Source organism: Pantherophis guttatus, chromosome 4, assembly GCF_059756535.1.
Source record: "Pantherophis guttatus breed Tessera chromosome 4, ASM5975653v1, whole genome shotgun sequence".
Lineage (NCBI taxonomy): Eukaryota > Metazoa > Chordata > Lepidosauria > Squamata > Colubridae > Pantherophis > Pantherophis guttatus.
Genome location: NC_142066.1, coordinates 17,748,265 through 17,820,119, shown reverse-complemented (window position 1 = coordinate 17,820,119; position 71,855 = coordinate 17,748,265). Strand labels below are relative to the sequence as shown.

Sequence of the window (71,855 nt, the reverse complement as noted above, 5' to 3'; positions counted from 1 at the left end):
AAATTGCCTTTTCTTTATGAAAAACAGTATTTAGTAGTTACATCATATTTAGAAAAATCATTTTAGTTTGCACATTTATTATCATGTGTGGTCTGACTTCTGTTTCTGTTTAATAGCAAGATAGAAAAATGCCTTCAAATGGAAAAAGAACTCAGACATACCAACATTAAGCATTCAATAAGGAATATAATTTATGCAGGTGCTTACAAACTGTTTATTCTGGGTTTTTTTGTTTCACCTATGGAATCCAAATTGCTGCAAGAAAACTTCCTTTGTTACCCACTGAAAATTTCTACAGCATCCATTTTTTAATATTTGATTTGATCTTTCATTTGTCCAATTTATTTTATTTGGTGAGTTGGCAAAAATGTTTCATCTATTTCTGAGACAATTTGCCAAAAAAATCCATCCAAATCTGTTTTATAAATGTCAGTATCCTTCCGTTCAGAAATATATCTTACCATACACCCAAGGAGTCACCCATTGGAGTTGTTATTCAGACGGCTGGAAAACCTTTAGGAATTTTAGATATACGAAGTGCTCTGTATCTGAAAATAATTAATGAATTGGAGTTTTGATCTAAGAGAGCATATAGAAGCAGAGGTGGGCTGCTGCTGGTTTGGACCGGTTAGCCCAAACTGGTTGTTCTGATTCTGCATGGTTCGGAGAACTGGCAAATCGGACCATTGGCTGGCCCCACTCCTACCCATTTTTCGGGCTGTTTTCGGTCATTTTCAGGCCATTTTTGGGGCCATTTTCAGGCCATTTTTCCAGCCAAGATAGGCCCAAAAAACAGCCTGAAAATGGCCTGGTTTGGGGGCATTTTTCAGGCCGTTTTCAGGCTGGTTTTTTGGCCAAAAGCAGCCCAAGAAATGATCTGAAAATGTCCCAAAAAACATACTGAAAAATGCCCCCAAAACAGGCTGTTTTTCAGGCCATTTTTTGGCTGTTTTCAGGCTGGTTTTTAGGCCACTTTCAGGCCATTTTTCCAGCCAAAAGCAGCCCAAAAAACCAAGCAGAAATGGCCCAAAAAAAGGCCTGAAATAGGCCCCAAACAAGGCCTGAAAATGGCCTGAAAATGCGCCAAAAATGGCTGGAAAATGGCCCCAAAAAGCTGGCTGTGAGAGGAAGAGAAGCTGGGTGAGCTGGACCCAGACATGTCCCGGGCCCCGTCATCCCAGAAGCAGCAACTCGCACTCTTCCCCCTCTGCTAGCCCATGCTTCTTCGCATGGGATCGCCCAGCAATGGAGATGGAGATGGAGAAGGGGCCAGCATTTCTGTGTGCTCCCATTTCTGTGTGACACTCTCCCCTCAATGCTAGCAGCCCTGCTGGATAGAACGGTGAAATTATGTCTGTCCAAAAGCCGGAGATTAACTGGAACAAACCTGATTAAATCTCCTTGGCCATGTAATAGCATCCTCATCAATGGTGAACATTACATCTTGGGAATCAATGGGGACTATCCTTCCAACTCTGACTTTTAAAAAAGAGAGGTTAGGAAATGTGATCCAATTGATAATATCAAATCCAGTCTCTAATTCTCCCATTTGGTTGAAAGAAATTCTTTGCCCAGCAGTATTATTGAATGAGATGATTCGCATAAAGCGGTTGAGCTAAATTTGGGAGAAAAAGTGAAGTGAAGAGAGATGTATCAGTTTTTCCCTAATGTTTTCAGCATTACTTGATTACCAAGAGGCAATTCAGAATCACAAATATATGTGTGTGTGTGTGTGTGTCTGTGTGTGTGTGTGTGTGTCTGTGTGTGTCTTTAGCCAGGTTTTACCTACGTAAACTAAGATATTATGCAGCCCTACGTAGGTAGAACCTGGCTAAAGAGACATACACATAAAACCTATGAAAAAGAAATTCTCAAATAAGGAAAGTTTTGTAGACTCATAGAAGAATCTATAGGAAACTATTTGTTGACTTTCCTTTTATTTCTCATGTTGGAAGAAATGTCCATTTGGGTTCAGTTCCAAGTGGGGAGAAAGACACTGGGAACATGGAGGCTGTTTGGAAAGATGGTTTAATGGTGGACAGGACCACATAGGTTTTTTGGGTCCTGGGCAAGTGAGCATATGGAAGAGAGAGAGGGGGGGGATGGAGATATTTATACCCTCTCTTGGACCCTGCCTTGGAGCTTCCTGTTCCTGTGTAAGAGCAGGTATCCCATTGATTACTGTAGGGGTCATGTGCAAATCCTAGGAGTTTGTCTGAGATTGAAGTGTGGGCCTAGGTGATTTCGCAATGCAGTGAGCCCTGCTGTTAGATGGGTAGAGGGGTAATCCTATCATGTCCTGAGGGGCATGTCTTAATCCCATCACCCTGGAGTTGAAGGGGATGGCAGGGAGCTGCAGGGGGGAGGCAGGGAGCTGCAGGGAGCTGTTTTGTCTTTAAAACATGTTTCTCCTTTTCTCATCCAGGGAAATATAATATTCTGCCTTTTTAATATTTCCTAGAATATTTCATTTCTTCTAAGAGGGGTGGGTATTAATTTTCTTCACTCACATATCCAAATAACCTTTTTGCATATTATTTTTGACTTCCATTACAAGCCACAGCAAATTTTGAATGTTAGCCTTCCTCCCTCTATTCTTGTAAATATGGGCTACTTCCTGATAATCTGCTTTTATGGTATATTCATCTTTCCTTATTTTAAATGTGTCCCTTTTGTTTCCCAGTTTCTCAGAAAGCTCTGTACACTACTATGTTTCCTCACCAACTGTCCTTCGTTTGGCTTTCTCTTTTGTCTTGCTTCTGTTTGGGCTTTAATAATTTCATTTTTAAAAAACTTCCAAGCCTTCTGAATTCCATCCATGGAATCCTTTCTACTTCTTCCCTTAGCATGTTGAAGGTAATTTCTTGAAGCCTAGAACACTTATCTGGCCACCTTCAGTTCTTTCCTCCTACAATATGGTTAATTCTAGGATGATATGGTCCTGTTGACCCCAGGTTTTTATAACTTCCATTTCCTAACCATTTCTTGATTTTTAGCAAGTATTAAGCCCATTATAGCTCAATACATGATCATATAATTCCATCCTCCATCTTTTGAATAAGGAAATAAGATCAAAAACTTTATTTCATGTTTAGCCTCCATGCATATTCACATCAAACACAAATTGCAGAAATGACATGAATCTCCAAGGGCTACCTTTCTTGCACCTGAAAGACATACTGGAATCCAGAAAACAGACTTAAAATTGACTGAGTGGATTATACATGACTCCCTGAAATCCAAGCCTTGCATTCTTTTACAATAGCAGAAAACAGATTGAGTGGATAAGTGATAAATTGGTTTTCCCTAAGAAGATTGAAAGAAATTGGGAAATAGATTTATATATTATATATTATATTTAAACTGTAAAACAATTTTATCTGGATTTTTTTAGGAGGATTGGTCAAGTTTAGAGAATGGATTTATTATATTTAACCAGACAACACTTGATAAGAGATGGTATTAAGAAACAAATGTAGATATTTGCTCCATGACAAATTAGTATTAACTAGTGGGATGATTTGGGATAGATATGAAGCAGTGATAAATTTTCTACAAGTTGTTACCAGAAGGTTTTGAAATGTTACCCTTGCCTTCTTTTGTTGCTCTACCCGTTAATTTTGTCATTAATATACTAGATAGGTGACAAGTTAATAATTTGCAAAGAGAATTAGAAGTTTAAAATCACAAGGGATGGGAAACTAATATTGTTGCAATATATGTATTAGCATTCAACTAGGGGGATTATATGTCTATATGTGTTTGTGTTTCTTTTTTTTTCAAAGCACCTGTTTCGTTTAATGTCTTATCTGGGTTTTGCTTTTTTTTTTTTTTTTTTTTTGCTTTATTTGTTTTTGGCAGTTTTGTGTTTTAACTTTTTTAAATAAAATAAAGACTACACTTACCAAAACAACAACAACAACAACAACAACAACCCAAGTTATCTGGAAAACAATATTTATGAAAATTACCTCATAGTTATTCATTTAGAACAGGGCTGTCAAACTCCTGGCCCACGGGCTGGATGAGTCATGTGCTGGCCACACCCACACCCAGTTTAGCAAAGGGGGAAAAAGTCCTGATACGTCACGTGACACCACTGTGACGACGTTTGTTTGACACCCAATTTAGAATAATGAATGTATTTTCAATTGAATCTAATTTGCAGATACATTGAGCAATCAGAAGTTGGTTTTTAACTACCTTCCAAAGCTGTTGATTAAGAAGTTCCAATTTGCCTTCTCCTGCTTTGTATTTCATGATCGATGAATGGAAGTCATGCAAAGCATGTGCCGCCACATGGACTGCATTGTAGACACTATAGCTGTGACTAGTCATGTCCATTTCAAACACAGATGTAGGAAGAGTCTCCAGTTTTTCCTCTCCAGTACAAGTGACCTCATCTTCCTCCTCCATTAGAGAGGCGGGGAAGGAACATTCAAATGCATTTTTCCAGAAGATCTTGATAAAAGTGTCTTCTTTTTCTAAAATAGGTTTTCTCATTTGAACAAATCTCTGGAATCCAAGCACCTTCTCAGAGTGAATTGCAAAGGATAAAGCACCATGGAGGAAGCCTAGATCACTATTTCTTAAAAAGGGAAGTGATGTGAAATCCATCTCAGCTGTCATAATCCAGACTTTATCTTTATTCTGTAGCAATACATCATCTGACTGCAAGTTGCTGGAAAGTCTCAAAACTATAATTTCCTCGATTTCACCATAAACTACTACTACATTAACAATGCTACTCATAGCCACCTTGTACATTTCAAGTCCCATTTTGACCAACTCAGCAATGCTATTTGAGTAACTAACTATTGGGAATCTTTCAATGAAAGCAAAACAGATACCTCTCTGGGCGAACATGGGAATTATATTTTGTACAAATTTCTCACCGTTGTCATTACTCACAGACAAGACCCCAATCCATGTCCATCTGAAATGCATCAATAACTGAAAAATGCCTGTGTACTGATGGTACATATTTGGGAATAACTGTTGATATAAAACCACCTGGTTTTTTGTATTGCTTTCTGGAGCTGAACCATATATTAGCTAAGTAAAAATAAAAAAAATAAAAACAGGTCACTAAATAACACCCAAAAAATGTTATTTTCAGGAAAAAAAGTTGGTTTGTAGTTATATTATTTCTCCATTTTAGCCCTCCTAATAAACATTAGGATCAAATCTATATTTCATAATTCCCCCTATACTTCATTTTCATATACAGCAGTGGTCCCCAACCTTTTTATCGCCACGGCCCGCTGAGCGCGCGCAGGGGTGGGGACACGGCCCAGAAGCTTTTGCGCACGGCCCATTGCGCACGGCCCAGGAGCTTTTGCGCACGGCCCAGGAGCCTTTGCGCTGCAGCGTTCATGTCCCCCGGCCGCTGCGCGGCCCGGTGCCAGGTACTCCACGGCCCGGCACCGGTCCGCGGACCGGGGGTTGGGGACCACTGATATACAGGATATGCTAACAGAAAGTTCAGTATATTCCCAACATACGATGAAGATACAGACTAAGAAAAATTGCCCCAACATCTCTCCTTCAATTGTACATGAAAATTAGTACAACATCATTCTCAAAGCTGAACTGCATTAGAAGGATTTTTTAAATTATTCTTCTGCCTTTATTATTTTTATAAATAACTCAAAACAGCAAGCATACATAGAGCCAGCATGGTCCACTGTAGTGGTTAAGACACCAAGCTAGAAACCAGGAGACTGTGAGTCCTGCCTTACGCTATTTAGAAAATAGCTGGGTGACCTTTGGTCAGTCACTCTTTTTCAGTCCAACTCATCTCACAGGGTAATTGTTGTGGGGAAAATAGGAGGAGGACTAGTGGTGGATTTCTACTGGTTCACCCTGGTTCAGCAAACCAATAGCAAAGGTGTTGGGATGCTCCACCCACCCGCCCGGACGTCATCAAAGATGCTCTGCGCATGTGCAGAAGGTTCTGTGTGTTAAGTTGGGCGAGTGAGGAGACAGCTCTGTACCGGCAGACTGTACTGGCGTCGGCTCCAACAGTGATTTGGCCATGTCGAATACTTCGGGGCTACAGTGACTTAGGAAGAGGGCACGCTTCCGATTGTTGGACAGCCCTTGAATATTGTTAGCTTCGAGGAAGCATTCGAACCGCATCATGTACAATCCCCACTTCTCTTTTGCGGGATCAAATGGTGATGGCAGTGCAAAGGTGGACATTGTGGTTGTCATGCTCATGCTCGGGCAGACTTTCCACCTGGCTGGATTCGTTGGTTGTCAGCTCTTTTTGTGCTACCTATCTACCTCAATCCCACCTTCATCGCCAATGTTAAGTTGGGCGAGTGAGGAGCCAGGAACCAGGTCTATGTGAACAACAGTTCTTTATTCCACAGTGACAATCCAGCAAAGAACACAGTTTTTTGTTGTTGTTTTTTAATTTGATTTATATGCCGCCCTTCTCTGGAAACTCAGGGCGGCTTACAATGCGCTAAGCAATAGCCTTAGGAGTTGACAGCTCTCCTTATATAGTCTCTTGGCCAGGGTGCTGGCCAATAAACATCGAGCTTTTTCCCGCTTAATTTTCCCTCCAAAAGTAGATACATAATACTGTGCATGCACAAAAGCACCATGCATGAGCAAAGCGGGTGCACATGCACATTCACAGTTCCGAACCAGTAGTGAAGGTAAGTGAAACCCACTACTGAGGAGGACGGTATGTCAGATATGTTCACCACCTTGAGTTATTTGTAAAAATAATGAAAGCATGATACAAACAAATAAACAAATAAAATATTGCAACAAGGCAACAATTTATGTTATGCTACATTAGATACAACTGATGCAAATTTCCATTAAGATCTGATTTCTCTGGGTGAAAAAAACCAGAATAATTTAAGCCCAAATGCAGGGCACGAATACTCACATGCAAAGAAGAAAATATGAGATAGATTTTTACCTACCTTGGCCTATGCTCCATAGAATCATACCTGTAGCATCAAACATCATACCTGTGGCATCTTGTACAGGGACAGGATAGTAGCCATGTGTAAACACACTTCTGAAGCAGGTCCTCCAATGACTGCCATTGGTCTGTTCCACATATCACAGTTGTAGTTGGGAATAAATTGGCCCTTTGTAGAGAAGAGCTCCAATGAAGCACGATAGGTCCAACTTGGACTGAAGTAGTTATTGTAGACATGCAAACCAAGTGTAAGATTCAGTAAAATATCATCATTTCTATTGATCTCTTTGATGGCAAATTCTAAGGCCAAGATATGCTGGTAGAGTGAAGTCATGACCCTGGAATGGGAATGATATATTCTATTATTGTGTATTTAGTTAAAACAAAATCTAATAATGTGCTTCCTTTCAGGTCTATATGCTAATCTATCATTATAATCTTTTTATTTTAAGTAACCTGTCAGAAAGACAGATTTTATATTCTTTGAACAGCTTTCAGTGTCAAGAATATTTTTTCCTTAACATTCTTCCAATGCATATTCCTTCGTGTAATATTTTTTTCTCTTGTGAGAAAACCTTAAATCATTAGAGTTAATAAAGAAATTGATGTTCTTTTCTAAAAGGATATTACTGCAACTTTAATTTAACTTCAATTCCCTTAAAATTTCTGTCTGTATCTGCATCAGTTAAAATTAGTATGTATAGAAATGGGTAGCAAAGATTTTGATAAGATTTGGATGAGTACAGATAATAAACTATTAGCTAAATTGTACAACTATTTAGTAGAATATAACCTGATGGAAGAAGTGGTTAAAGACCTAATGCTAGCATGGGCCAAAAATATTGGGAAAAATATAAATCTGGAAGAATGGGATCAAATATGGAACAACAATATAAAACTTACCAAGGCAACCACTTACAAGGAGAACCAGTATAAGATGATTTATTGGTGGCACCTAGCACCAGCTAGGATTGCCAAGATTTATCCCAACTCAAACCCAAAGTGCTGGAAATGTGGACACCAGCAAGGTACTTTTTACCACTGCTGGTGGACCTGCTCTCAAGCAAAAAAATATTGGAAGGTGATTTGCAATTGGCTTTCAGAAATAATAGGTGAAACCTTTGAATTAGACCCTAAAATACTTCTCCTGGGAATTCTTAAGGCGGAAATGGCAAAAAAGAAGAAATACTTGGCAGTGCACATAATAACAGCAGCAAGAATCGCTTTCGCTCAACAATGGAAAGAGAAAAAAATTCCAACTAAGGAACAAGTAATTGGCAAAATAATGGAATGTGCCAAAATGAATAAATTAACATTAGAAATTAATGACAGAGAAGATTCTGATTATTATAGCGTATGGGACAAGTGGTACGGGGTGGTTAGAGAAGAGGAAATTGAAATAAAAAGGAAAGAGACCAGAGCAAGTACAAGAAATAGTAAAATGAAATAGAAAGAGAAGATGTACTGTGGATGGTAGGAAATATAATAAGGCAAGGAAAGGTTACATGGGTAAGCAAAAGACATGACTTATGTATTTACTAATTTATCGTTAAAGACTATTATATATATATATACACTAAGAATGATATGAGAACACAATTCTTTATACCATGTAACTGGTTTGCAAAGATTATCTATATATGTACAATATGTAAATTGTATTTATTTCTTTTTCCATATTATGTAACCGGATGGACAAAAATTGTATTATTATAATTTCTTAATAATAAAACATTAAAAAAAATAAAAATAAAAAAAATAAAAATAAAATTAGTATGTATTAAGTAGGTTTCATTTACTCTGACTTATCATCATAGTAAAAACATACCGGTACTTTGAATGTATTGACTAATAAAGGATCAATTATCATTTTTGAAATAAAAATTCAAAGGTCTGCTTAATTGCCTCTATGAGTTAACCAGATATATATTTTTTTTAAATATGGTATTGCTAGATGTTGCTCTTATATATATCTTTTCTCTCTATCTTTCTCTATCATCTATCTATATCTATCTATCTATCTATCTATCTATCTATCTATCTATCATCTATCTATTTCTATCTATCCATCTATCTATCTATCATCATCATCTATGAAACTTGAGAAATATATGCATTTCAGATGGAAACACAAATCACTGAGGTAATTCTAAGACTTTCTTAAGAGTGTGCTTAACATAATGAGCAGTTTGCTGAAATACCGAGTTTGTAAAACCCAACTGCCATAAGCAATAGCTGATACTGAAGAAGTCATTCATTCCCAGGGAAAACTGCTGTTACACAGGCAAGAGATTGGCCTTATGCACTTTTAGATAAGTAATGAACATTTAGATCAATAATGAATATGACCCTTTTTTAGCTATGCATAGAGGAGACTATGGATATTCCTAGTTCAATCATTCCTTTAAAATTATTCTAGGCTATATAATCACATCACTCAGAAAAGTTTGTCACCTTCCCTATTTTCTATTTTAATTTAGTTTTCCTACTGCAAATCCGTTTCTGTAGAATTCTTGATTATTGTCACATAATTAGGAGAAAAGTGGGCAGTGGACATTTCAAATATTTCTTCTCAGAACAACAAAATGATGTCTTAGCATAGCTGAGAGGTTGAGGATGAGGAAGATAGAACAAGAGGAGAAGTGGATGATGTGAGACAATGTGGGTGATGTCATCAACCAGATATTGGAGCTGAGATTAATGTGAATCTAAAAACAAGCTTGACATTTCAAAATAATCTGTTTTCTGTCTGTGACTTTAAAAATCTTACACAATGTCCTCAAAGAGTTCTTTGGAGGGACATTTTTGGAAGTTTATCATCGTATAGAAGATGTAGATCTGAGACAGAAAATCCACAATAATGAGGTCTCCTGACTGATATTGCTTGTGAAGGAAAGGTAGAGGGTCACTGATGCTACATTTAGCTTTGGGAATATTGTACACCACTTGAGGTAAAAGCATTAAAACCAAGGTTCTAAATATCACCATCTTGAATGGAAATGTTCTTACTGTGAGCTAATATTATCTTTCATTAAATATATTTCTGCTTGTTCTTATGGCTATGACAAGCTCCCAGAACAAAGAGGTGAAGTTCAAATAACTATGTGTGAATGGATAATTAGACTGGAATAGATATCAGTTCAGAATCCAAATCCCAGGAGACCTTCTACTGTTTTTCCTCATCTGAGTAGACATGCCCACTGGTTTTCCTCAGTGACTTTGCAAAAGAGAAACAATTATGAGTAGCAAGAAAACAATCCTAATGTCAAATGAGAACTTCAGAATACTTTCCCATAGTTTGTTGGACAACTGACCCCAAAATTTCTGTTGCTAAGTGAAACATTTGTTACGTGAATTTTGCCCCATTTTACAACTTTTCTTGTCACAGTTGTTAAGTGAATCACTGTAGTAATTTAGTAACATGGTTGTTAAGTGACTCTGGTTCACCCATTGACATTGCTTGTCAGAAGATCACAAAAGGTGATCACATGACCCTGGGACATTGCAACCGCCATAAATATGAGTCAGTTGCTAAGCATCTGAATTTTGATCATGTGACCAAGAGGATGCTGTAATGGTTGTAAGAGTGAAAAATGATCATAAGTTTTTCAGTGCAGTTGTAACATTGAATGATCACTAAATGAATCAAGTTGAGGACATCAAAATATATAACTCCTATGTTAAAATTGTATTAACATTTCAAACAAAACAATAATGGAAAAATAGTTCAGAACACAGCAAAATCTATTGAATTTAGCTATGGTTATTTGAACACAAATGAAACATTATATCAGAATTACAATAATTATTTTATCTACAAGCAGACCAGGGGTGAAATGCTCCCGGATTGGACCAGATCGCCCAATCTGGTAGCGATTTTTCCTTGTGGTTCAGTGATCTGGTAGCGATTGCAGCCTGGGTGTCATTACTTCCTGGTTTTAACCAGGAAGTAATGTTTTTTTTTACCTTCTGTGCATGTGCAGAATTTTTTCTGCATGCAGAGAAGGTGTGTGCATGCACACATGCGAGTGAAGCGAGTGCATGCATGTGCACGGTGCGTGCGCTTCTGAAGCAGTAAGGAAGGTAAGTAGATTTCACCCCTGAAGCAGACAATTAAATATTGAAGAAATTGAAAGGGCTTACATAGTTCTAATAACTTTAAATGTTACAATTATCTCATACATAATATTCTTTAAAAAAAACCAATTATAATTTCAAGATGACTTTGCTAAAAGTAAAGGTCCAAGAAGAGAGAGCAAGTAATGGACTATAATTGCAAATTCCCATTAGCAAAGAAACAAACAGGAAAATAAGGTAAGGTTAAACCCAAAGGTGCTTTTTCAAGAGGCAACTGGATGTTCTGGTTTTTCTTTGAAAACTTTTCGCTTCTCATCCAAGAGCTGAAGAAGCTTCTTGGATGAGAAGCAAAACAGCTTTGAAGAAAAATCAGAAAGTCCAGTTGCCTCTTGAAAAAGCACCGCTTGATGTCACGGCAATATCAGACACAGGGAACGGGTCTCCGTGTTCCCTGTGCTGACCTGCCCTTGTTGGTGGGCTCCGAGAAGAGCCAAAACTTCCTTGTAGGGGTGGTGAAGCAAAGAGGGGCACCATGTGAGGTCAAGGAGAGTCACAGCTTTCCTGTCTGACCCAGGGTTCTTTTTCTCTCTCAGCCACGGCAAGGAGAAGAGACAGTCTAACCCTAACTTTTGCGACAATCATAACTTGGATGATTGAGAATCTCCATAGACAAAGTAAGGTTAAAAAAATATAACCTGGCTTCATTGAAAGCATCAGAAATCATCTGTCTACTTGGAAGGGCTTATGTTGTTTTACAAGAGATGACATCTTTTGAAAGATGAGAGAAGGTACATTTGCAAAGAGTTAGAAGCAGTTAGAGAGTCACATTGTCTATTCCTAAACCTGATGCAGCAGTTGGCTTGTATTGGTAACAGGTCAATTAGAAATTGCTAATCTGCTCTCAGACCAGTTCAAGGTGTAGATGTTGGTGTGTTGCCTCCTTATGGATCAGCTAATCAGTTGAAAACAGGTGACTCTCCCAAGCTATGAAATCTGACCAAGGCAGGTTGCTTTATGGTCCCAAAGCACTTGCACAATCTAAAAAAGGCAGCATACTGAAGGGCTGTCTGCTTACTTTGGCCATGTCATGCAAGAGAATTCAATTTTAGAGAAAGCAAATTTGTTTGGAAGAGTTAGCAGTAAAAGAAAACCAGGCTACCAAAGAACATAGTGACTGCGCACCATCAAAGCTGAATCAGCCAGAGCATAGAAAAACTTGAACAAATAATCCAAGATCAGAAGTTGTGAACAGACCTGGCCTGTAGAAACAACTGAATGACACAAGACACAACCAAGACACAACTGAATGGATAATCTTATCAGCATCACTGAAGGGGTTTAACTCAGTGTCTGTAAGTCCCAGCAACTTCCTTGGTGTGATGCTGTAAGACCAACTTCTTAAAGAACCCCATCAGGTTATTCTTAATGGGAAATCACACTGAATAGTCCCCAATGGGAGGAGGCAGATGTGAACAGCCTGGTGTGAGGGGTTCTGACAGAACTCAAGAGCAGGCCTGGAATGCTTTACGAGTTGACACCTGGCTTCAAGTGGGTTTCTCCTAGGGATGAGAAAAGCAACTGAGAGGTGTGGGGTTTTTTTTGTTTTCTTCTTTTAAGGAAGGGAAGTGGCTCCTGAAATCAGTGTTTGGTCACTGTTTGAAATCAGGAATTGATCATTGTATTTGAACTTTGTGAAATCAATAAGTCAAACTATTAAAAAAATAAATCATGTAAACCCAGTTTCAAGGAACAATACCATGGGATCAATTATGGAGGTAGTACAAATGATATCACTTTGACAGGATTTTTTTTTAAAAAAATCATCCATCCATCCATCCATCCATCCATCCATCCATCCATCCATCCATTTGTAGCATTTATTTTCTATGGACTTCACAGGGACTCCCCTTCATTCACTCCTCCTATATTGTTATAAATACAATATTGCAAATAACTTGTATTTTCATATCTGCATTTATTTATCTTTTTCATCCTTGCTGCTTTGAGGCTTGCTGTCAAATCCCATTATTCCTTGGTGTCAGGTAGAGATTTTGTTTTCAGACATGGCAAACAAATTGTTACTTCTTGTTCAAGGTCCCTCAGGGCCTGGGAGTTGGTGGTTATCTCGAAAGTAATAACCAGTATACAGTAAGCATGAAGACATGGAAAAACCTATAATCAGAAGACAGGAAGAAACCTCAAATAGGTCAAAATCTGTTAATTCCTGCCCCTTGAACATCCCTACATGCAATTTCAGTTAGCTACTGCTTGATCACACATGGTTTTTATCTCAAAGTCTGAGCTTTCCAATTTCTCCATAAGCACAGAAATAAAATATAAAGACAAGTACAGAAACAGGCAGCAACTATTTCTTTTGGACATAAATTAAAAATCTAGAAGGACAAGACGAGCTGGAGAAAGGTGACACACATTGAAGAATGAATTGTTTTCTTCTATGTATTATGTCCATAACATTCCTATCAATGCTTGGTCCACAAGGAATGTGTCACCTTTCTCTGAGTAAATGCAGCACTGCAGATCCTCTGCCTCTTCTCCACAAGCAATACCAGTCAGGGAACATCCACTTTGCTAGCATCATTTCTCAGATCTTCCTGTTTTATACGATGATGGACTTTAAGGCACCTCCTTCTAGCAACCTCTTTGAGGAAAGTATGTAAGTATTGAGTTATGGTCAGAGAGATATATGTCAAATAGACCTGAAGATGAATGAGTGAAATGAGTGACTGAAAGTGCATAATTTGAATGTTGTTATGCATGTAATATACTTACAGTACATATATGCTGATGTCTTGCATCAAATTCATGTAAGTATTCAGCTATGGTGAGAGAGAGAGAGAGAGAGAGAGAGAGAGAGAGAGAGAGAGAGAGAGAGAGAGAGAGAGAGAGAGAGAGATGTCAAATAGACTTGAAGGTGAGTAAGTGAAAGGTCATTGTATGAATTGTATTATGCATATGATATAGTTACGTGTGTGCTGATAGTTTGCATCAAATTCACCATGTAGTCTTGAGTCATCTGTAGAGTATGAAATAATTGCTGGCTATATGTTTTATATCTGTATATTTACCGTATCCCTGCATATGCATAATCATTTTATGTACTTTGCATATTTGGTGCCTTTATTTGCTTGATTGATGTTGGATCATCAAATTCCAAGCAAAGAATGTTAGAGAATGGATGTTTATTTCTGTCCAGTTAAGTTTTTGTCATTGTCCCCATCCCCTAAATTTGGTTTGGTTTATGGTTTATGGAACCCATGTTCTTTTCTTTGGAGATAATGTACAATATACTTTCTTTAATTATATTTTTCAATATTCATATTTATTCAAATGGTACTGCTTCTTTCACAATGACAAAGCTCCATGGGGGGAGTTGAGAGCCAAGGTTCCTTCCCTAGTAACTTCATTTGATGAGCATCCTAACCTAATCTAACATGTAGCACTGTCCTAGTCTTGCCACGTATTTCCAGAGAAAAGATGGAACTGAAGAAAAAGGTGGAAAAAGAACTCCATTATAGATCCCATCAGCAACTCTCATAAAAAATGTCCAAGAGATTGATGTTCACTGTTGCTTCCTGGGTCAATAGTGAAGGCATCACTGACATGCTAATAATACTCTCCTAGAATAAAAATATTGAGATATCTGGCCAAAGAGGAAGTAACTTGGTAAATCTGATGGCCACTATATATTTCAAATAAAGTGCTTTGATTATTTTATTATCTTAAATAAGTACAATGAATGAAACTTATTGCTTCTTACATATATAGACTGGATCAACTCCTTATATTACAGTATATTTGAAAAGAAAGGCAAAATAGATATCAGACTATGCAAGAAATAAGTTACAGCAAATCATGTTCCTCTCCCTTCAGAGTCATAACACAGATTTACCAACATATCCTGGCTTTAGTATTTGCTGTTAAGGAGATCAATACTAATCCCCATATTTTACCCAATGTTACCCTGGGCTTTCAAATCTATAACAGCCATTTTAATCCAAAATGGATGTACCATGCCACAATGGAACTCCTTTCCTCTAAAGGCAGATTAATTCCTAATTACAACTGTGACATTCAGAAATATCCAGTAGCAATAATTGGAGGACCTGACAGTGATGTATGTCTTCATGTGGCCATCATTCTACACATCTACAAATTTCCTCAGGTAACCATGTATGTGTAGTATGGATGCAATCCAGTTAAATTTCTCATTTTATTTAAATAAGACTTGATCGCTGGCATAAAGTAAACACTGACTGAAATCAAGAGGAACACTTTTCTTTCAAATTTATTTTCAGATCTAAGAAACACTCTTGTTAATAGTTTGATGTTCCATGTGAGGATGGCAAACCTCATCCATGTTAAGTGGATGAGAAAGTTCCTGGTACACCAAATGTTATTGACGAAATTCACAAACTAATTTAATAAATAAATTTCTATCCAGAGCTTAGACAATACAATGCACTAAATGTGAAGGTTTATACAGGAAAGGAAGCCCCAAAGAAATCAAAGCAAAATTGTGGCAATATATATATGATAAATTGGGTCTTAGTCTTAAAAGATTATGGATTATGCTTGAAAGTGTTGGAAGAGTCAAATGCCAAATCTAAGCATGTTAATATGTAATGGAACTAAACTTTTGCTTTGTGTACTATAATGAAAAAATACATTAATGCACTTTTTAAAAAATCAAAGCCTATTGTCTCCTTTCTGAATCCTTCTATATTTTCTATAGTTTATGTATGGCTCTGCTCCAGTGACAAATAAGGACAAAGAGGCTGGTTTCTATCACCAAATGTTTCCAAATATGGACCTTCATTATGAGGGAATCCTTCAGCTACTGCAGCATTTTAAATGGACGTGGATTGGGATGCTATCTATGAATAATCACAATGGGGAGAAGTTTGTACAAAATGTGGTTCCCATGTTTGCCCAAAATGGGATCTGTTTTGACTTCATTGAAAAATTCCCATTTGCTTCGTATTTGACTGATATTGACAATATGGTAGAAAGAGGGATGAAAATATACCACACTATCATGAAAAGCATCGTCAATTCGGTGTTAGTTCAAGGCGAAATTGAAAAAATGATAATTTTGAGAATGTTTCCCTCAATGTTAAAATTTGAAGAGAAACCATTACCAGGAAATAGTAAAATCTGGATTATGACAGCCCAAATGGATTTCACATCTCTTCCTTTTCAGAGATGGGAAGACCTAGATTTTCTCCATGGGGCTCTATCCTTTGCAGTTCATTCAAGAGAGGTCCTAGGGTTTCGGGAATTTCTTCAGACGATAAAACCAAACCTCAAACAAGAAGATGATTTTATTAGGGTTTTCTGGGAAGAGGCATTTGGATGTGTGTTCTCAGGCACCTTAGTTGACGAGAAGACCAACTCCAGGATGGACAGTCAATCGATTTGTACTGGTGATGAGAAGATAGAGACCCTCCCTGTATCCGTTTTTGAAACAGACATGACTGGCCACAGCTATAGCATCTACAATGCAGTCTACATTTTGGCACAAGCATTACATGTTGCTTATTCAACAACCTTCAAAAATAGAGCAAGAATAGGCATTGTAGGATTTACTGAACTTCTCAAACTACATCCATGGAAGGTAATGTCTCAAATCATAGGGCTTTCTTCTCTCCATTTTCTTCATATATCACAGACACACAGAGATTCTAAAAAACAGATAGGGTCAGGAAAAGAAGCAAAATGCCTTTCCATGAACACACAGGATTCATACTGAGTACCTTTAGCTATATTCCTGTCTGCTTTGCATTTATGTTAATATCTCTTAGACAAACAAACACAATATTCCAGTATTGCAATGCATTAAAAACCCTGATTTTTTTTAATGCTTCTATTTCTTTTTTGTATGTTTCAGACTGTTTTGTAACTGAATTTAATTATTAAATGACATTTTCCTGTAAATTTAAGTTGTGTGATAACCATCATTGTTACAAAAAATGTACCTAAATATATTTAAATACTTCTTATTATTTCTCTTTTAAGTTTGTTATGAGACTAGTGGGAATTTCCTGAATTGGTTGAATGACAGCATGGAAATAAAATATGGTGAATCAATTAAATTTCTTTCTTCTGCATTTGGCTGTAACATTTAATTAATTGTAGAATCCCGGGTTTTTACATTTGTTTGACTCTTTCAGCTAAAAAGTTTTCCAAACAACATACTTCTAAAGAAAATCAATACTCCTTCTGAATTTCTCCTGAACATCTGAATTTAGAATAGAATGGATATGAATGTATTGTATAAATTGTGTTACTAAGCTAATCAAGAAGAGAAGCAACTTAGAACTAAGGAGAGATTTCCTGACAGTTAGAACAATTAATCAGCGGAACAACTTGCCTCCAGAGGTTGTAAATGCTCCAACACTAGCTGTTTTTAAGAAGAGATTAGATAACCATTTGTCTGAAGTGGTGTAGGGTTTCCTGCCTAAGATGGGGGCTGGACTAGAAAACCTCCAAGGTCCCTTTCAACTCTGTTATTCTATTCTATTCTATTTGTCTTGGCTGCTTTCTTCCACACCAATAAACTCCAATGAATGTCTCACAAACTGTGAGAGAAAAACCCCTTCCTTCCAAGACTCAGATTATAAGATTTAAGGACGCTTGTACTGTATATATTGAGAACTTGTCATAGGATGGTAGACACTGTTTGTCCCTTCCATTAAATATAGCTTGCATGAAAAAATATATTTTCTTTCCCATATTTCAGCGCTTTACAGATCCTGATGAATAGTTTGTTGCCTCCCTTTAGTTTCTGTTTTTTTGTTTTGTAGTTCAATCAAATTGTAAGAAGCATCTCATTCAATAATACTGCAGGAGAAGCACTGTCTTTCAATCAAAATGGAGAACTAGAGGCTGGATTTGATGTCATCAATTGGGTCACATTCCCAAACAAATCCTTCTTGAAAGTCAAAGTTGGTGGAATAGGATCTGTGACTTCCCAAGAGGATATATTAAAAATTGACGAAGAAGCCATCGTTTGGCCAAGCAGGTTTAACCAGGTTTGGATAATCTAGGATGAGGTTACTAACGTTTTAATTGAATAGATGTGATCTGTGGGATAATTCCTGATTCCTATGTCTGAAATATTAAAAGATGTGCCTGGGAAAATTTATAAGGATTGATGTTATAGGAAGGAAGGTTTAATTGCCATACAGTACTCCTGCAAGTTAGAAGAAGAAAAAATGCCTTTAGAAGTGATGTAATAACCATGTGAACAAAGCTTTTACACAGTTAGACAGGGCAGAAAAGGTGCTGCACAGGTACTGTAATTGGGAGAATTATCCCAATTTATTCCATGAGAACCTCTTAATTATGTGTAAACCAAGCAGGTTTAACCAGATTTGGGTAATCCGGAATGAGGTTATCAGTGTTTAACTGAATAAACATGACCTGTTCCAGTGATTTTTTTCTTGCTTTCTCTTGACTGAAATACTAAAAGATATGGCAGGGAATAATATTTGAAATGATGAATTTTAACGGATGGGTTGTTTAATTGACAATACTCCCACCACATTAAAAAAGAAAAGGGAAAAAACCTTCAGAAGTGATGTAATAATATAAATATGTAAACAAACCTTTTGTGTGTACACACACACACACACACACACACACACACAGTGTTGAAAAGTGGAATAATTTATTTTATTTATTTTATTTTATTATTCGAATTTCTATACCGCCCTTCTCCTTTCGGACTCAGGGCGGTGAACAGCCAAAACAAAAACATTTATACATAAATACGATTAAAAATAGATTTAAAATAATTAAATTTGGCCCATAGTTTAAAATTTATCAATTTAAAATCCATATCAAAAATAATTGAATTCTAATCAAAATAATTCCAAAAATTAGTATAACTATCTGAATCTATTCCGTAAAACCCTCTGAATTATATTACCCATATTATTATATAATATATATAATCTTAAATCACAGCAGGAACCAGCATTTAACACAGGGCTGTGAAATTTGCAGCTAATGGGTCGGATGCGTCATGCTCTGGCCATGCCTAAACCCAGTTCAGTGAAGGGGAAAAAAGTCACAATATGTCACGTGATGATGCCGTGATGATGCAAGTTACACACCTGATCTAACAGATCTTGTTGATAGTGATAGAATCTAAATGATGTGATTTGTCTTGGTAATTATTAACCAGAAGACTAGAAAATTCCAAGGCCCTAGAACGTTGGGGGAAAAAACACAAAGAAGACAAGGTAAATAACCTGTGTTCCATGGTCAAGAGAGCTATGTGGATCAGGGGTGGGTTCAAAATTTTTTACTACCGGTTCTGTCGGTGTGGCAGGATGGCCATGGCATGGCTTGGTGGGCGTGGCTTGGCCGTGGCAGGCAAAGGATACTATAAAATCTCCATTCCCACCCCGCTCCAGGGGAAGATTATTGCAAAATCCCAATTCCCTCCCAATCAGCTGGGACTTGGGAGGCAGAGAATAGATGGGGGCAGGGGCAGTCAGAATTTTTACTACCAGTTTTCCGAACTACTCAAAATTCCTGCTACAGGTTCACCAGAACTGGTCAGAACCTTCTGAAACCCAAATCCGATGTGGATGTATTTTTTTTGTCTGTAAAGGACCTTGACTCAAGGACATTTTTACCTTAGCATCAATAAAAGTACACAGCAAAATTCTGTGTGGGAGCTCTATCAATGCCATGGTATTTTCATCCCCTTGTTTCTTTTTATTGACATCACTCACAAGGCTTTCCCCCCAAATCTGATACAAAGTGGGAGCTTTGTAGATAATACAAATACTGCACAAACTTGAAAAATGCAAACCATTCTCTTCTATCTTTGATGAACAGATCCGGCCACTTTCTCTGTGTAATAACTATTGCCCTATGGGTTACGCTAAGACCAAAATAGAAGGGAGGCAATTTTGCTGTTACGATTGTCTTCACTGTCCAGAAGGGAAGATTTCCAGTCTGATAGGTGAGTGACGAAATATAAGCGATGCAGATTTGGACAATGTATTGATATTAAATACAGTATTTACTTCTATGCAGCCAAAACTTTCTCACAGTTTATAGATGTAGTACAGTGGTGAAATGCTCCTGGTTCGGACTGGCTCGGGCGAGTAGGTAGCGATGGCGGCGGGCAGTTCAGAGAACTGGTAGGAAAAATCCCTGCCACCGCCTCCCATGCCCAACTGAGCTGCGTGATCATCAGAGCCTTTTTTTTCTTTTAAATGGCTCTGACCAGCCAAGCTCTCACGATCCCAGCTGAGTTGCCTGCTAATCAGGCAACTCAGCTTGGATCACCAGAGCCATGTAAAAGAAAAAAAACTTTTTTTCTTTTAAATGGCTCTGACCCCCTCAGCTTGCTTACTTTAGCTGCTGGTCACAATGCCTTGCTGTAATCCCTGCAAATCCATTGCATCAGCAAGCAACTGAATCTCCCTGCCTGCAATCAAGCAGGCAGGCAGTTGTGGATTTCAACTCCCAGAATTCCTCAGCCAGCAAAGCAAAGCTGGCTGAGGAATTCTGGGAGTTTAAGTCTACAAGTTTTCAAGTTGCCAAGGTTGGAGACCCCTGTTCTATTGGATAAGTTTTTTTTCCCCTTTGGGAGCTTTAAAAAAATAGTTAATTGAGTTTTTTTTTTTTAGTTGTTCTTTTTTTAGACCTAGCCATTTAAAGTTTAGGGAGTTTTAAATTTAGCTGCTTTTATATAAAAATAAAAATAAAATAAAATAATATTTGTGCAGCTTTCTGAGATTTAGTGTGTTTCTGTAGTGTTTCACTCTAACTACACAAACACACAAAATCTCACAAAGCTGTATGAGGAATTTTGTATGTGTGAAGTGTGAAAGTTGGTTTTTTGGGCTTTTTGTGGCTCTGTGAGGTTCCTGCTTGTTGCAGGCGCCATTTTGGGTCTAGCACAGCTGCTTTTACATTGTGGGTGAGCCAGTTGTGTTGTGTTGTGTTGTGTTGTGTGTGTGTAAAGTGTGAAAGTTGTTTTTTGGGGCTTTTTGTGGCTGTGTGAGGTTCCTCCTTGTTGCAGGCACCATTTTGGGTCTAGCACAGCTGCTTTTACATTGTGGGTGAGCCAGTTGTGTTGTGTTGTGTTTTGTAGGTTAAAAAAGGGCAAAGAAGTGACATTGACTTGGCCATGCCCACCTGACCAACAAGCCACATGCTCCCAGTCACCTTACCACCAAGCCCCGCCCACTAATTAAGCCACGCCCACAGAACCGGTAGCAAAAAAATTTAGATTTCACCCCTGATGTAGTGTAAGTGTATATTATGATGTGAATACACATCTTAACACTATTTTGTTGCCTAGTGGAAAGATCTCTATTTGTTTTCTCTGGGTAGCTCACACAATGGCAGTGGTGGGATGCTGCAACAGTTGATATTCTGCGCAGAGATGAGTTCAAATCTATATTAACAGCTTCAGAAGACCATCAGCATAAAAACTATCTTCAGCAGTTCAAACTGTCATGTCATTCCATGAAAAAGCTGTGTGTTTTCAGGATGTAGAGAGGACATAATTTTGTGCTTCTGCAAACCACAAGTCGCTTTTGGAGATACAATCCTATGCTTTCCACAGCTTTATTTGGCATTTCTATGTTGAATTAAACAATCTGATTGATTGTAAAAAAAAAGAAAAAAAAGGAACAATGGAATTAGAAAGAAATATTTATGGAAATCTTTCTAATGTGGGTAGAGGAAGAAGGGTAGAGGAGATCTGGAGAACTAGCAAAGTGAGTAGCTGCATTTAGAGTGGTAATGAGTGCACTGTTGGAAAACTGAAAGACCAGATTAGGGGCATGTTCAATGGAGAATATCTATTTATGGATCCCTAAGAATAGACACCAGCTTGACTGCACATAATCAATAAGTAATATTTATTATACAAGGACATGGCAATAAATCAGAGGGAAATAATCCTTATTTCTCAGAACTCTTTGATAACTTTTTCTGTGGAGGAAAACCAGGGTCATGAACAAGCCTTCCTTTTTCATGCATCCTTTCCCTTTGTATTTGCAATGCCATTGGAAGGATCTACTTCATAGAATGTAGGTGAAGTCCTGAAAGAGAACAGGTGGCTTTTCAATCCTCTGTAAACTTTCTTACCATACTTCCAATGCACAACTTGTCTATTTCATACATAATGACACAAATAAAGGCGCTCTGACTCTTTTATCCATTTCTTCATTTCTTCATCACCCACATTTTTACTTCATGTCGACTTAGTCATTGAAAACAATTTGGTATAGTGGTTAAGTTATGGAAGCTGGAAGCAAACCTAAGTTCCTGTCTTGTCTTGGCAGATCCTGGTGACCTTTTACTGGTCAAGCCTTCTGAGATTTAATAAAATGGTCATAATAAAAATTTGCAAAAAAATAATAATAATAAATCAAGAAGCTTCATCGATTTTTAAAGTCTGACTTAAAAACAAATACATGTAAATGTTTCAATAATGTTTTCTAATGCTGGTCTTATAGTTAGAATCTGTTTTCCAGTTTTACTCCTAATAAAATTTAACTTAAAAGAAAAGCTCATATGCTTATTATGCCAGCAGTTACAGGGTTCAAGAGCTCAGACTGAGATAACAAAACTGAGCTATCCTCAGAGTAGTGCATTCATATTCTTTCAGTTTAATTTTAAAACAATTATGTTTCTAACCTGATTTTTTTCCTAGATATGGATGACTGTTTTCCATGCCCAGAAGATCAGTATCCAAACAAGGAACAGAATTCATGTCTTCCAAAAACTGTAACATTTCTGACATATGAGGAAACGTTGGGGTCCATTTCGGCCATTTGTTCTCTTTCTTCCTCTTTTATCATAGTGTTGGTGCTGGGTATCTTCATTAAGTACCAGGATACGCCCATCGTCAAGGCCAACAACCGAAACCTCACCTACATCCTTCTCATTTCTCTCCTGTTTTCATTTCTTTGCGCTTTACTATTTATTGGCAAACCTCATAAAGTAACATGTCTCCTTCGACAAAGTGCTTTTGGTGTCATTTTTACTGTAGCTGTATCCTGTGTGTTAGCAAAAACTATTGTGGTGATTTTAGCTTTCATGGCCACCCAACCAAAGTCTACTATGAGGAAATGGGTGGGGAAAAGATTGGCCATTTCCATTGTATTTTTCTGCTCTTTCATTCAAGTAGTTCTTTGTACTGTCTGGCTGTTGACTTTTCCTCCATTCCCTGATTTCAACATGCACTTAATGGCAGAAGAAATTATTCTGGAATGTAATGAAAACTCTTTTCTCATGTTCTATTTTGTCTTGGGCTTCATGTTCCTTTTAGCCCTTGTCAGCTTTACTGTAGCTTTCTTTGCCAGGAAATTACCAGACTCTTTTAACGAAGCCAAATTTATCACCTTCAGCATGTTGATTTTCTGCAGCGTTTGGCTCTCCTTTGTTCCTAGTTATCTGACTACAGGGGGCAAATATATGGTGGCTGTGGAGATTTTCTCCATTATAACATCCAGTGGGGGGCTCCTTGTGTGCATCTTTTTCCCTAAATGCTATATCATCATACTGAGGCCTGAATTGAATAGCAAGCAACATCTAAGACAAAAAAATAATTAAACAACTCTATTTCCTGTTTTTAATATAGCAATATAAAAGCAGTAAGCCCCCAAAGTGAAGATATACAACCCTTTCCCATTTTTACCTGAGGAACAATAATCATCTTAACTGAGCCTACTTACTATTTTGTGGGTAAATGTACTGTCTTAAAGCCTATATTTTCCTTAGCTTTAACTTTCTTCTTTTAAGAATGTTTTAAAATTCTTAACAACACTTTTATCAGCATGTTATATTCGTTTTCTTTGTCTGTGAAACAACTTGTTTCTTGAAAGAGTTGGAATTAGCCCTTGTCTAATGTCTCAAAAGAAGAACGCGGTGGCTCAGTGGCTAAGACACTGAGCTTGCCAATCATTTGAACTAACAAACAATACAGCATACCTTTATTAAACATCATCAGAAACAATCATCAGAAACAGGTGATGGCCAATTTAGGACAAAAACTAGGGGGAAACAAGAGGGAAAACTGAAGAGTAGCAAAGAGATAAAAGGACAGAGGACTTAATATCAACAATTTACATTGTTATATATTTATATGGGACAAGGAGGCTCAGTGGCTAGGATGCTGAACTTGTCAATCAAAAGGTCAGCAGTTCAGCAGTTTGAATCCCTAGTGCTTCATAATGGGTTGATCTCCTGTTACTTGTCCCAGCTTCTGCCAACCTAGCAGTTTGAAACACTTAAAAAATGCAAGTAGAAAAATAGGGACCACATTTGGTGGTAAGATAGGAGCATTCTGTGTGCCTTTGGTGTTTACTCATGCCAGCCACATGACCACGGAGACATCTTCAGACAGCGCTCCCAGCTGAGTTGGTGGCTCTTTGTCTTTGAAATGGAGATGAGCACCACCCCCTAGAGTCGGGAACGACTAGCACATATGTGCGAGGGGAACCTTTACCTTTACCTAATGTCTCAAAGTTATATTTCAGCAAAGGGATTTATCAGATGACCTTCCGTTTTTCAATTAATGAACGTGGAAAGGTGTGCTTTTTCTTGGTCTTGGCTTGTGTAAACCTGGAATAGAAGGTGATGATAGGAAATAAGAATTGAATGCATCTTCCCTCGTATGTTGCTAAAGAAGCAAAAGATTTCAGGACTTGTCTGTTGTTGTCTTTTAGTATTCTAAGACAATGCCAGAATTTTACTGATTATTTAAAAATTAAAATATGAAGAATAAATGGAATACAAAACAGTGTTGGCTCTTCGGCTTTGAAATGGAAATGAGCACTGCCCCCTATAGTTGGGAACAACTAACACATATGTGCGAAGGGAACTTTTACCTTTATTTAATATCTCAAAGTTATATATTGCCAGAATATAACTAATTATTTAAAAATTAAAATATGAAGAATAAATGGAATACAGAACGAAGACTCCTTTGGCCTTCTGCTGATCAAAAAATTCCGGAACATGGTAATGCTGTATTTTCAAATGACTAACAGGAGAAAACAACTCCCTACAAGAATCTCCTAGACCATCTTCATTGCAAAATCTTCCTGAAATTCTCCACCTGTGGAACACAATGCAGACCTCTCTCTTTGACCTGCTTTAATGCCATGCCATCTGCAATGTTGGAAAGGAAATATAATACAGCTGTTGCGGAGCAAAGTTGTCTCGGTGATTTGAAACAACCAAAGATTCCAGCCAAGATTCCAGTCCTTTCTATTGCAACCTTTATAACTTCATTTTCTGACAGAAATTCCACATTTTCTGTTTCACACATACACATACGCACATGCATACAAATATATATGATTTCTTATTGAAAGAATAAACATATTAAGAAGGTGATATTAAAATGGGAGGAATTAAAATTGTCACTATTAAGGAGGCATTGCTGCAAATGAACAACTACTGAAATGAAGATGGGATGCCACCTTTTAAATTTAATTTACTATCCCTAGAAACATTATTAAATGAAATTAGAAGAGATAAAGACATAAAAGGTCTGAGAGTCAAAAAGGAGGAGTACAAACTTCAATTCTTCGCCGATGACATGGTTTTTATAGTAGAACAACCAATAGTAACAGGAACTAAACTATTAGCAAAAATAGAAGAATATGGGAGGGTAGCCAGACTTAAAATAAACAAGCAAAAAAACAAAGGCAGTAACGAAAAACCTTACTAATCAACAAGAGAAGGAATTAGAAGACAAAATGGGTATTCAGACAACAAAAAAGGTAAAATATCTAGGAATATGGCTTACCAACAAAGGATCATCGATTAGGGAAGATAACTACAATAAATTGACAAGACAAATAAAAAAAAGATTTAGAAATTTGGAATAAACTACAACTATCATTCCTTGGAAAGATTGCTTCAATTAAAATGAACATACTACCCAGAATCTTATATCTATTCCAAGTGATTCCAATAAAACCGGGGAAGAATTTCTTTAACTATTTCAATAAATTAATTGCAAACTATATCTGGTGGGGGAAGAAAGCAAGCATTAAAATAAAACACAAGGGAGAGAGGAGGACTAGCACTACCGGACTGGGAGACATACTCTAAAGCATCATCACTGATTTGGATTAAAGACTAGCACTACCAGACTGGGAGACATACTATAAAGCATCATCACTGATTTGGATTAAAGACTGGATAGAACTCAAAAATAAAAGAATACTGACAGTAGAAGGATTTCATCTCCAAAGAGGATGGCACACATTCTTGTGGGAGGGAAAAGACAAGCAACATGGATATTTTCAAAAACACATCATTAGACAAGCATTGTTCCAGACATGGCAGGGGATAAAAAAGACATACTACGATAAAATTCCGGAATGGCTATCGACTATGGAGGCACAGATTTACCCTAATGCCATGGACACTGCCAAAATGAAAACCTACAAAGAACTGCTAAACTACCAAGGGGAATTAAGATCGAGACAAGAACTGAAAGAAATGGGTACAGACATTGATTGGTGGCCATGTCAGGTTTCGAGGTCATCTCAAATAAATTACATTTCAAACAAAATCATACTTGAAAATAAAATCTAGATATAAGACAGATTCGGCACAATTTGGATTCCAAAAAGGTCAATATGAATTAGATAAAATTTTACAAGGGACAGATGATAAATTGATAAAAAAAACCTTACAATTACCTATTAAGATACAAATTAGAAGAAGAAGTGGTTAACAAAAATATGATAATTTGGGCGAGAAATTTCATATATAATATTGAATTGGAAAAATGGGAAAATTATGGACAATAAATTATAAACTAACAATGTCTGTACCCTATAAAGAAAACATATACAAAATGTTCTATAGGTGGCACCTCCCACTGGTCAGACTGGCAAGGATGTTCCCGAATATCTCCCCAAAATGCTGGAAATGCAAGCTCTAAAAAGGAACCTATTACCATATGTGGTGGTCCTGTCAGAAAGCAAAAGAATATTGGCAAATGATTAGAAAACAATTAAAAGGAATCATACACCAAAAAATAGAATTGAGGCCAGAAACTTTTTTATTAGGAATAATTATAGGACAATATGAAAAGGAAATAAAATATTTAATCATCCATATTTTAACAGCAGCACGAATAATCTATGCCCAAAATTGGAAGAATAATGATATACCAACAGAAGACAGAGTGATCAGTAAAATTATGGAATGTGCAGAAATGGACAAACTCACAAAGGAAATACAAGGAAAAGAGGAAAATGATTATTATTTAGTATGGGAGAAATGGTGGTTGGAGGAAAGAAAAGAAAAAAGATAAAGAAATAAACGAGAAGATATAAATTATAGATATGAACATTAAGTACCAATTTAGGTTAATAGTTAATTAAAAATATTGATTAAGAGAAGATATGAAATGATGTATTAGGAATATAGATATAAGAAATAGGTTAAAATAAGAAAAAGTAAAGGTATAAACAAAAATATCGATTACCAATGTGACAAATTTGAAAAGAGAATGTATACCTGATTTTTGTTTACTTGTTTGTATTCGTATGTTTTGTTGTTGTTTGTTTGTACTTTCTAATAATGTTTTTTATAAAAAATAAAAAAAATATAATTGTCACTATTAAGGAGGTATTGCTCCAAAATGAATAACTACTGAAATGAAGATGGGAAACCACCTTTTAAAAGTTTATTTTCATATTTTTAAATATTTTTTTAACATAGTGTTCTTTTGCATTTTAAGAATGTGTCTGATTTCCACTAAGAAGTCTGGTATTCATTTGAAAGATAGGAAATCACACTGGAGAGTCTCCAACGGGGGGGGAGGGGCAGATGTGACCAGCTTGGCTTCAATGGGGTTTGTCCTAGGGATGAGCAAAACAACAGAGAGGTGTGGTGTTTTTTTCTTCTTGTTGTTTTCTTGCTTTGTGGAAGGGAAGTGGCTCCTGAAATCAGTGTTTGATCACCATATGAAATCAGGAGTTGATCATTGTATATGAACTTTGTAAAATCAATTAAGTCAAACTATTAAAAAACAAATCATGTAAACCCAGTTTCAAGGAACAATACCATGGGATCAGTTATGGAGGTAGTACAAATGCTATTACTTTGCCAGGATTTCTCATTTTAAAAAAAATCATTCACTCATCCATCCATCCATCCATCCATCCATCCATCCATCCATCCATCCATCAATGTGTGACATTTATTTTCTATGGACTTCACAGAGACTCCCCCTTCACTGTTATAAATACAACATTGCAAATAACTTAGACTTTCATGCCTACATTTAATTATCTTTTTCATCCTTGCTGCTTTGAGGTTTGCTGTCAAATCCCATTATTGCTTGGTGTCAAGTAGAGGGTTTTTTGTTTTGTTTTTTGAGACATGACAAACAAACTGTTCCTTCTTGTTCAAGGTCCCTCAGGACTTGGGAGTTGATGGTTATCTCAAAAGTAATAACAAGTATAAACAAAAAGACAGGGAAAAATATAATCAGAAGACAGGCAGAAACCTCAAATAGATCAAAATCTGTTAATACCTGCCCCTGAAACATCCCCATCTGCAATTCCAGTTAGCTACTGCTTGACCACATGTGATTTTTATCTCAAAGTCTGAGCTTTCCAATTTCTCCATAAACACAGAAATAAAGTATATAGACAAGCAAAGAAACAGGCAGCAACTTTTCTTTTCAACATAAATTAAATATCTCGAAGGAGAAAACGAGCTGGAGAAAGGTGACATGCATTGAAGAATGAATTGTTTTCTTCTATGTATTATGTCCATAGCATTCCTATCAATGCTTTGTCTACAAGGAATGTGTCACCATTCTCATAGTAAATGCAGCACTACAGATCCTCTGCCTCTTCTCCACAAGCAATACCAGTCAGGGGACATCCACTTTGCTAGCATCATTTCTCAGATCTTCCTGTTTTATACAATGATGGACTTTAAGGCACCTCCTTCTAGCAACCTCTTTGAGGAAAGTATGTAAGTATTGAGTTATGGCCAGAGAGAGATATGTCAAATAGACCTGAAGATGATTGAGTGAAATGAGTGAGTGAAAGTGCATTATTTGAATTGTATTGTGCATATAACACAACAACATGTATGCTGATGTCTTGCATCAAATTCGTGTAAATATTCAGTTATGGTCAGAGAGATATATGTCAAATAGACCTGAAGGTGACTAAGTGAAAGGGCATTTTATGAATTATATTATGCATATGATATAGTTACATGTATGCTGACAGGTTGCATCAAATTCACCATGTAGTCTTGAGTCATCGGTAGAGCATGAAATAATTGCTGGCTATATATGATATATCTGTATATTTACAGTACCCCTACATATGCATAATCATTTTATGTACTTTCCATATTTGGTGCCTTTATCTGCTTGATTGATGTTCGATCATCAAATTCCAAGCAAAGAATGTTAGAGAATGGATGTTTCTTTCTGTCCAGTTAGGTTTTGTCATTGTTCCCCTCCTGATTGCTTCTTTCATACGTGGATTGAACCACCTCCTCACATTATGTTTGAATTATTGCTTCTTACATATATAAATTGGATCAACTCCTTATATTACAGTATATTTGAAAGGAGAGGCAAAATAGATATCATATTCTACAAGAAACGAGTTACAGCATATCATGTACCTCTCCCTTCAGGGTCATAACACAGATTTACCAACATATCCTGGCTTTAATATTTGCTGTTAAGGAGATCAATACTAATCCCTATATTTTACCCAATGTTACCCTGGGCTTTCAAATCTATAACAGCCATTTTACTCCAAAGTGGATGTACCATGCCTCAATGGAACTCCTTTCTTCTAAAGGCAGATTAATTCCTAATTACAACTGTGACATTCAGAAATATCCAGTAGCAATGATTGGAGGACCTGACACTGACGTATGTCTTCATATGGCCATCATTCTACACATCTACAAATTTTCTCAGGTAACCATGTATGTGGAGTATGGATACAATCCAGTTAAATTTCTCATTTCATTTTGGTACAAATTGATTGCTGACATAAATAAACACTTACTGAAATCAAGAGGAACATTTTCTTGTTAATAGTTGGATGATGCATGTGAGGATGGCAAACCTCATCTATTTCTAATCAGGGCTTAAACAATAGACTGCACTTAACATGAAGGTTTATACAGGAAAGGAAGCCCCAAAGAAATCAAAGCAAAATTGAGGCAAAAAAAAGAAAAGAAAAGAAAAGAAAAGATAAATTGGGTACAACTAGTCTTAAAAGATTATGGATTATGCTTGAAAGTGTTAGAAGACTCAAATGCCAAATATAAGCCTGTTAATATGTAATGGAACTAAACTTTTGTTTTGTGAACTATAATGAGAAAAAAATACATTAATGCACTTAAAAAAAAATCAAAGCCTATTGTCTCCTTTCTGAATCCTTCTATATTTTCTATAGTTTATGTATGGCTCTGCTCCAGTGACAAATAAGGAGAAACAGGCTGGTTTCTATCACCAAATGTTTCCAAATATGGACCTTCATTATGAGGGAATCCTTCAGCTACTGCAGCATTTTAAATGGACGTGGATTGGGGTACTATCTGTGAATAATCACAACGGGGAGAAGTTTGTACAAAACGTGATACCAATATTTGCCCAAAATGGGATTTGCTTTGATTTCATTGAAAGATTTCCCAAAATTTCTTATTCTACTGACATTCTTACTATGGTGAAAGAAGGGATGCAAATGTACAGCATAGTCATGAACAGCACAGTCAATGCAGTTTTAATTCAAGGTGAAATTGATATAATGATAATTTTGAGAATGTTTCCCTCTATGTCCAAATTTGAAGAGATACCATTACAACTAAAGAGTAAAATCTGGATTATGACAGCTCAGATGGATTTCACGTCTCTTCCCTTCCAGAGGTGGGAAGACCTAGATTTTCTCCATGGGGCTCTATCCTTTGCAGTTCATTCAAGAGAAGTCCTAGGGTTTCGGGAATTTCTTCAGATGATAAAACCGAACTTCAAACAAGAAGATGATTTTATTAGGGTTTTCTGGGAAGAGGCATTTGGATGTGTGTTCTCAGGCACTTTAGTTGATGAGAAGACCAACTCCAGGATGGACAGTCAATCGATTTGTACTGGTGATGAGAAGATAGAGACCCTCCCTGTATCCGTTTTTGAAACAGACATGACTGGCCACAGCTATAGCATCTACAATGCAGTCTACATTTTGGCACAAGCATTACATGTTGCTTATTCAACAACCTTCAAAAATAGAGCAAGAATAGGCATTGTAGGACTTACTGAACTTCTCAAACTACATCCATGGAAGGTAATGTCTCAAATCATAGGGCTTTTTTTTTTTAATTTGATTTATATGCTGCCCTTCTCCGGAGACTCAGGGCGGCTTACAGTGCGTTAAGCAATAGCCTTCATACTTTTGTATACTTATACAAAGTCAGCTTATTGCACTCACAAACTGGGTCCTCAATTTACCTACCTTAGAAAGGATGGAAGGCTGAGTCAACCTTCAGTCAACCTTTCTTTTCTCAATTTCTTCATATATCACACACACACATATATGTACATTTGTCTGTACATCCTACAATGGCCATATAAAATATCTACTTCAATATCATTTTGCTTTGGTTACAGTTTATTTCCTCCCAATAAAATAAGATTCTAAAAAACAGATGGGGTCAGGAAGATAGCAAAATGCCTTTCATGAACACACAAGGATTCATACTGAATACCTTTAGATATATTCCTTTCTGCTTTGCATTTATGTTAATATCTCTTAAACAAACAAAAACCATATTCCAGTATTGCAATGCATTAAATACCCTGATTTTTTTTTACTGTTTCTATTTCTTTTTTATATCTTTCAAGATGTTTTGTAACTGAATTTAATTATTAGATGACATTTTCTTCAATATTATACCTAAAAGCATTTAAATAGTTATGGTTATCTCCCTTTTAACTTTGTTATGAGACTAGTGGGAATTTCCTGAATTGGTTGAATGACAGCATGGAAATACAATATGGTGAGTCAATTAAATTTCTTTCTTCTGCATTTGGCTGTAACATTTAATTAATTGTAGAATCCCGAGTTTCTACATTTGTTTGACTCTTTCAGTTAAAAAGTTTTCCAAACAACATACTTCCAAAGAAAATCAATACTCCTTCTGAATTTCTCCCGAACGTCTGAATTTAGAATAGAATGGTTATGAATGTATTGTATAAATTGTGTTACTAAGCTAATCAAGGAGAGAAGCAACTTAGAACTAAGGAGAGATTTCCTGACAGTAAGAACAATTAATGAGTCGATCAAGTTGCCTCCAGAAGTTGTAAATGCTACCACACTGGATGTTTTTAAGAAGAGATTAGATAACCATTTGTCTGAAGTGGTGTAGGGTTTCCTGCCTAAGCTGGGGGTTCGACTAGAAAACCCTCAAGTTCTCTTCCAACTCTGTTATTCTATTCTATTCTATTCTATTTGTCTTGGCTGCTTTCTTCCACACCAATGAAATCCAATGAATGTCTCACAAACTGAGGAAAAAACCCCTTCCTTCCAGTGTTTTCCAAAACACAGATTATAAGATTTAAGGATGCTTGTACTGTATATATTGAGAACATGACATAGGATGGTAGACACTGTTTGTCCCTTCCATTAAATATAGCTTGCATGAAAAAATATATTTTCTTTCCCATATTTCATCACTTTACAGATCCTGATGAATGGTTTGTCACCTCCCTTTAGTCTCTGTTTTTTGTTTTGTAGTTCAATCAAATTGTAAGAAGCATCTCATTCAATAATACTGCAGGAGAAGCACTGTCTTTCAATCAAAATGGAGAACTAGAGGCTGGATTTGATGTCATCAATTGGGTCACATTCCCAAACAAATCCTTCTTGAAAGTCAAAGTTGGTGGAATAGGATCTGTGACTTCCCAAGAGGATATATTAAAAATTGATGAAGACACTATCATTTGGCCAAGCAGGTTCAACCAGGTTTGGATAATCCGGAATGAGGTTATCAAAGTTTGACTCAATATACATGACTTGTTCCAGTGATTTTTTTCTTACTTTCTCTTGACTGAAATACTAAAAGATATGGCAGGGAATAATACTTGAAATAATGAATTTTAATGGATGGGTTGTTTAATTGACAATACTCCCACCACATTAAAAAAGAAAAAGAAAAAAACCTTCAGAAGTGATGTAATAATATAAATATGTAAACAAACCTTTTGTGTGTACACACAAACACTGACAGACTCATAGTGTTGAAAAGTGGAATAATTGAATTCTAACCAAAATAATTCCAAAAATTAGTATAACTCTTTGAATCTATTCCGTAAAACCCTCTGAATTATATAACCCATATTATTATATAATATATATAATCTTATATCACAGCAGGAATCAGCATCTAACACAGGGCTGTGAAACAACACAAATTTGATACTCCTGATCTAACAAATCTTGTTGATGGTGATAGAAACTAAATAATGTGATTTGTGTTGGTAGTTATTAACCAGAACACTAGAAAATTCCAAGGCCCTAGAAAGTTGAAAAGAACACAAAGAAGACAAGGTAAATTACCTGTGTTCCATGGTCAAGAGAGCTATATGGATGTATTTTTATGTCTGTAGAAGATGACCTTGACTCAAGGATGTTTTTACCTTAGCATCAATAAAAATACCCAGCAAAACTCAGTTCTGTAAACTCAAGCTCTGTAAATACCATGGTATTTTCCTCCCCTTGTTTCCTTTCATTGACATCACTCACAAGGTTTCCCCGCCAAACCTGATACAAAGTAGGATCTTTGTAGATAATACAAATACTGCACAAACTTGAAAAATGCAAAGCATTCTCTTCTATCCTTTATGAACAGATCCGGCCACTTTCTCTGTGTAATAACTATTGCCCTGTGGGTTATGCTAAGACCAAAATAGAAGGGAGGCCATTTTGCTGTTACGAATGTCTTCACTGTCCAGAAAGGAAGATTTCCAATCTGATAGGTGAGTGACGAAAGATAAGTGATGCAAATTTGGACAATGCATTGATATTAAGTACAGTAGATATTTACTTCTATGCAGTCAAAACTTTCTCACAGTTTATAGATGTAGTGTAAGTGTATACTATGAGCTGAATACACATCTTAACACTATTTTGTCACCCAGTGGAAAGATCTCTATTTCTTTTCTCTGGGTAACTCACACAATGGCAGTGGTGGGATGCTGCAACAGTTGATATTCTGTGCAGAGATGAGTTCAACTCTATATTAACAGCTTCAGAAGACCATCAGCATAAAAACCATCTTCAGCAGTTCAAACTGTCGTGTCATTCCATGAAAAAGCTGTGTGTTTTTATGATGTAGAGAGGATATAATTTTGTGCTTCTGCAAACCACAAGTCGCTTTTGGAGATACAATCCTATGCTCTCCACAGCTTTATTTGGCATTTCTATGTTGAATTAAACAATCTGATTGATTGTAAAAAAAAAGAAAAGGAACAATGGAATTAGAAAGAAATATTTATGGAAAGCTTTCTAATGTGGGTAGAGGAGATCTGGAGAACTAGCAAAGTGAGTAGCTGCATTTAGAATGGTAATGAGTGCACTGTTGGAAAACTGAAAGACCAGATTAGGGAGATGTTCAATGGAGAATATCTATTTATGGGTCCCTAAGAATAGACACCAGCTTGACTGCACATAATCAATAAGTAATGTTTATTATACAAGGACATGGCAATAAATCAGAGGGAAATAATCCTTATTTCTCAGAGCTCTTTGATAACTTTTTCTGTGGAGGAAAACCAGGGTCATGAACAAGCCTTCCTTTTTCATGCATCCTTTCCCTTTGTATTTGCAATGCCATTGGAAGGTTCTACTTCCTACAATGTAGATGGAGCCCTGAAAGAGAACAGCTGGCTTTTCAATCCTCTGTAAACTTTACCATACTTTCAATGCAAAACTTGTCAATTTCATACTTAATGAGACAAATAAAGATGCTCTGACTCTTTGATCCATTTATTCATTTCTTCATTACCCACATTTTTATTTCATGTTGCCTCAGTCATGAAAAACAATTTGGTATGCTAGTTAAGTTATGGAAGTTGGAGTGGCAAATCTAAGTTCCAGACTTGTCTTGGCAGATCCTGGTGATCTTCTGAGATTAAATAAAATGATCATAGTAAACAATTTGCAAAAAAAAGAAAGAAAGAAAGAAAGAAAGAAAGAAAGAAAGAAAGAAAGAAAGAAAGAAAGAAAGAAAGAAATTTCAAGAAGCTTCATTGATTTCCAAAGTCTGAGTTAAAAACAAATATGTGTAAATATTTCAACAATGTTTTCTAATGCTGGTCTTATCATTAAAATCTGTTTTTCAGTTTTACAACTAGTAAAATTTAACCTAAAAGAAAAGCTCATATGTTTATTATGCCAGCAGTTACAGGGTTCAAGAGATCAGACTAAGATAACAAGACTTCAGGTTATCCTCAGAACAGTGCATTCATATTCTTTCATTCTTTAATTTTAGAACAATTATGTTTCTAACCTGATTTTTTTCCTAGATATGGATGACTGTTTTCCATGCCCAGAAGATCAGTATCCAAACAAGGAACAGAATTCATGTCTTCCAAAAACTGTAACATTTCTGACATATGAGGAAACTTTGGGGTCCATTTCGGCCATTTGTTCTCTTTCTTCCTCTTTTATCATAGTGTTGGTGCTGGGTATCTTCATTAAGTACCAGGATACACCCATCGTCAAGGCCAACAACCGAAACCTCACCTACATCCTTCTCATTTCTCTCCTGTTTTCATTTCTTTGTGTTTTACTATTTATTGGCAAACCTCATAAAGTAACCTGTCTCCTTCGACAAAGTGCTTTTGGTGTCATTTTTACTGTGGCTGTATCATGCGTGTTAGCAAAAACAATTGTGGTGATTTTAGCTTTCATGGCCACCCAACCAAAGTCTACAATGAGGAAATGGGCGGGGAAAAGATTGGCCATTTCCATTATATTTTTCTGCTCTTTCATTCAAGTAGTTCTTTGTACTGTTTGGCTTTTGACTTTTCCTCCATTCCCTGATTTCAACATGCACTTAATGGCAGAAAACATTGTTCTGGAATGTAATGAAAATTCTTTTGTCATGTTCTACTGTGTCTTGGGCTTCATGTTCCTCTTAGCCCTTGTCAGCTTTACGGTAGCTTTCTTTGCCAGGAAATTACCAGACTCTTTTAACGAAGCCAAATTTATCACCTTCAGCATGTTGATTTTCTGCAGTGTTTGGCTCTCCTTTGTTCCTAGTTATCTGACTACAGGGGGAAAACATATGGTGGCTGTGGAGATCTTCTCCATTATAGCATCCAGTGGGGGGCTCCTTGTGTGCATCTTTTTCCCTAAATGCTATATCATCATACTGAGGCCTGAGTTGAATAGCAAGCAACATCTAAGACAAAAAAAATAATTAAACAACTCTATTTCCTGTTTTTAATATAGCAATACAAAAGAAGTAAGGCCCCAGAGTGAAGATATACAACCAATTCCCAATTTATATGCCAGCCTGAGTCTTTGGAGAGGGCGGCATATAAATTAAATTAATTAAATTAAATTAATTAAATTTACCTGAGGAACAATAATCATCTTAAGTGAGCCTACTTACTATTTTGGGGGTAAATGTACTGTGTTAAAGCCTATATTTTTCTTAGCTTTAACTTCCTTCTTTTAAGAATGTTTTAAAATTCTTAACAACATTTTTATCAGCCTGTTATATAGTTTTCTTTGTCTGTGAAACAACTTGTCTTTGAAAGAGTTGAAATTAGCCCAGGTCTAATGTCTCAAAAGAGGGATGTGGTGGCTCAGTGGCTATGACACTGAGATTGCCAATCGTTTGAATGAACAAACCTTTATTAAACATCTTCAGAAACAATCATCAGAAACAGGTAATGCCAAAATTAGGACAAAAACTAGGGGGAAACAAGAGGGAAAACTGAAGAGTAGCAAAGAGATAAAAGGACAGAGGACTTAACATCAACGATTTATGTTGTTATATATTCATATGAGACGATATAGCTCAGTGGCTAAGACACTGAGCTTGTCAATCGAAAGGTCGACAGTTCATCGGTTCAAATCCCTTGTGCCGCATAACGGGTTGAGCTCCCGTTACTTATCCCTGCTTCTGCCATTGGAGAAGCTGGGACAAGTAAGCAGCTCGAAAGCACTTAAAAAATGCAAGTCAAAAAATAGGGACCACATTTGGTGGGAACAGTATTCTGTGCGCCTTTGGTGTTTAGTCATGCCAGCCACATGACCACGGAGACATCTTCGGACAGCGCTCCCAGCTGAGTTGGTGGCTCTTCGTCTTTGAAATGGAAATGAGCACCGCCCCCTATAGTCGGGAACGACTAGCACATATGTGCGAGGGGAACCTTTACCTAATGTCTCAAAGTTATATTTCAGCAAAGTGATTTATCAGATGACCTCCCGTTTTTCAATTAATGAAACGTGGAAAGGTGTGTTTTTTCTTGGTCTTGGCTTGTGTAAACCTGGAATAGCAGGTGATGATAGGAAATAAGAATTGAATGCATCTTCCCTCGTATGATGCTAAAGAAGCAAAAGATTTCAGGACTTTTCTGTTGTTGTCTTTTAGTATTCTAAGACATTGCCAGAATATTACTGATTATTTAAAAATTAAAATATGAAGAATAAATGGAATACAGAATGAAGACTCCTTTGGCCTTCTGCTGATCAAAAAATGTCAAAACGTGACAGTGCTGTATTTTCAAATGACAGGAGAAAACAACTCCCTACAAGAATTTCCTTCACCATCTTCATTGCAAACTCTTCCTGAAATTCTCCACCTGTGGAACATCATGCAGACCTCTCTCTTTGACCTGCTTTAATGCCATGTCATCTGCAATGTTGGAAAGGAAATATAATACAGCTGTTGCAGATCAAACCTGTCTTGGTGATTTGAAACAACCAGAGATTCCAGCCCATATGTTGTTGTTGTTTTTTATTAAAGAGTTTTACAAAAAGAGAGAAAAAAAATTTTTACAAGTATTTCCCCATCCCCCTGTCCCTTCCTTACCCCCCCACCCCCCCGAACTTCCAAGAACAAAATACAGGGTATAACAATTAACAATCATATGCTAAACTAAGCTAATTAACTAAGGATTCCTATCCCTCCCTTCACACTTTAACTCCCCTTTTACTTAATTAAATATACATACACTTAATTTTTCTATTCATTCATAAGCTATTTGATATTTTTTAGTCCGACATTTGTTTTGAATATAATCAATCCATCTTCTCCATTTCGATATATTTCTTTCTTGTGAATGATCTTTCAAATATGCTGAAATCTTCGCCATTTCTGCCAGATTCGCTACTTTTAATGTCCATTCTTCAATAGTAGGCAAATCTTCCTTCTTACAATATTGCGTCACCAAAAGTCTAGCTGCAGTTATTAAATTTAAAATCAATTTAGTCTCTATAACCATACAATCTGTAATTATACCCAGCAAAAACTATTGTGGAGTAAACTTTATCTTCTTTTTAAGAATATTTTGGATAATCCACCATATTTTAATCCAAAATGCTTTAACTTTTTTACAAGTCCACCATATATGATAATAAGTGGCATTATCACAATCACATCTCCAACACTTAGATTGCAAATTCGGATACATACCAGCCAACTTTTTAGGATCTAAATGCCATCTATAGAACATTTTATAAAAATTTTCTCTTAAATTTTGTGCTTGCGTAAATTTTACATTGCTAACCTATATTTTTTCCCAAGTTTCCATCATTATTGGTTCCTGAATGTTTTGTGCCCATTTTATCATACAATCCTTAACTAATTCCGTTTCTGAATCTATTTCTATCAATATATTATATAATCCTTTTATATGCATTTGACCTTGGTCTTTAATTTGTTTTACCAAATTTTCCTTGTTTTGCATGATAACAGTTCTCTGATCTTCTTTCCATCTAGCTTGCAACTGACCATACTAAAACCAAGTTTGAATTATTCTTTCTTCTTTTAATGCATTTAAAGATTTTAACTGCAATACACCCCCTTCCATTTTAAGAAGCTCTTTATAGGTAATCACCTCTTGCTTTTGTTCTACACTTATATTCTCTATCACATGTCTGGGTATTGCCCATATAGATATCTTATCATTTAACTTATATTGATACTTTTTCCAAACTCGTAACAAGGCATTCCTTAATATATGGCTTTTAAAGGTCTTATCCACCTTTTTATCATATAATAAATAAGCATGCCAGCCATATAACAAATCATATCCTTCAATGTTCAATATTCTTTCTTCTGTTGAATTGATCCAATCACTAATTATTGTTAGGACAGCTGCTTCATAGTATAATCTTAGATTAGGCATTTTAAGACCTCCTCTTTCACGTATATCTTGCATTATTTTTAACTTTATTCTCGGTCTTTTCCCTGCTCAAACAAAATTATTAATGCCCTTCTGCCATTCCCTCAAATTTTTGTCTTTCTTGAGTATTGGTATCATTTGAAACAAAAATAGAAACCTAGGTAAAACATTCATTTTTATTGCTGCTATTCTTCCCAACAGAGGTAATTGTAGTTTTCCCCAATTCTCCATCTCTTTCTGTATTTTTTGCCATAACAATTCATAATTATTTTTATATAATTTTACATTTGAGGCTGTAATATATACCCCTAGATATTAAACCTTTTTTACTATTTCAAATCCTGTTAGTCTTTCTAGTTCTTCTTTTTGCTTTACCATCATGTTTTTAGTTATTATCTTTGTTTTTTTGTTTATTTATTTTAAATCCAGACATTTGTCCATATTGGCTAATTATATCCATTAAACCTGTAGCTGATTGTACTGGTTGAGTTAAAGTAACAACCAAGTTATCTGCAAATGATCTTAATCTATAATCATTATGTCTAATTTTAATTCCCTTTATTTTATTTGACCCTCGTATTTTATTCAATAAAGGTTCCAAAGTTAAAATAAACAATAATGGTGATAAAGGGCATCCCTGGCTTGTTCCTTTTTCAATTTTAAAAATTTCTGTTAAACCACCATTAATTATTATTTCTGCTGTTTGTCTCTGATATATTGCTCTAATAGATTGTGTAAAGTATTCTCCAAATTGCATCTTTTCTATTATTTTCAATAAAAATTGCCAATATATAAATTTGAAGTAAAATAAAAAAAATAAAATAAAAATTCAAATGCCTTCTCTGCATACAAAAAGATAAGCACTGCAGGGACTTGATTGTTCCTTTCCAAATATTCCAATAAATTTACAATTTGTCTTACATTACATTTCATTTGTCTCCCACTTATAAATCCAGATTGGTCATTATGAATTATTTGTTGCATAATTACCATTAACCTATTTGCTAATATTTTAGCAAAAATCTTATAGTCAGTATTTAAAAGCGATATTGGCCTATAATTCTTAGGTTGACTATGGTCTTGATCCTCCTTTGGAATCAATGAAATAAAAGCTGTTCTCCAGGAAGGGGATACATCTCCTCCGGCTTGAATCTTACAAAATAGTTCCTTAAGCGGTTCTACCATTTCTAACTGCAAATTTTTATAATAAACAGCTGTCAGTCCATCTGTGCCTGGAGCTTTACCCCCCTTTAACTGTTTAATTGCTAAAATAATTTCTTCCGAAGTTATTGGTTGGTTCAGTCCTACCCTTTGCTCTGGTGTAATTACAGGGATATTCTCCTCCTGTAAATATCTGTCTATGTCTTTGCCTTGAATTGTATCACTAGCATATAACTTTGTATAGAATTCTAAAAAAGCTTTTTTAATCATATTTTGTTGATATACCTCTTTACCTTTGTATTCTATTTTTTCTATAGTACATAGCTTTTGTTTTTTCCTTAACAAGTAGGCTAACCATCTACCTGATTTATTTGCATTACAAAAAGTGTTATGTTAAGCATATTGTAAGTTAGTTGCCACTTGGTCTGCCATCAACATATTAAACTGCCCTTGCAACAAATTTATTGTTTCCTTTATTTTCTTATCTGTTGGATTTAATATAAGTGCCTGCTCTTTCTTTTTTATTTCCTCTTCTAAGTCCCTCCATTTCTTTTCTTGTCTACGTCTATATTTATTATTCAAATGTATTAAGGTTCCTCTCACATATGCTTTACTTGCATCCCAAACCATTTCCATAGGCGTACCCTTGTGCATATTCATAGCAAAAAATTCTTTCATTTGTTTTTTACATTCTTTCACATTTTCCTCATATCTAAACAAATTTTCATTTAGCCTCCAGACCTTCTAGCTCCATTTTCCTGCTCTAATTCCATCCACACTGGACTTTGATCAGATAAAATTCTTGAACATATCTTCATCTTCTTTAGCCTAGAGAAGAAATCATTAGTGATTAATATAAAATCAATCCTAGAAAAGGATTGATGTCTATCAGAAAAAAAAAAGTAAAATCCTTTTCTTCAACATTTCGTTCCCGCCAGATATCTCTCAGCTCCATATCATCCATTATATCAAAAAAAAGATTTGGGCAATCTTGCAAGATTTTGGGTATTTTGAAGTAATCCTTTTTTGGGTATCCAATACTCCATTCCAATCACCCATTAATATACACGATTTATAATCCCATTGTATTATTTTGGTATGCAAAAGCTTATAAATTTTTTCTTGCTGTTGGTTAGGAGCATATACTCCAATTAAAAGTGTTTTCTTCCCTTCTATTAGGAATTCAATTGCAGTATATCTTCCTTGAGCATCTGCCTCAATTAATTTGGCTGTTAAATCTGTCCTTAGGTATATAACTATACCATTTTTCTTCTCTGAAGCAGATGCAACAAAATGTGTCCCCAATCTAGAATTTATCAAATATTTTTGATCTGTCACTCTAATATGTGTTTCTTGTAGGCAAATTCCATCATTTTTAAACTGTTTCAAATAATGAAATATTTTCTTTTTCTTTTGTGGTGAATTTAAACCATTGACATTCCAAGTCAAAAATTTAGTTACCATTCTTGGCACCTTGAAGCTTTAAGAGCGCCAGCTGAAGATCCTCCTGCACCTTTCTCTTCGGCCTTGCTCCTCCCACTGCTTCGGTTTTTGTAGCTTCTTGAGCTTTCATTTGGGTTTGCTGTATCTTTAAATCTTGTTCTTTTCGCTTTGCTGCAGCGCGAGTCTGCCTTTGATCTTTTGGTTCTTCTCTTTTTTCTGCTACTTCCAAAGCTTGATCAGTACCAAAAAATTGCAATAAATCTTCTTCAATAAGCGATGTCTCTCCTGCAGCTTGTGGCTGTTTACTTTCCTTCTGTCCCTGTATTGCCAGCTCTTCTTTTTTCCTCCTCATTTCCTGAGATGGTGGGCATCCAGCCTTTAATACATTAGTATAAAAATCTCTTGCCTTCCAAATTGTGTTAAGACAATACCTTTCTCCCATATCCAGTCCAGCTGGAACATCCCATCTAAACTGAATCTGTCAATTTCTAAGTTCATCCACCAAAAAAGCAAACTCCTTTCTGCTTCTCAACATTTTGGGGGGAATTTCTTTCAGCACTAAAACCTCTTGTCCTGCAATTTGAAGTTTATTTTTATAGAAAGCTTGTAAAATTTCATTTCGGGTCCTCCTCATTGTAAAGTAAATCACCATATCTCTTGGCAGTTGATTCTGTCTGACAAACAAGGAATTAACACGATATATTTTGTCAATTTGCAATGAGAGATCTGCTTGTTGCTCCCCAGTTATCTTTGCAAAAGCCTCTGCAAAGATCTCTCTCAGGTTCTCTCCATTGTGTTCTCTCAGACCTCTTACTCTCAGGGCAAATTCCATCACTCTATATTGTAGCATCACCACTTCATCGTCTGCCCTATCCACCTTGGTCTGAACTTCATCCATTTTATTTTCCAAATTCAGATTAGACTGATTAATTTCTTCTACTCTTTCATCCAACAATTCAATGTGTTTTGCCAGACCCTGAAATGCCATTACTATATCTTCTCTTATTTCCTTATTCCGAATTTGTATGACTTCTTTAATTTCAGTCCAAACTGCAGTTTTTCCACTTTAAATCTTTCTTTCTTTGGTGTAGAATCCAGTAATCTTAAACAGCCTTAGAAGCGCTAATGATGTTAACTATCACTTTCACTATAACTTTCACTTTCACGCCCTGTTACAGTTCATGCACCATTTTTGCCCATATGTTGTTTTGATGTGCTCTCTATTATAACCTTTATTACTACATTTTCTGACAGAAATTCCATACAAATATATATGATTTCTTATTGAAAGAATAAACACATTAAGAACATGATGTTAAAATGGGAGGAATTAAAATTGTCACTATTGGGGAGATATTGCTGCAAAATGAATAACTACTGAATTGAAGATGGGAAGCCACCTTTTCTATGTTTATTTTCATATTTTTTTCATATATATTTTTTCAACATAGTGTTCTTTTGCATTTTAAGAATGTGCCTGATTTCCACTAAGAAGGCTGGAATTTATTTGAAAGATAGGAAATCACAATGGATAGTCTACAATGAGTGATGATGGAGGTAGATGTGAACAGCTTGGTTTCAGTGGGGTTTGTCCTAGGGATGAGCAAAACAACAGAGAGGTGTGGTGTTTTTTCTTCTTGTTGTGTTCTTGTTTTGTGGAAAGGAAGTGGCTTCTCAAATCAGTGTTTGATCACTGTATGAAAGCAGGAGGTGATCATTGTATATGAACTTTGCAAAATCAATAAGTCAAACTATTAAAAAACAAATTATGTAAACCCAGTTTCAAGGAACAATACCATGGGGTCAGTTATGGAGATAGCACAAATGATATCACTTTGCCGGGATGTTTTTAATCCATCCATCCATCCATCCATCAATCCATCCATGCAATATATATAGAAGATTAAATGTTAAAGTAGGACTTATCGTATAGTCTTAAAGTGGAAGGTGGTTTTGAATTGTTGTAATAATATATAGATATAAGTTTGGGAGAGGAGAAAAAAGGCAGATTATTGCCAAATTGGGAGTTATAATACTATTATGTTAAATTAGAAGTTATTCTACAATGTTATAGTATAATGTTTTTTTCTTTTTTTTTTCTTTTCTGAAATGTATGGATAAAGGGGGATGTTATAATATTAATAATATTTTTAGTAAGTAAAGGTCAGTATTTAGAGGAGGGAGTAAGTAATCTGTTATGAATTAGGTTTTTTGTTACGAAGAAGTCACAGGGGGGGATGGGTGGGGAGGGGGGGTTAGGGAGGGGGAGGGGAGGGAAAAAAAGGGGGAAAATTTGTATTTGAAAACTTTTTCAATAAAAAAAAATAATAATTGTACAATACTAACACTGTGTAAGTCGTATATATGTTATTTGTCTTTCACCTTGTTTTTTTATGGTGGATGAATCGCCAGGATGGTCACACTGTATTCAATATAAGTATATGTAAATAATAAAATAAAAAATAAAAAAAAATCCAGGGAGAAAAAAAAAGAGGAACATTTTTCTTTCAACTTTATTTTGAAATCAAAGAAACATATATTAACAGTCACTCCTTCTTCAATTGCATGGTTATGAGGATGGAGAACCATATTCAAATTAAATGGACTAGAAAATTCCGGGTGCACCAAATATTACTTGCTGAATTCACAGAACATTCTTAATATATAAATCAGTTCCTATTCTGAATTTAAAATAATAGATTGCATAAAATGTCCTAATTCATAAAGGAAAGGAAGCCACAAAGTAATTAAGGGATGATTAAGACAAACAAAGATTGATAGATTTTGCACAACTTCTCTTAAATTTTTATTCATGAAAGTGTTGGAGGAACACAACTGCCAAATCTAAAACAAAAGAGCCTTGGCAGTACAGTGGTCTAAAGCACCCTGTTATTAAGACCAGCTGCCTGCAATTACTGCAGGTTCGAATCTCGCCAGGCTCAAGGCTGACTCAGCCTTCCATCCTTTCTAAGGTAGGTAAATTGAGGACCCAGTTGTGTGGGGGCAATAAGCTGACTTTGTATAAATATACAAAAGGATGAAGGCTGTTGCTTAGCACATTGTAAGCCGCCCTGAGTCTCCGGAGAAGGGCGGCATATAAATCAAATTAAAAAAATAAACTAAAATTAAGATGCAATGGAGGTAAAGTTTTGTTTTGTGTATTATAGTGAGAGAAAAAATTCTTTTGACACACTTGTAAAAAATTAAAAGCATATAGTTTCCTTTCTTAATTCTTCTGCTTTTTCTATAGTTGATGTATGGCTCTGCTCCAGTGACAAATAAGGACAAACAGGCAGGTTTCTATCACCAAATGTTTCCAAATACGGACCTTCAGTATAAGGGAATTCTTCAGCTACTGCAGCATTTTAAATGGACGTGGATTGGGGTACTATTGGTGAATAATGAGAATGGGGAGAAATTTGTACAAAATGTGATACCCATATTTGCCCAAAGTGGGATCTGTTTTGACTTCATTGAAAGATTCCCATTTGCTTCTTATTCTACTGACATTGCCAGTACAGTGAAAGAAGGGATGCAAATACACAGCATTGTCATGAACAGCACCGTCAATGCAGTTTTAATTCAAGGTGAAATTGAAATAATGATAATTTTGAGAATGTTTCACTCTATGTCCAAATTTGAAGAGATACCATTACAACTAAAGAGTAAAATCTGGATTATGACAGCTCAGATGGATTTCACGTCTCTTCCCTTCCAGAGATGGGAAGATCTAGATTTTCTCCATGGGGCTCTATCCTTTGCGGTTCATTCAAAAGAAGTCCTAGGGTTTCGGGAATTTCTTCGGATGATAAAACCAAACTTCAAACAAGAAGATGATTTTATTAGGGTTTTCTGGGAAGAGGCATTTGGATGTGTGTTCTCAGGCACCTTAATTGATGAGAAGACCAATTCCAGGATGGACAGTCAACCGATTTGCACTGGTGATGAGAAGATAGAGACCCTCCCTGTATCCGTTTTTGAAACAGACATGACTGGCCACAGCTATAGCATCTACAATGCAGTCTATATTTTGGCACAAGCATTACATGTTGCTTATTCAACAACCTTCAAAAATAGAGCAAGAATAAGCAAAGTAGGACTTATTGAACTTCTCAAACTTCATCCATGGAAGGTAATGTCTCAAGTCATAGGGCTTTCTTCTCTCTATTTTCTTCATATATCACAGACACACAAATATGTACATTTGTCTCTACATCCTACAATGGCCATATTAAATATCTACTTCAATATCATTTTGCTTTGGTTACAGTTTATTTTCTCCCCAATAAAATAAGATTCCAAAAAAACAGATGGGGTCAGGAAAAAAGCAAAATGCCTTTCCATGAACATCCAAGGATTCATACTGAATACCTTTAGATATATTCCTTTCTGCTTTGCATTTATGTTAATATCTCTTAGACAAACAAAAACCATATTTGAGTATTGCTACGCATTAAATACCCTGATTTTTTTTCTTACTGTTTCTATTTCTTTTTTATATGTTTCAGGAAGTTTTCTAACTGAATTTAATTATTAGATGATATTTTCTTCAATATTATACCTAAAAGCATTTAAATATTATTATTATCTCCTTTTTAACTTAGTTATGAGACTAGTGGGAATTTCCTGAATTGGTTGAATGACAGCATGCAAATACAATATAATCAATCAATTAAATTTCTTTCTTCTGCGTTTGGCTGTAACATTTAATTAATTGCAGAATCCCTGGTTTACACATTTGTTTTACTCTTTCAGCTAAAAGGTTTTCCAACAACATACTTCTAAAGAAAATCAATACTCCTTCTGAATTTATCCTGAACATCTGAATTTAGAATAGAATGGATATGAACGTATTGTATAAATTGCTTTACTAGGCTAATCAAGGAGAGAAGCAGCTTAGAACTAAGGAGAAATTTCCTGACAGTTAGAACAATTAATCAGCAGAACAACTTGCCTCCAGAAATTGTAAATGCTCTAACACTGGATGTTTTTAAGAAGAGATTAGATAACCATTTGTCTGAAGTGGTGTAGGGTTTCCTGCCTAAACTGGGGGTCGGAGTAGAAAACCTCCAAGCTCCTTTCCAACTCTGTTATTCTATTCTATTCTATTCTATTCTATTCTATTCTATTCTATTCTATTCTATTCTATTCTATTCTATTCTATTTGTCTTGGCTGCTTTCTTCCACTCCAATCAAAGTCTCACAAAAAACCCTTCCCTCTAGTGTTTTCCAAGACTCAGATTATAAGATTTAAGGATGCTTGTAGTGTATATATTGAGAACTTGTCATAGGATGGTAGACACTGTTTGTCCCTTCCATTAAAATATAGCTTACATATAAAAATATATTTTCTTTCCCATATTTCAGCACTTTACAGATCCTGATGAATGGTTTGTCGCCTCCCTTTAGTCTCTGTTTTTTGTTTTGTAGTTCAATCAATTTGTAAGAAGCATCTCATTCAATAATACTGCAGGAGAAGCACTGTCTTTCAATCAAAATGGAGAACTAGAGGCTGGATTTGATGTCATCAATTGGGTCACATTCCCAAACAAATCCTTCTTGAAAGTCAAAGTTGGTGGAATAGGATCTGTGACTTCCCAAGAGGATATATTAAAAATTGATGAAGAAGCCATCATTTGGCCAAGAAGGTTCAACCAGGTTTGGATAATCCAGAATGAGGGGTGAACTGTGGGATAGTTCCAGTATTTCTCTTCTCTGAAATACTAAAAGATATGGCAGGGAATATTTGAAATTATTAATTTTAGGGGGTGGGACAAATTGACAAAACTCTCAACAACGTAAAAAAAAACCTTCAGAATTTATGTAATAATGCAAACGTGTAAACAAATGTTTTACACACACACACACACACACACACAGAGAGAGAGAGAGAGAGAGAGAGAGAGAGAGAGAGAGAGAGAGAGAGATACAGTGTTGAAAAGTGGAACAATTGATTTGTAACCAAAATATTTCCCAAATTTAGTATAACTATCTGAATCTATTCCATAAAATCTTCTGAATTATATAACCCATATCATTATATAATATACACAAACACACACATATATAATCTTAAATCACAACAGTAATCAGCATCTAACAGACTTCGTTAATGGTAATAAAATCTAAATGATGTGATTTATCTTGGTAGCTATTAACCAGAATACTAGAAAATTGCAAGGCCCTAGAAAGTTCAGGGGAAAAAAACACAAAGAAGACAAGGTAAATTGCCTTTGTTCCATGGTCAAGAGAGCTATACGGATGTATTTTTATGTCTGTAGAAGATGACCTTGACTCAAGGATGTTTTTACCTAGCATCAATAAAAATACACAGTAAAGTTTATGTGTGGGAACTCTGTAAATGCCATGGTATTTTCCTCCCTTTGTTTCTTTGCATTGACATCACTCACAAGGCTTCTCCCCAAACCTGATACAAAGTGGGAGCTTTGTAGATAATACAAATACTGCACAATGGAGTGGAAAATGCAAAGCATTCTCTTCTATCCTTTATTAACAGATCCGACCACTTTCTCTATGTAATAACTATTGCTCTTTGGGTTATGCTAAGACCAAAATAGAAGGGAAGCCATTTTGTTGTTACGATTGTCTTCACTGTCCAGAAGGGAAATTTTCCAATCTGATAGGTGAGTGACAAAAGATAAACGATGCACATTTGAACAATGTATTGTTATAAAGTACAAGGGATATTTACTTCTATACAGCCAAAACTTTCTCACAGTTTATAGATGTAGTGTTAAGTGTATATTATGATATGAATACACTCAGTGGTGGGCTCCAAATTTTTTAACAACTGGTTCTCTGCCCTAATAAGTGGCTGGTGGGCATGGCTGGTGGGGGGTCATGGGAGTAATTGGGCATGGCCAATTCACTTGTGTGGGTGATACCTGTGTGGGACAATCAGGGATGGGGAGGGTCTCCAGGGGTCTCCAGGGGGGAAGGAAGGAAACATCCAACCTGTGTGTGTGTGTCTGTGTGTCTGTGCACATGCATGTGTGTGTGTGTGAGAGAGAGAGAGACTGCGTCAAGTTAGACTGGGAAAGCTGGCTGCGAGAGAAGATGGGTAAGCTGGATCCAGACATTTCCCGGATCCCCTCATCTCCTCAAACTCAGAGGTGGGTTTCACATAATTTGACCAACATTTCAGTGCACAACAAAAATGTCATCGTGTATGTGCCTTCCACACATGCGCCCGGCCTTCTGTGCATTTGTTTGCTCGCCTCCTGCTTACATGCATGCACGCAGCTTAGAAAACATGGCTAAATAGGATGGCATAGTGCTGGGGCAGGTGGGCAAGCCCACCTGCAAGTGGCCACTACCGGTTCGCCTGAACCAGTCTGAATCAGCTGAATACCACCAATACTCTCTGCTAGCCCCATTCTTCACATGGGATTGCCCAGCAGCAGAGACAGAGAGAGAGAAGAGGGGAGCGGCAGCCACTAGCATTGAGGGGAGAGTGCCACACAGAAACTGAAGCACACAGAAATGCCGCCCCCTTCTCCCTCTCTGTCTCTGTTGCTGGGTGATCCCGTGCAAAGAAGGGGGCTAGTACAGGGGGGAAGAGTCTGAGGTTGCTGCTTCTGGGACGAGGGGACCTGGGATCTGTCTGGGTTTGGCTCACCTGGCTTCTCTTCATCTCACAACCAGCTTTTTGGGCCATTTCATGGACCATTTTCAGGCAGTTTCTTGGGCCATTCCATTTTCAGGCCATTTTTTGTGCCAATTTTGGGCAGGAAAATGCCCCAAAAAATGCCCTGAAAACAGTCCGAAAAATGGGCATGGCGGGGCCAGTCAATGGTCCGATTTGCCAGTTCTCTGAACCACGCAGAATCGGAACAACCGATTCTGGAGAACCGGTTTGAACCGGCAGAGGAGAACTGCAGAACTAGTAGTAAAGTGAATAGCTACATTTAGAGTGGTGATGAGTGCACTGATGGAAGACAAAAAGGCCAGATTAGGTACATGTTCCATGGAGAATGTCTATTTATGGACCCCTAAGGGTTGATACCAGGTTGACTGCACATAATCAATAATTAATGTCACTTCATTGTACAAGGACAATGCAATAAATCAGAGGGAATCCTTATTTCTCAGATATAGTTGATAACTTTTTCTGTGGGGGGGAAACATTGTTATAAACAAGCCTTTGTTTTTCATGCATCTTTCCACTTTGTATTTGCAATGCCATTGGAAGGATCTACTTCCTACAATGTAGGTGGAGCCTCAAAGAAAAAAAGGTGGCCCTTCAGTCTGCTGTAAACTTTCTTACCATACTTACACTGCACAACTTGTCTATTTCATACTTAATGACACTCTGACTCTTACATCCATTTATTTTCTTCATAGTGTCATCACCCACATTTTTTACTTCATGTCGTCTCAGTCATAAAAATAAAATTTGGTATAGTAGTTAAGTTATGGAAGATGGAGTGGAAAACCTAAGTTCCAGACTTGTCTTGGCAGATCCAGGTGACCTTTCAGTGGTCAATCCTTCTGAGATTTAATAAAATAGTTATAGTAAACAATTCACAAAAAAAAAAATCAAGAAGCTTCATCGATTTCTAAAGTCTGACTTAAAAACAAATACGTGTAAATACTTCAATAATGTTTTCTAATCCTGGTTTTATAGTTAGAATCAGTTTTCCAGTTTTTACTCCTAATAAAATTTAACTTAAAAGAAAAGCTCATATGCTTATTGTGCCAGCAGTTACAGGGCTGAAGACCTCAGACTGAGATAACAAAACTTCATGGTATCCTCAGAGCAGTGCATTCATATCCTTTCAGTTTAATTTTAGAACAATTATGTTTCTAACCTGATTTTTTTCCTAGATATGGACGACTGTTTTCCATGTCCAGAAGATCAGTATCCAAACAAGGAACAGAATTCATGTCTTCCAAAAACTGTAACATCCCTGACATATGAGGAAACTTTGGGGTCCATCTTGGCCATTTTTTCTCTTTCTTCCTCTTTTATCACAGTGTTGGTTCTGGGTATCTTCATTAAGTACCAGGATACGCCCATCGTCAAGGCCAACAACCGAAACCTCACCTACATCCTTCTCATTTCTCTACTGTTTTCGTTCCTTTGTGCTTTACTATTTATTGGCAAATCTCATAAAGTGACCTGTCTCCTTAGACAAAGTGCTTTTGGTGTCATTTTTACTGTAGCTGTATCATGCGTGTTAGCAAAAACAATTGTGGTCATTTTAGCTTTCATGGCCACCCAACCAAAGTCTACAATGAGGAAATGGGTGGGGAAAAGATTGGCCATTTCCATTGTATTTTTCTGCTCTTTCATTCAAGTAGTTCTTTGTACTGTCTGGCTGTTGACTTTTCCTCCATTCCCTGATTTCAATATGCACTTAATGGCGGAAGAAATTGTTCTGGAATGTAATGAAAACTCCTTTGTCATGTTCTACTGTGTCTTGGGCTTCATGTTCCTCTTAGCCCTTGTCAGCTTTACGGTAGCTTTCTTTGCCAGGAAATTACCAGACTCTTTTAATGAAGCCAAATTTATCACCTTCAGCATGTTGATTTTCTGCAGTGTTTGGCTCTCCTTTGTTCCTAGTTATCTGACTACAGGGGGCAAAAATATGGTGGCTGTGGAGATCTTCTCCATTATAACATCCAGTGGGGGACTCCTTGTGTGCATATTTTTCCCTAAATGCTATATCATCACACTGAAGCCTGAACTGAATAGCAAGCAACATCTAAGACAAAAAAAATAATTAAACAACTCTATTTCCTGTTTTTAATTTAGCATACAAAAGCAATAAGGCCCCAGAGTGAAGATATACAAACCTTTCCCATTTTTACTGAGGAACAATAATCATCTTAAAGGAGCCTACTTACTATTTTGGGGGTAAATGTATTGTCTTAAAACCTATATTTTCCTTAGCGTTAACTTCCTTTTTTAAAGAATGCTTTAAAATTCTTAACAACACTTTAATCAGCCTGTTATATAGTTTTCTTTGTCTGTGAAACAACTTGAAAGGGTTGGTATTAGCATAATGTCTCAAAGTTCGGCAAAGGGATTTATCAGATGTCCTTCTGTTTTTCAATTAATGAACGTGGTCTTGGTCTTGGCTTGTGTAAACCTGGAATAGCAGGTGATGATAGGAAATATGTATTGAAGGCATCTTCCCACGCATGATGCTAAAGAAGCAAATGATTTCAGGACATTGCTGTTGTTGTCTTTTAGTATTCTGAGACAAATAGCAAGGGCAAGTGCTAGAATATTATTGATTATTTAAAGATTAAACTACAGTAGAACCTCTGGTCGCAACCATAATTCATTCCATAACTTTGGTCGCAAACAGATTTGGTCATAATTTTGGAAAATTTTGGAAATTTGGCACTTACCCAAAAAAATGGCACGGAAGGGGAAATCGGCTGTGGAAAAAAAATTGTGAATTTTTTGGTCGGAACCAGATTTGTGGTCAAAAGCGTTCGTGACCAGAAGTTCTACTGTATGTATAATGAATGGCATATAGAATGAAGACTCCTTTGGCCTTATGTTGATCAAAAAATGCCAAAACATGACACTGCTGTATTTTCAAATGACTAACAGGAGAAAACAACTCCTTACAAGAATCTCGTACCCCATCGTCATTGCAAAATCTTCCTGAAATTCTTCACCTGTGGAACACCATGCAGACCACTCTCTTTGACCTGCTTTAATGTCATGCCATCTGCAATGTTGGAAAGAAAATATAATACAGCTGTTGCAGAGCAGAGTTGTCTGGCGATTTGAAACAACCAAAGATTCCAGCCCATATGTTCTTTTGATGTCCTCTCTATTGCAATCTTTATAACTCCATTTTCTGACAAAAATTCCACATTTTCCTTTCATACACATACATACACACACACACATATGTTGTTGTTGTTAGTTGTGAAGTTGTGTCCAGCCCATTGCAACCATATGGACAACATTCCTCCAGTCCTTCTTGCCCTCTATCATCCCTCCAGAGTCCATTTAAGCTCACGCCTACTACTTCATCCAGCCACCTCTGTTGTCCCCCTCTTTTGCCCTCAATCTTTCCCAGCATTAGGCTCTTCTCCAGTGAGTCCTTCCTTCTCATTAGGTGGCCAAAGTATTTGAGTTTCATCTTCAGGATCTGGTCTTCTAAAGAATAGTCAGGGTTGATCTCGTCTAGGACTGACCGGTTTGGTGCTCAGCCTTTCTTATGGTCCAACTTTCACAGCCATTCATTTCACATAGGAAAACCATAGCCTTGACTATAAGTACTTTTGTTGGCAGGGTAATGTCTCTGCTTTTTAGAATGCTGTCTAGATTTGCCATAGCTTTCCTCCCCAGGAGGAAGAGTCTTTTATTTTCTTGGCTGCAGTCCCGATCTGCAGTCCCGATCTGCAGTGATCTTGGAGCCCAGGAATATAAAATCTGTCACTTTCTCCATTTCTTCCCCATCTATTCCCCAGGAATTGAGAGGGCCGGATGCCATGATCTTAGTTTTCTTAATGTTGAGTTTGAAGCCAACTTTTGCACTCTCCTAATTAACCCGCATCAAGAGGCTCTTTAGTTCCTCAAGAGGCTCTTTAGTTCCTAAAGGAACACACATATATCCATGTATACAAATATATATGATTTCTTATTAAGAAACATATTAAGAAGGTGATATTAAAATGGGAGGAATTAAAATTGTTACAATTGGGGAGATATTGCTGAAAAATAAATAACTGCTGAAAGGAAGATTGGAAGCCACCTTTTAAAAGTTTATTTTCTTTCTTTTTTTTTTCATATATTTTAACATAGTGTTCTTTTGCATTTTAAGAACATACCTGATTTCCACTAAGAAGGCTGGAATTCATTTGAAAGATAGGAAATCACACTAGATAGTCTTTAATGGGGTGGGGGCAGATGTGAACAGCCTGGCTTCAATGGGGTTTGGATTAGCAATACAACTGAGAGGTGTGGTGTTTTTTCTTCTTGTTGTTTTCTTGCTTTGTGGAAGGGAAGTGGCTCCTGAAATCAGTGTTTGATCACCGTATGAAATCAGAAGTTGATCATTGTATATAGACTTTGCAAAATCAATAAGTCAAACTATTAAAAAACAAATCATGTAAACCCAGTTTCTAGGAACAATACCACGGGATCAATTATGGAGGTAGTACAAATGATACCACTTTGCCAGGATATTTTAATTAATTAATCAATCAATTAATCCATCCATCCATCCATCCATCCATTCACGTGTAGCATTTATTTTCTATGGACTTCATAGGGATTCCCCCTTCATTGTTATAAATACAACATTGCAAATAACTTTGACTTTCATGCCTGCATTTAATTATCTTTTTCATCCTTGCTGCTTTGAGGCTTGCTGTAAAATCCCATTATCACTTGGTGTCAGGTAAAGATTTTGTTTTCAGACATGACAAACAAACTATTCCTTCTTGTTCAAGGTCCCTCAGGGCCTGGGAGTTGGTGGTTATCTCAAACGTAATAACCAGTATAAGCATGAAGACATGAAAAAACTTATAATCAGAAGACAGGGAAAAACCTTAAATAGATCAAAATCTGTTAATTCTTGCCCCTGGAATATCCCCTTCTTCAATTCCAGTTAGCCAGTGCTTGACCACATGTGATTTTTATCTCAAAGTCTGAGCTTTCCCATTTCTCCATACACACAGAAACAAAATACAAAGACATACAGGAATTCTTTCTTTTGGACATAATAGAGAATCTAGAAGGACAAGACGAGGTGGAACAAGGTGACATGCACTGAAGAATGAATTGTTTTCTTCTATGTATTATGTCCATAATATTCCTATCAATGCTTTGTCTACAAGGAATGTATCACCTTTCTGATAGTAAATGCAGCACGGCAGATACTCTGCCTATTCTCCACAAGCAATACCAGTCAGGGGACATCCACTTTGCTAGCATCATTTCTCAGATCTTCCTGTTTTATAGGATGATGGACTTTAAGGCACCTCCTTCTAGCAATCTCTTTGAGGAAAGTATGTAAGTATTGACTTATGGCCAGAGAGATATATGTCAAATAGACCTGACGATGAATGAGTGAAATGAGTGAGTGAAAGTGTATTATTTGAATTGTGTTATGCATATAACATGTTATGTTATATGCTATGCATATAATATACTTACATTTCTGCTGATGTCTTACATCAAATTCATGTAAGTATTCAGTTGTGCCCAGAAAGATACATGTCAAATAAACCTGAAGGTGAATAGGTGAAAGGGCATTGTATGAATTGTATTATGCATATGATATAGTTACATGTGTGCTGATAGTTTGCATCAAATTTACCATGAATCTTGAGTCATCTGTAGAGCATGAAATAATTGCTGGCTATATATGATATATCTGTATATTTACAGTGTCCCTGCATATGCATAATCATTTTATGTACTTTGCATATTTGGTGCCTTTATCTGCTTGATTGACGTTGGGTCATCAAATGCCAAGCAAAGAATGGATGAGAATAGATATTTGGTTCTGTCCAGTTAAATCTTTGTCGTTGTCACCTCCCCTAAATTTCACCAACATTAGGTTTGGAATGTGGAACCCAGGGCCTTCTCTTTGGAGATAATTCACAATATACTTTATTTAATTATATTTTTGAATATTCATATTTATGCAAATGGTACTGCTTCTTTCACAACGACAAAGGTCCATGGAGGAAGTTGAGAGCCAAGATACTTTCCCTAGTTACTTCTTTTGATGAACATCCTAACCTAATCTGACAAGTAGCACTATCCTAGTCTTGTAAGTATCATGTAAGTATTTCCAGAGAAAAGGTGGAATTGAAGAAAAGGTGGAAAAAGAACTCCATTATAGATCCCATCAGCAACACTCATTAAAAAAATGCACAAGAGATTGATGTTCACTGTAGCTTCCCAGATCAATAGTGAAGGCATCACTGACATCTAATAATACTCTCCTAGAATAAAAATCTTGAGATACCAGGCCAAAGAGGAAGAAACTGGTTAATCTGATGGCTACTTATATATTTCAAAAAAAGTGCTTTGATTATTTTATTAGCTTAAATAAGTGCAATGAATGAAACTTATTGCTTCTTACATATATAGACTGGATCAACTCCTTATATTACAGTATATTTGAAAGGAGAGGCAAAATAGATATCATATTCTGCAAGAAATGAGTTACAGCAGATCGTGTTCCTCTCTCTTCAAGGTCATAACACAGATTTACCAACATATCCTGGCTTTAGTATTTGCTGTTAAGGAAATCAATACTAATCCCCATATTTTACCCAATGTTACCTTGGGCTTTCAAATCTACAACAGCCATTTTACTTCAAAATGGATGTACCATGCCTCAATGGAACTCCTTTCCTCTAAAGGCAGATTAATCCCTAATTACAACTGTGACATTCAGAAATATCCAGTAGCAATAATCGGAGGACCTGACATTGAGGTATGTCTTCACGTGGTCACCATTCTGCATATCTACAAGTTTCCTCAGGTAACTTTATATGTGGTGGTGAATGGATGCAATCCAGTTACATTTCTCATTTCATTTAGATAAGACTTGATTTCTGGCATAAAGTAAACACTGACTGAAATCAAGAGGAACACAACAAAATTATATTAAAATACCAGTCTGGCTCTCCACCTAAGAAGCATTGATACACCCAAATCTTATAAATATGGGAAAAATTGTTACATATAAAGGTAAAGGTTCCCCTCGCACATATGTGCTAGTCGTTCTTGACTCTAGTAGGCAGTGCTCATCTCCATTTCAAAGCCAAAGAGCCAGCACTGTCCGAAGACATCTACGTGATCATGTGGCAGACATTACTAAATGCCAAAGGGGCACGGAACACTGTTACCTTCCAATCAAAGATGGTCCCTATTTTTCTACTTGCATTTTTTACATGCTTTCTAACTGTTAGGTTGGCAGAAGCTGGGACAAGTAATGGGAGCTTACCCCATTACATGGCACTAGAGATTCGAACCGCTGAACTACCGACCTTTTGATCGACGAGCTCAGCATCTTAGCCACTGAGCCACCGTGTCCCTATATATATACAGTACATATGTTACATATAAGGATATACTAAACAAGAAGGGTGAATTGAAAACAAGACTAGAATTAAAAGAACAAGGAGTGGAACTGGAGTGGTGGTCATACATGCAAATACAATCACGCTACATGAAGGATGTGAAAATATGGGTTATTTGTAGAGAATTAATGATATTAGATAAACTATTATTGATGACAAACTGATAAAGACAACATATAAATATTTACTAGAGTATAAAATGTAGGAAGAACAAGTTAAAGAGACAATGGTGGTATGGGCTACAATTTTTGGATATAACATTTGGATAATTGGCAAAAACTTTGAGAAAGGAACTGGAAACTGACATTGGCCACATCATATAAAGAGAATCATTATAAAATGATCTACAGGTGGCATCTCCCCCTGGCAAGATTGGCTAAAATGTTTAGAACACATTCCTGAAATGTTGGAAATGTAAACAATCACCAGGTATTGGACATATAATCACAGGTGGTGGACATATAAAAAAGCAGGTAAATTTTGGTTACAAATTTAGAAAGATTTGTAGAAAGAATGGGAAGAATTAAAATTGTCACTATTAAGGAGGTACTGTTGAAAAATGAATAACTACTGAAATGAAGAAAAATGCAAAAGAGTGTTCTTTTGCATTTTTAGAATGTGCCTGATTTCTAATAAGAAGGCTGGAATTCATTTGAAAGATAAGACATCACACTGGATAGTCTCCAATGAGGGTGGGGGCAGATGTGACCAGCTTGGCTTCAATGGGGTTTGTCCTAGGGATGAGCAAAACAACTGAGAGGTGTGGTGTTTTTTCTTCTTGTTGTTTTCTTGTTTTGTGGAGGGGAAGTGGCTCCTGAAATCAGTGTATTGTTACTGTATGAAATCAGGAGTTGATCATTGTATATGAACTTTGCAAAATCAATAAGTCAAAAATGTAAACCCAGTTTCAAGGAAAAATAACATGGGATCAATTATGGAGGTAGTACAAATGATATCACTTTGCCAAGATTTTTCATTCATTCATTCATTCATTCATTCATTCATTCATTCATTCATCCATCCATCCATCCATCCATCCATCCATCCATCCATCCATCTATGTGTAGCATTTATTTTCTATGGACTTCATAGGTACTCCCCCTTCACTGCAATACAATATTGCAAATAACTGGGACTTTCATGCCTGCATTTAATTATCTTGTTCATCCTTGCTGCTTTGAGGCTTGCTCTCAAATCCCATTATTGCTTGGTGTCAAGTAGAGGGTTTTTTTTTCTTTTTTTTGGGGAGACATGACAAACAAACTGTTCCTTCTTGTTCAAGGTCCCTCAGGGCCTGGGAGTTGGTGGTTATCTCAATAGTAATAACAAGTATAAACATGAAGACGTGACAAAACCTATAATCAGAAGACAGGGAGAAACCTCAAATAGATCAAAATCTGTTAATAACTGCCCCTGGAACATCCCCATCTGCAATTCCAGTTAGCTACTGCTTGACCGCATGTGATTTTTATCTCAATGTCTCAGCTTTCCAATTTCTCCATAAGCACAGAAATTAAATATAAAAACAAGTACAGAAACAGGCAGCAACTATTTCTTTTGGACATAAGTTAAAAATCTAGAAGGACAAGACGAGCTGGAGAAAGGTGACACACATTGAAGAATGAATTGTTTTCTTCTATGTATTATGTCCATAACATTCCTATCAATGCTTTGTCCACAAGGAATGTGTCACCTTTCTCATAGTAAATGCAGCACTGCAGATCCTCTGCCTCTTCTCCACAAGCAATACCAGTCAGGGGACATCCACTTTGCTAGCATCATTTCTCAGATCTTCCTGTTTTATACGATGATGGACTTTAAGGCACCTCCTTCTAGAAACCTCTTTGAGGAAAGTATGTAAGTATTGAGTTATGGCCAGAGAGATATATGTCAAATAGACCTGAAGATGAATGAGTGAAATAAGTGAGTGAAAATTCATTATTTGAATTGTATTATTCGTATAACACAACAACTGTTATGCTGATGTCTTGCATCAAATTCATGTAAGTATTCAGTTATGATCAGAGAGATATATGTCAAATAGACCTGAAGGTGACTACGTGAAAGGGCATTGTATGAATTGTATTATGTAAATGATATAGTTACATGTCTGCTGATAGTTTGCATCCAATTCACCATGTAGTTTTGAGTCATACATAGAGCATGAAATAATTGCTGGCTATATGTGTTATATCAGTGTATTTACAGTATCTCTGCATATGCATAAACATTTTATGTACTTTGCATATTTGGTGCCTTTATCTGCTTGATTGATGTTGGATCATCAAATGCCAAGCAAAGAATGTTAGAGAATTGATGTTTCTTTCTGTCCAGTTATGTCTTTGTCATTGTTCCCCACCCTTATATTTCACCAAAATTAGGTTTGGTCTATGGAACCCAGGGCCTTCTCTTTGGAGATAATGTACAATATACTTTCTTTAATTATATTTTTGAATATTCATATTTATACAAATGGTGCTGCTTCTTTCACAATGACAAAGCTCCATGGGGGGAGTTGAGACCCAAGGTTCCTTCCTTAGTAACTTCTTTGGATGAGCATCCTAGCCTAATCTAACAAGTAGCACTGTCCTAGTCTTGCCATGTAAGTATTTCCAGAGAAAAGATGGAATTGAAGAAAAGGTGGAAAAAGAACTCCATTATAGATCCCATCAGCAACTCTCATAAAAAAAGATACCCAAGAGATTGATGTTCACTGTTGCTTCCTGGGTCAATAGTGAAGGCATCACTGATATGCCAATAATACTGTGCTAGAATAAAAAAATTGAGATACTTGGCCAAAGAGCTAAATCTGATGGCCACTATATATTTCCAATAAAGTGCTTTGATTATTTTATTAGCTTAAATAAGTGCAATGAATGAAACTTTTTTTATTAAAAAACAAACTTTATTAAACATAAAAAGATAAAATACCATATCGAGTATATACAGAATACATTTATATTAATCCGAACATCATTACTTACTCACAACAAAAGTAGAAAAAGAAAATCAAACAAAACGAAAAAGAGAAAAAAAATGTAGAAAGTGACTTTGTCACTTTATCACATCCTTTATCTTGTTGAGGGTGCCTATTTGTTAATTTTATTCTCTTACAGAATTTTACTTTAACTCTCCTTTTTTTTAATTTATCCAGTCGTACCATCAATTGCCAACTGATCAACTAATAATCCAAAAATTTTACAATTGTGCGGAAATGGATAAATTAACATTTGAGTTAAAAGATAAGGTAGACTCAAAATACTACACGGCATGGAATAGATGGTACGGCAATGAATGAAACTTATTGCTTGTTACATATATTGACTGGATCAACTCCTTATATTATAATATATTTGAAAGGAGAGGCTAAATAGATATCATATTCTGCAAGAAATGAGTTATAGCAAATAATGTACCTCTCTCTTCAGGGTCATAACCCAGATTTACCAACATATCCTGGCTTTAGTATTTGCTGTTAAGGAGATCAATACTAATCCCCATATTTTACCCAATGTTACCCTGGGCTTTCAAATCTATAACAGCCATTTTAATCCAAAATGGATGTACCATGCTACAATGGAACTCCTTTCCTCTAAAGGCAGATTAATCCCTAATTACAACTGTGACATTCAGAAATATCCAGTAGCAATGATTGGAGGACCTGACACTGACGTATGTCTTCATGTGGCCATCATTCTACACATCTACAAATTTCCTCAGGTAACCATATATGTGGAGTATGGATACAATCCAGTTAAATTTTTCCATTTATTTAAATAAGACTTGATCGCTGGCATACAGTAAACATTGACTGAAATCAAGAGGAACATTTTTCTTTCAAACTTCTTTTCAAATCTAAGAAACACTCTTGTTAATAGTTGGATGTTCCATGTTAACTGGACGAGAAAGTTTCTGGTGCACCAAATGTTATTGACTGAATTCACAAAGTAATTTAATATCCAGAGCTTAAACAATAGATTGAACTAAACGTGAAGGTTTATACAGGAAAGGAAGTCCCAAAGAAATCAAAGCAAAATTGAGGCTATATATATATATATATATATATATATATATATATATATATATATATATATATATATATATATATATATGTGTGTGTGTGTGTGTGTGTGTGTGTGTGTGTGTGTGTGTGTGTGTGTGTGATAAATGCCAAATCTAAACCTGTTAATATGTAATGGAACTAAACTTTTGCTTTGTGTACTATAATGAAAAATATACATTAATGCACTTTTTAAAAAATCAAAGCCTATTGTCTCCTTTCTGAATCCTTCTGCATTTTCTATAGTTTATGTATGGGTCTGCTCCAGTGACAAATAAGGACAAACAGGCAGGTTTCTATCACCAAATGTTTCCAAATACGGACCTTCAGTATGAGGGAATTCTTCAGCTACTGCAGAATTTTAAATGGACATGGATTGGGGTTGTAACTGTGAATAATGAGAATGGGGAGAAGTTTGCACAAAATGTGGTTCCCATGTTTGCCCAAAATGGGATCTGTTTTGACTTCATTGAAAGATTCCCATTTGCTTCTTATTTGACTGATATTGTCAATATGGTGGAAAGAGGGATGAAAATATACCGCACTATCATGAAAAGCACCGTCAATTCGGTGTTACTTCAAGGCGAAATTGACATAATGATAATTTTGAGAATGTTTCCCTCAATGTTAAAATTTGAAGATATACCAATACAAGGAAATAGTAAAATCTGGATTATGACAGCCCAGATGGATTTCACATCTCTTCCTTTTCAGAGATGGGAAGACCTAGATTTTCTCCATGGTGCTCTATCCTTTGCAGTTCATTCAAGAGAGGTCGTAGGATTTCAGGAATTTCTTCAGACAAGAAAACCAAACTTTAATGAAGAAGATGACTTTATTAGGGTTTTTTGGAAGGAGGCATTTGGATGCGTGTTCTCAGGCTCCATAGTTGGTGAGAAGAGTAACTCCATAATGGACAGTCCATTGATATGCACTGGTGATGAGAAGATAGAGACCCTCCCTGTATCTGTTTTTGAAATGGACATGACTGGCCACAGCTATAGCATCTACAATGCAGTCTACATTTTGGCACAAGCATTACATGTTGCTTATTCAACTACCTTCAGAAACAGAGCAAGAGTAGGCAAAGTAGGAGTTATTGAACTTCTCCAACTTCATCCATGGAAGGTAATGTCTCACGTCATAGGGGTTTCTACTCTCCATTATGTTAACATAATGTTATGTTATGTCTGACATTGTTGTTGCTAGTTGCAAAGTGATGTCCGACCCATTGCGACCCCATGGACCACATTCCTTCCTGTCCTCTACTGTCCTCTGGAATCCATTTAAGCTCATACCTACTGCTTCAGTGACTCCATCCAGCGACCTCATTCTCTGTCGTCACCTTCTTCTTTTGCCCTCAATCTTTCCCAGCATTAGACTCTTCTCCAGTAGGTCCTTTCTTCTAATTAGGTAGCCAAACTATTTCAATTTCATCTTCAGGATCTGGCCTTATAAAGAGCAGTCAGGGTTGATCTCCTCTAGTACTGACCAGCTTGATTGCCTTGCAGTCCAAGGGACTCACAGGAGTCTTCTCCAGCACCATAGTTCAAAGGCCTCAATTCTTTGATGCTCAGCCTTCCTTATGGTCCAAATTTCACAGCCATGCATTGCAACTGGAAAACCATAGCCTTGACTATACACACTTTTGTTGGCAAGGTGTTGTCTGACAAACAATTGTATAAATTTGTCTCCATATCATTGGATGGCCAGTTAAATATGCTAGTATGCCATTGAGAATTTATCACAAAATGGAGACAAGTCCCTTCCATTAAGATATAACCTACATGTAAAAACTATCCTTTCTTTTCTATACTTTGGAAATATACTTTGTGAAATGGAGGTAGGCTTTCATCATTTAACAGATCCTGATGAATTGTTTGTCCCCTCCCTTTATTCTTTGTTTGCAGCTCAATCAAATAGTAAGAAGCATCTCATTCAATAATACTGCAGGAGAAACACTATCTTTCAACCAAAACGGAGAACTAAAGGCTGGGTTTGATGTCATCAATTGGGTTACATTCCCAAATAAATCCTTTTTGAAAGTCAAAGTTGGTGGAATAGGATCTGTGACTTCCCAAGAGGACAGGTTAAAAATGGATGAAGCCATCATTTGGCCAAGCAGGTTTAACCAGGTTTGGATAATCCGGAATTCAGTTACTGCTTTAACTGAATAGATGTGAGCTGTGGGACAATTCCTGTGATTCCTATGTCTGAAATACTAAAAGATATGCCTGGGGAAACCTATAATGATTGATGTTATAGAAAGGAACGTTTAATTGCCATATAGTACTCCTGCAAGTTAGAAGAAGAAAAAATGCCTTTAGAAGTGATGTAATAACCATGTCAACAAAGCTTTTACACATTTAGACAGTGCTGAAAAGGTAACAATTTAATTGTAACCAAAATAAATCCCAAAAATTAGTAGAAATAACCCAATTTATTTCATAAGAACCTCTTAATTATGTGCTGGAAGAAATATCCACCTGGTTCAGTTCCATGGTGGGAGAAAGAAACTGGAAACATGGGAGCTGATTGGAAAGATGGTTTAATGATGAAGCAGAACCACCAAGCATATTTATTTATTTATTTATTTATTTATTTATTTATTTATTTATTTATTTATTTATAGTATTATATTTCTATACCGCCCTTCTCCTGCGGGACTTAGGGCGGTGTCAGCCAGGATAAAACATAGCATATAAAATTTAAAAACATTTTAAAAAACAATTAAATAATTTTGGCCCGAATTTAAAATAACCCAATTAAAACCGAAATTCAATTAAAAAACTGAGAGGATCGGATCAAGCCAGCCCAGCTAGATGGAACAAGTGTGTCTTCAGGGCCCGACGAAAAGTCCGGAGGTCAGATATCATGCGTATCTCAGGGGGCAGGTTATTCCAGAGGGCAGGTGCTGCCACAGAGAAGGCTCTCCCCCTGTGGGTCGCCAGCTGGCACTGGCTGGCCGACGACACCCTGAGGAGGCCCTGTCTGTGTGAGCGAACCGGTCGGTGGGAGGCTATTGGAGGCAGAAGGCGGTCTCACAAATACCCCAGCCCTAAGCCATGGAGTGCTTTCAAGGTGGTTACCAACACCTTGAAGCACACCCGGAAGACCACAGGAAGCCAGTGCAGCTCACGCAGGAGAGGTGTTATATGTGAGCGCCCCGTCGGTCCCATAATCCCCCGAGCGGCCACGTTCTGGACCAACTGCAGCCTCCGGGTGCACCCCAAGGGGAGCCCCATGTAGAGAGCATTGCAGTAGTCCAGGCGAGAAGTGACGAGTGCTTGAGTGACTGTGCACAGGGAGTCCCGATCCAGAAAGTGATGCAACTGGCATATCAGGCGAACTTGATAAAAAGTCCCCCTGGCCACAGCTGTCATATGCTCTTCTAAAAACAGCTGTGCATCCAGGAGGATGCCTAAATTGCGAGCCCTCTCCATGGGGGCCAGTGATTCACCCCCAATAGCCAGCGATGGCACCAGCTGGCTATATCGGGACGCCGGAATCCACAGCCACTCGGTCTTGGAAGGGTTGAGTCAGTGCCTGTTTCTCCCCATCCAGACCCGCACGGCCTCCAGGCACTGGGACATCACTTTAAGGGCATCGTTGGGGTGGCCTGGGGTGGAAATGTACAGCCGAGTGTCGCCAGCGTACTGATGGAACTCCACCCCAAAGCCGCGGATGATCTCGCCCAGCGGCTTCACATAAATGTTGAACAGAAGGGGCGAGAGGACCGACCCTTGTGGCACCCAACAAACAAGGCGCCTCGGGGTCGACCGCTGCCCCCCTGTCAACATGGATTGTGACCGGTCAGAGAGGTAGGAGGAGAACCACTGCAGAACGGTGCCCCCCACCCCCAGCTCCTTCAACCGGTGAAACATGATACCATGGTCGATGGTATCAAAAACCGCTGAGAGATCTAACAGGACCAGGATAGAGGAGCAACCCCTATCCTGAGCCCTCCAGAGATCATCCACCAATGCGACCAATGCCGTTTCCGTGCTGTGCCCAGGCCGGAAACCGGACTGGAGCGGGTCCAGATAGACAGCTTCATCCAGGTACTGGGGAAGCTGCCACGCCACCACACTCTCAACAACCTTCGCAACGAAGCAAAAGTTGGAGACTGGACGATAGTTAGCCAAAATAGCTGGATCCAGGGAAGGCTTCTTGAGGAGGGGCCTCACCACCGCTTCTTTCAAAGCGGCCAGCAGGACCCCCTCACTCAGAGAAGCGTTAACAATCCCCTGGAGCCAGCCTCGTGTAACCTCCCAGGAAGCCAGTACCAACCAGGAGGGGCACGGGTCCAATAAACATGTGGTCGTTCAGCCGTCCCAGGATCCTATCCACGTCCTCAGGAGCAACAGGATCAAACTCCTCCCAGATAACACTCTCAAGACCTGCCTCAGTCATCCCATCTGGACTTACCCAGTCAGAGGCCAGGCCCTCCCGAATCTGAGCAATCTTGTCGTACAGATACTGTACAAAGTCCTCAGCTCGACCCTGCAAGGGATCATCCCGCGCTTCCAGATGGAGGAGGGAGCGGGTCACCCTAAACAGGGCGGCTGGGTGATTATCTGATGACGTGATAAGAGCAGCAAAATAGCTAGATTTCACCGCTTTTATCACCACTAGGTAGGTCTTAATATGAGACCTCACCAGTGTTCGGTCAGATTCGGAGCGGCTGGTCCTCCAACTACTCTCCAGGCGTCTTTTCCAGTACTTCATCTCCCTCAGCTCCTCGGAGAACCAAGGAGCTAGGTGAGTTCGGTGCCGGGTCAGAGGCCACAAAGGCACGACATGGTCCAAAGCCCCGGCGGCCGCACTATCCCAGGCGGCCACCAGGTCTTCAGCCAAGTCATGAGCCAGAGTCTCAGGAAATGGCCCAAGCTCCATCTGGAACCTATTAAGATCCATCAGGCGCCTGGGGCGCAACCACCTGGTCGGTCCCGCCTCCCTGCAGCAAGGTGCAGCAGTTAGAAAGTCCAGTCGAAGGAGCGAGTGGTCAGACCATGACAAGGGTTCGATGACTATATCCCCTGTATTGAGGCCACTTGACCACTGACCAGAGACAAAAATCAAGTCCAGAGTGTGTCCACCTATGTGTGTAGGGTCATGAATTAACTGAGTAAGGTCCATGGCCGTCATGGAAGCCATGAACTCTCGAGCCACCTCAGACGCTTCACCGATAGATGGCAGGTTGAAATCCCCCATGACTAAAAATCTGGGGGTACCAACCGCCACCTCGGCAATAATGTTGAGCAGCTCGGGCAGGGCCGTTGGCACGTGGCAGGGAGCCAGGTACACGATCAACAAGCCCATCTGTACTCCACGGCCCCACTTCACAAAAAGGGACTCACATCCAGCTATCTATGGAACAGTGCTCTCCCTCGGATCAAGACCTTCCTTTATAATAACCGCCCCTGCCCTGGGCTCTCGGCTGATGGAATGCATGGAAGCCTGATGGGCACATCTCTACAAGGGGGACTCCCCCCTCCTGGCCCAACCAGGTCTCCAAATACCTGCCAGGTCCGCTCCCCCCTCTTGAATAAGATCACAAATGAGGGGGGCTTTATTTACCATGGACCTGGCATTGCACAACAGCAGCCGAAGGCTCGGGCCCTGAGAGACTGAACAGCCTGGAGTGCGAGAAGGGCTATGGGGACTGGGGCACGCCACCGCTTGAAGATAGCGAGTGCGTGCCCCCACCACATGATACGGCCCCCTGCTCCCGCCATATCTGCCCCTCCCACTCAACGTATTAATGGAAAAGCCCTCAACAGAATGGATTCTAATGTCCCCCTTACCCCCGGAATCCGCACCCTCCATGGCCCCATTGACAGCTGGGCCGGACCCCTCCCCCTGCAGGTTAACCCCCAAATCCACACAACCCTCCTGCCCCTTAAAGTCCCTTAAAAAATGGTTCTCTGGTGCAGCTGAACACATGGAGTTGAGAGTGACGGGTATTTATACCTACTCTTGGGCTTTGAACTTGAACTTTCTGTTCCTGTGCAAGAACATTCATTCTATTTTCTGTGTAGGGGACATAGCTCTGTAGGTTGTCTCAGGTTTCGTTGAAGTTTTCTGAGTGATACAAAGTCCTTAAGAGATTCTGCAATGTGGTGCTGCCAGTGGGTTAATCCTATTTTGTCCTGGACGGTTATGTCTTAATCCCATCATCCTGGAGCCGAAAGTCTTTTGTTTTGTAGATAGGATGGCCCAATCTCTCTTAATGGGCACAAAATATCTGCTGGGGGGAGAGAGTTTGGGTTGAGTTTCTGTCTCCCTTAAGATTTCTATTTCTCTCTTAGGGGAAATATTTTACCCTGTCTTTTTAAGTATTCCTCAAAATATTTCATTCTTCTAGGAGATGGGTGGGTACTAATTTTCTACATATGTAATCCATATCATTATGCAAAATATATCATCTTAACTCACAGCAGGAATTGCCATTGAATAGTTCTTGGTTTAATGTGGATAAAAGAAAGGAATCATACAGAGTCAGATACATGAGCTCTAAAGGACCCTCTCTATTCACATTATTATAAGGGGAAGACGTGCTTAGAACATGAACTCTGAGAGACCCTCTCTATTCACATTATTATAAGAGAGAAAAGTGCTTGCTTGGAGATTACATTAAAAGCAGCTAAACCCCATTAAGTGGTAATATATCTTCTGATGAGACCTAGATGTCACGGAAGGACAGCCATATGGAAAACATCTGACTGACCTCACTGTGAATGACACAAAGACATATATGTTACAAAGAGTTACTTAATCCAATAAATTTACCTAAGGACAGCAGTACATTTCCCATTAACAACCACAGCATTTAAGAAAGGTTGTCTAGCTAAAGATAATCTTATAAACTAAAAATAATGGTTTACTAAAGGTTTACTAATGAGGAAATGTGTCAATTATCATATGACAGGTGTGTGTTAGCCATATATGGAGAATGTATGATCTCATGTTAACCATATATGGAAAATGTATGATCTCACTGAATCCTTTGTTTTAGAAATGTATAAAAACAGAGATATCACAGCTCTTGGGTTGTTCAAAGCTGCAGGTACAAATCTGGCTCTGAACCTTGCCCAATAAAACTGTCTCTGGCTGACCCAGGAATGTTGTTTGGTCCCTTCATTCTACAACAGGTTGATGGTATAGAAACTAAACCATTGATTTCTTTTAGTAGTTATTTACCAGAATACTAGAAAAGGCTATAGGAAGCTGAAAAAATACATAGAAGACAAAGTAAACTATATTAGCAATAGGTAAACTATATGACTATATTACCAATAGGACTGCTCCATATTACTTTACAGCACTCTCTGTACAATTTCAGCATATTACTCCCAGCAATCTGGGCCCTCATTTTACCGAACATGGAAAGATGGAAGGCTGAGTCAACCTTGAATCCATCAGGGTATGGATAGAGTTAACCTGTAAGACTACATTCTAATCACAGAGCCATAACAAAGACTATTTGTGGAAGCTCTGTAAATCCCATGGCATTTTCTCCCTTTTATTTTTTTTCACTGACATCACTCACAAGCCTTTCCACCAAACCTGATACAAAGTGGAAGCTTTGTAGACCAAAACTATTATTACAAAGTCTTGAAAAATGCAAAGCATTCTCTTCTATCCTTTATGAACAGGTCCAGCCACTTTCTCTATGTAATAACTATTGCCCTTTGGGTTATGCTAAGAAGAGAATAGAAGGGAAGCCATTTTGTTGTTATGACTGTCTTCACTGTCCAGAAGGGAAGATTTCAAATAGAATAGGTGAGTGATGAACAATGAGTGATGCAGATTTTACAGATGTATTTATTTATTTATTCATTTAAATATTTGTCAACAAGTACAAGGAAACAGTATCAGTATAGACATAGACATGGACACATCAAAAAATCGCACAAATAAATGGATATAAATAACATAGCCATAAACACATGAAATGATTACATGTAAATGGGGACATTACAACAGGGATTGTAGGCATGCTGGTGCACTTATGCACGCCCCCTTAGGGACCTCTTAAGAAATGTGTAAGATCCACTGTAGACAGTTTAAAGGAAAAGGGATGGGGGTTAGATAAACTAACAACAGGATCAGGTAGACTGTTCCAGACATTTACTACTCTATTGATGAACTCGTATTTTCAACAATCGAGATTAGAGCGGATTGCATTTAGTTTGTATCTATTGATAGCCCTTGTGTTATTGAGGTTGAAGTTAAAGTAGTTATTAGCAGGTAGGACATTATGGTAGATAATATTATGTACTAAGCTTAGGTCGTAACGTAGGCAGCGTAGTTCAAGGTTATCCAGGCCTAAAATTTCAAGCCTGGTAGTATAAGAAATTCTCCTAGAGAGGAGTTGAGAACTCTTTTACTTCTTGTAAAACTACTCTTTTTGTATTGATATTAGATACCATAAATATTCATTTCTATGCAGACAAAACATTCTCACAGTTTATAGATGCAGTGTAACTGTATAATATGATAAGAATACAGATCTTAACTCCATTTTGTCACACTGAGGAAAAATCCCTATTTTCTCTGGGCAGCTCACATAACAGCAGTGGTGGGATACTGATATAGTTGATATTCAGACTGTGCAGAGATTGAGATCAAATCCATATTAATCACTTCAGAAGACCACCTTCAACATTTCAAGCTATCATGTAATTCCATGGAAACGCTATGTGTGTTTGAATGATGTAGAGAGGATATAATTTTGTGCTTCTGCAAACCAGAAGCCACATTTGGAGATAAAATCCTATGCTTTCCACAGCTCTATTTGGCATTTCTATGTTGAATTAAACAATCTGATTGATTGTAAAAAATGGGACAATGGAATTAGAAAGAAATATTTACGGAAGTCCTTCTAATGTGGGTAGATGAAGAAGGACAGAGGAGAACTGCAGAACATCAGCAAAGTGAAGCTGCATTTAGAGTAGTAATGAGTTCAAAGGAGAATATTTATTTATGGGCCCCTAAGAGTAGACACCAGCTTAATGCACATAATCAATAATTAATGTCAGTTCATTGTATAAGGACAATGCTTCTACCTGATTTTTTTCCTAGATATGGACGATTGTTTTCCATGTCCAGAAGATCAGTATCCAAACAAGGAACAGAATTCATGTCTTCCAAAAACTGTAACATTTCTGACATATGAGGAAACTTTGGGGTCCATCTTGGCCATTTGTTCTCTTTCTTCCTCTTTTATCATAGTGTTGGTTTTGGGTATCTTTATTAAGTACCAGGATACCCCCATCGTCAAGGCCAATAACCGAAACCTCACCTACATCCTTCTCATTTCTCTCCTGTTTTCATTCCTTTGTGCTTTACTATTCATTGGCAAACCTCATAAAGCGACCTGTCTCCTTCGACAAAGTGCTTTTGGTGTCATTTTTACTGTAGCTGTATCCTGCGTGTTAGCAAAAACTATTGTGGTGGTTTTAGCTTTCATGGCCACCCAACCAAAGTCTACAATGAGGAAATGGGTGGGGAAAAGATTGGCCATTTCTATTGTATGTTTCTGCTCTTTCATTCAAGTAGTTCTTTGTACTGTCTGGCTGTTGACTTTTCCTCCATTCTCTGATTTGAACATGCACTTAATGGCAGAAGAAATTGTTCTGGAATGTAATGAAAACTCCTTTGTCATGTTCTACTGTGTCTTGGGCTTCATGTTCCTCTTAGCCTTTGTCAGCTTTACTGTAGCTTTCTTTGCCAGGAAATTACCAGATTCTTTTAACGAAGCCAAATTTATCACCTTCAGCATGTTGATTTTCTGCAGTGTTTGGCTCTCCTTTGTTCCTAGTTATCTGACTACAGGGGGCAAACATATGGTGGCTGTGGAGATCTTCTCCATTATAACATCCAGTGCAGGGCTCCTGGTATGCATCTTTTTCCCTAAATGCTTTATCATCATACTGAGGCCAGAACTGAATAGCAAGCAGTATATAAAACAGAGAAATAACTGAGAGATCTACAACTGTATTACCTTCTATTATTTTACCCATGAGAAATCAGTAAGACCTCAAAGTGAAGACCTGTAACCTTTTGCCATTTGATGATGATGTTGTTATCCATTCAGTTATATCTGAGTCTTGGTGATTCTATGGGACAGATTTCTTCACATCTTCCCATTTTGCCCTTCTTCTTGTGTAAAGAGGCCATTTTGATTCCTCTCCCATATCCATATCTTCTGTTTATTTATTGCATTATTAAAGAATGACAGGACATTAGAAGTTTCTTACTATATCACCTTAAATATGATTTCACAAAATGATTTATTGAGATGTTGCTGGGGATAAATGATTTTGAAAAACGATGGGAGATATTGTTCTGCAGAATAGTGTGTGCCACATATTCTCCACCAAGGGTTTGAAATGAAGATTTTGGATATTGTGACATTGTACAAAACTTCAAATATAATGCATTATAACATCCAGTGTGGGGCTCCGTGTGCATCTTTTTCCCTAAATGCTATATCATCATACTGAGGCCTGAATTGAATAGCAAGCAACATCTAAGACAAAAAAAATAATTAAACAACTCTATTTCCTGTTTTTAATAAAGCAATACAAAAGCAGGAAGGCCCCAAAGTGAAGAAATACAACCCTTTCCCATTTTTACCT

General features: G+C 37.2%; 6 protein-coding genes, 1 long non-coding RNA gene and 1 pseudogene across 7 annotated transcripts; 7 read left to right on the top strand and 1 right to left on the bottom strand.

The window, feature by feature from the left end:
- Positions 1–15,062: 15,062 nt before the first annotated feature.
- Positions 15,063–18,090, top strand: LOC148113815 (vomeronasal type-2 receptor 26-like). The gene is made up of 3 exons (XM_087893407.1): positions 15,063–15,206; positions 15,777–16,658; positions 17,848–18,090. Exons 1-3 carry the CDS (start codon positions 15,063–15,065, stop codon positions 18,088–18,090), a joined length of 1,269 nt encoding a protein of 422 aa, XP_087749533.1.
- Positions 18,091–19,894: 1,804 nt separating this feature from the next.
- LOC148113814 (vomeronasal type-2 receptor 26-like) lies at positions 19,895–23,689 on the top strand. The gene is made up of 2 exons (XM_087894454.1): positions 19,895–20,021; positions 22,734–23,689. Exons 1-2 carry the CDS (start codon positions 19,931–19,933, stop codon positions 23,633–23,635), a joined length of 993 nt encoding a protein of 330 aa, XP_087750580.1. The 5' UTR covers positions 19,895–19,930; the 3' UTR covers positions 23,636–23,689.
- Positions 23,690–26,431: 2,742 nt separating this feature from the next.
- LOC132710332 (vomeronasal type-2 receptor 26-like) lies at positions 26,432–36,572 on the top strand. Its single transcript, XM_087893406.1, has 7 exons — positions 26,432–26,543; positions 28,837–29,038; positions 29,720–30,011; positions 30,496–31,377; positions 32,827–33,054; positions 33,941–34,067; positions 35,616–36,572. The coding sequence occupies exons 1-7, from the start codon at positions 26,432–26,434 to the stop codon at positions 36,512–36,514; spliced, it is 2,742 nt and encodes a 913-aa protein (XP_087749532.1). The 3' UTR covers positions 36,515–36,572.
- Positions 36,573–42,066: 5,494 nt separating this feature from the next.
- Positions 42,067–43,239, bottom strand: LOC148113813 (uncharacterized; annotated as a pseudogene).
- A 1,952-nt stretch (positions 43,240–45,191) lies between these two features.
- On the top strand, positions 45,192–47,741 carry LOC148113812 (extracellular calcium-sensing receptor-like). The gene is made up of 3 exons (XM_087893405.1): positions 45,192–45,197; positions 45,307–46,188; positions 47,487–47,741. Exons 1-3 carry the CDS (start codon positions 45,192–45,194, stop codon positions 47,739–47,741), a joined length of 1,143 nt encoding a protein of 380 aa, XP_087749531.1.
- A 3,162-nt stretch (positions 47,742–50,903) lies between these two features.
- On the top strand, positions 50,904–51,802 carry LOC148113811 (vomeronasal type-2 receptor 26-like). Its single transcript, XM_087894453.1, has one exon. The coding sequence runs from the start codon at positions 50,906–50,908 to the stop codon at positions 51,800–51,802; it is 897 nt and encodes a 298-aa protein (XP_087750579.1). The 5' UTR covers positions 50,904–50,905.
- Positions 51,803–62,095: 10,293 nt separating this feature from the next.
- On the top strand, positions 62,096–63,643 carry LOC132710511 (uncharacterized). The gene is made up of 2 exons (XR_015734312.1): positions 62,096–62,337; positions 63,120–63,643. It is a non-coding gene; the product is annotated as an uncharacterized LOC132710511 (long non-coding RNA).
- A 6,653-nt stretch (positions 63,644–70,296) lies between these two features.
- LOC132710514 (vomeronasal type-2 receptor 26-like) lies at positions 70,297–71,668 on the top strand. The gene has a single exon (XM_060686908.2). The coding sequence runs from the start codon at positions 70,299–70,301 to the stop codon at positions 71,196–71,198; it is 900 nt and encodes a 299-aa protein (XP_060542891.2). The 5' UTR covers positions 70,297–70,298; the 3' UTR covers positions 71,199–71,668.
- Positions 71,669–71,855: the final 187 nt, after the last annotated feature.

Bases quoted from the DNA above. Each gene is read 5' to 3' on its own strand.
- LOC132710514 (XM_060686908.2), top strand. From the start codon at position 70,299: ATGGACGATTGTTTTCCATGTCCAGAAGATCAGTATCCAAACAAGGAA.
- LOC148113812 (XM_087893405.1), top strand. The intron at 46,189-47,486 runs GTAATGTCTCAA...TTTGTTTTGTAG, and splicing joins TCAAACTTCATCCATGGAAG to TTCAATCAATTTGTAAGAAG.
- LOC148113811 (XM_087894453.1), top strand. From the start codon at position 50,906: ATGGACGACTGTTTTCCATGTCCAGAAGATCAGTATCCAAACAAGGAA.
- LOC148113814 (XM_087894454.1), top strand. From the start codon at position 19,931: ATGGGTTACGCTAAGACCAAAATAGAAGGGAGGCAATTTTGCTGTTAC. The intron at 20,022-22,733 runs GTGAGTGACGAA...TTTTTTTCCTAG, and splicing joins GAAGATTTCCAGTCTGATAG to ATATGGATGACTGTTTTCCA.
- LOC132710332 (XM_087893406.1), top strand. From the start codon at position 26,432: ATGGAGGCACAGATTTACCCTAATGCCATGGACACTGCCAAAATGAAA. The intron at 26,544-28,836 runs GTACAGACATTG...TTATGTCCATAG, and splicing joins ACAAGAACTGAAAGAAATGG to CATTCCTATCAATGCTTTGT. The intron at 31,378-32,826 runs GTAATGTCTCAA...TTTGTTTTGTAG, and splicing joins TCAAACTACATCCATGGAAG to TTCAATCAAATTGTAAGAAG.
- LOC148113815 (XM_087893407.1), top strand. From the start codon at position 15,063: ATGGAACTCCTTTCCTCTAAAGGCAGATTAATTCCTAATTACAACTGT. The intron at 15,207-15,776 runs GTAACCATGTAT...TATTTTCTATAG, and splicing joins ACATCTACAAATTTCCTCAG to TTTATGTATGGCTCTGCTCC. The intron at 16,659-17,847 runs GTAATGTCTCAA...TTTGTTTTGTAG, and splicing joins TCAAACTACATCCATGGAAG to TTCAATCAAATTGTAAGAAG.